At 38.4% G+C, this 58,213-nt stretch overlaps 3 protein-coding genes and 3 long non-coding RNA genes across 6 annotated transcripts; 4 read left to right on the top strand and 2 right to left on the bottom strand.

Annotated features, from left to right (window-relative positions):
- Positions 1 to 283: 283 nt before the first annotated feature.
- On the bottom strand, positions 284 to 8,555 carry LOC117604814 (COMM domain-containing protein 4). The gene is made up of 8 exons (XM_034325298.2): positions 8,457 to 8,555; positions 1,596 to 1,647; positions 1,447 to 1,518; positions 1,311 to 1,376; positions 1,121 to 1,160; positions 781 to 981; positions 524 to 670; positions 284 to 440 (listed from the first exon to the last, which is right to left on the bottom strand). The coding sequence occupies exons 2-8, from the start codon at positions 1,596 to 1,598 to the stop codon at positions 403 to 405; spliced, it is 567 nt and encodes a 188-aa protein (XP_034181189.1). The 5' UTR covers positions 1,599 to 1,647; positions 8,457 to 8,555; the 3' UTR covers positions 284 to 402.
- Positions 5,203 to 8,256, top strand: LOC117604811 (uncharacterized). Its single transcript, XM_034325296.2, has 6 exons — positions 5,203 to 5,396; positions 6,470 to 6,701; positions 6,765 to 6,901; positions 6,973 to 7,420; positions 7,582 to 7,708; positions 7,761 to 8,256. The coding sequence occupies exons 2-6, from the start codon at positions 6,470 to 6,472 to the stop codon at positions 7,954 to 7,956; spliced, it is 1,140 nt and encodes a 379-aa protein (XP_034181187.2). The 5' UTR covers positions 5,203 to 5,396; the 3' UTR covers positions 7,957 to 8,256.
- Positions 8,556 to 10,637: 2,082 nt separating the features above from the next.
- On the bottom strand, positions 10,638 to 11,899 carry LOC117604836 (uncharacterized). The gene is made up of 3 exons (XR_004581512.2): positions 11,743 to 11,899; positions 11,245 to 11,345; positions 10,638 to 11,028 (listed from the first exon to the last, which is right to left on the bottom strand). It is a non-coding gene; the product is annotated as an uncharacterized LOC117604836 (long non-coding RNA).
- A 706-nt stretch (positions 11,900 to 12,605) lies between these two features.
- LOC117604870 (uncharacterized) lies at positions 12,606 to 14,109 on the top strand. Its single transcript, XR_004581517.2, has 3 exons — positions 12,606 to 12,764; positions 13,287 to 13,464; positions 14,066 to 14,109. It is a non-coding gene; the product is annotated as an uncharacterized LOC117604870 (long non-coding RNA).
- A 679-nt stretch (positions 14,110 to 14,788) lies between these two features.
- On the top strand, positions 14,789 to 16,119 carry LOC143305327 (uncharacterized). The gene is made up of 3 exons (XR_013062209.1): positions 14,789 to 15,294; positions 15,490 to 15,557; positions 15,734 to 16,119. It is a non-coding gene; the product is annotated as an uncharacterized LOC143305327 (long non-coding RNA).
- Positions 16,120 to 21,771: 5,652 nt separating this feature from the next.
- On the top strand, positions 21,772 to 43,843 carry ssp3 (short spindle 3). The gene is made up of 15 exons (XM_076688267.1): positions 21,772 to 21,878; positions 22,705 to 22,928; positions 23,010 to 24,391; positions 24,471 to 25,216; positions 25,283 to 25,763; positions 25,833 to 26,015; positions 26,075 to 26,326; positions 26,400 to 26,840; positions 26,949 to 27,058; positions 27,123 to 27,246; positions 30,064 to 30,227; positions 37,727 to 38,150; positions 38,725 to 38,916; positions 41,602 to 41,775; positions 41,874 to 43,843. The coding sequence occupies exons 1-15, from the start codon at positions 21,868 to 21,870 to the stop codon at positions 41,952 to 41,954; spliced, it is 4,989 nt and encodes a 1,662-aa protein (XP_076544382.1). The 5' UTR covers positions 21,772 to 21,867; the 3' UTR covers positions 41,955 to 43,843.
- Positions 43,844 to 58,213: the final 14,370 nt, after the last annotated feature.

Genomic DNA, 58,213 nt, shown 5'->3' with positions numbered 1-58,213 from the left:
TATGATTATGATTATTATTACGATGATGACGGTTATTATTATTACTAATATTATGATGATGATGATTATTATTATAATTATATTATTCTTACCATTATTATTATTATTATGACAATGACAATGACGACGACGACAACGACGATAAAATGATGATTATTATTATTATTATGATTATTATAGAAATAACAATGTTATGCTATATGACAAAAATGATAATATAATAAATATACATTATATCTTAACGACACTTTGTAATTTAATTATTCCCTATTGAAGTACGACTCAGGAAAAAGGAGAAGGAGAAGAATGCAACAAAGTGAAACCAGAGTAAGCATCATCTTCGAACGTATTTATATTGTTCCATATTATAATTATAAGAGTATAAAGTAACGAGTACAACGTTTAAAGACTTTCTATATAGAGTTTTGCCATGCGTAATTCTTGAAACGAAACAAAAAAAAAACGTATAAATAGAATATTCACTAACAGAATGTTGCTTATTAGACCTAAACAAACCCCTTACCTGCCAATAGAACCTGTACATCGTCTTTTGAAATATTAATGGTAGAGTTTTCATCGCATCCATCCAATTTTTTTAATTTTAAAGACACCGTCGAAATCGGTGATGAATTATCACAAGATACAACTTGAATCGACGACAATCGACTAACTGCAAATAGTTGAATGATACAATTTTGCCGATTATAAACCTAAGTTTTTCTTTCCCTTTCTTTTGAAATCGATTGCATTTTTTGACGCATTTTTCAAAGGGTAAGTTACCTCTTAAAGACTGCGAGGAAAGGGCAGCCGTGATTCGGGGAGAATAATCCATGTACAATCTAGCGATCGCGGCGCTATGCTCGCGAGGAAGTCCGAGTTGTTGCAATTCGCTGCTCAAATCCGTCGCGGATACGCCATAACGAGCGGAGGATGTTAGCATCAGCTCGAGCGCAGCTACCATTGCTTTTGCGTCGTTCACCTCTTTCACCCCATCACCATTCCCGATAAATCGCAGACACGCGTTGGAAAAAAACAGCAAATAAAATATCAGAGAAGAAAATAAACTAAAATACGTAAGTGAACGAACGAGCGATTAAAAACTCGAAGCAGAGACACTTACCGAGTTTAGCGTCTTGAGTGATTTTCTTAATTTTCTCTTCCTAAAAGGAAAAAGAAAGAAACAAAACTGACTTTCTAATTCGACATTCAATAATTATCACGAAAACTATTCAAATCAAGGAAGATGCTCGAAATAAAAAAAGAAGATGAATAAGAAATTTAATGAAGACGCGTGGTTAATCTACACTTACATCGAGTTCCCCTTCCGTAAGATATTTCGCGACCGCCTGTCCTAGTATTTTGATTTTAATAGACGTCTGTGAAATACAACCACATAAGAAAAATGAATGAACTAAGTCTCGATTAGATCCAAAAACATAGTCCTACCATACGCGACAACGTGTTGATCTCCGCTAGCAACCAATCCGGACAATCTCCGTCACCTAGGAATCTGAATTTCTACGAACAGAGAACAGATACACGCTGGATTTCAATAAACGTCACGAGAATTTGTTTCGGCATACGAGTGCACTTACCATTTTCGTTAAATTTCCTTTAAACTATTGGTACAATAGAGAAATTTCTCATCTGAAACAGAGGAGAAATATTTATAAATTCAGAACTTGAAACTGCGACTAAATCTGAACGACTTAATCGAGTCTTCTGCAGTTTTGAACACATGGTCGCTTTTTACCTCGATTAAGTTACGCAACATCCTCTCAACCTCCTGTTATCATTGAAGCGACAAGTGTATACGTACGCTTCTTCTTTGAAATTAATTAGCGAGGCGTGGTCAGGGAGAAATGGAAAATGGCGAGATGATTCCACGTTTGCACGATTTCTATTTGGGCAAGGTTACCGATAGAGAGGGTGAGAAAGGAGTGGGCTATGCGTATGAAACGTCGATGACAGGTCGGTGCGCATTTCCCTGATGACGAGGGCAAACTTTTCGACCAACAAATGGACAAAGGAGGGCGAACGCGAAAGAAAACAGAGAACAGCGTAACAGGTAAACAGACGCGTGGATTACTCTGGTGGCAGGGTAAATTCCCCATGCAATTCTCCAAATCTTTGGACCGCAACGAGGTCAGCTATGGGACTCGAGGAGAAAAGCCATAAATAGCGGAGAAACGAGCATGCCGAAGTCATTCGTTGCTATCGAGCCAAGACGTAACGTTGGAAGAAGGTAGCCGGTAGACCTATCGCGTCAACAGGTAGAAATCAATCGGAGTTCGGTGCATTATAGTTCCAAGCTTTCGTTCAAGCTTGCTTTCATTCAAACGTGACAAAACGCGAGTAGACTTTCTATAATTTGCAGAAATGAAGAGACTGCTGCTCGCGGCGACGGTTCTTTTATCGACTGCAAGCTGCGCCGTCGATGTGGCAAAGATCACGGACACTTTAATGGTAAAGTATACCTAAAAGCGTTTATTCCAAACGAAAAACGGGTTCAACGTTCGCGAGGTGAAACGATATAAAGAAAAAATAAAATGTTCGCAACAAGTTTTATGTCTGTTCGTCTTTTCTCTGAACCATCGTGTTGCCCCTGTTGCATCTTAACGAGGATACCTTCAAAGTTACGACTTGACTAAACTTTTAACCGTTTACTGAAAGAGAAAGAAAGAAAAATAATGTTTGCGTAAACGGAGAACGGTTTTCCTCTAGAGTCCCGTTTCATCTTTCCATTTGCATCGAGCCCTGCAACTCGTTCTAATCATCGCGTATGCATTTTCTGTGCAACGTTCAGACAAGCAGCAGAAGCGATCGGGAAACAGCGACGAGGAATAGCGATTTTTCAGAGAAGCAAGTTTGGTGGAAACGGGAAAAGCGCAAAAATGGCGGCCAGCAAAGTGCGCCCGCTATTCGGTCTGATCCCGAGGAAAATTTCTTTCCTTTACGCCTGTTCGACAAGTTCGAGTCGTCGCCTCTTTCGGCAGCGATCAGGTAATTTCGATATATGTGATATTATTTGGATCAGGAAAGAAACAGAACGTTACGATACAGGTATTTGGATACAAATGGCGAATCGCAACAGGACGATCCGAGGAAATCGGGAAAGGAATATCTGCGGTATCTTAGCGCGAGCCCGATCGCGACCGATCGAAGCTTATGCGATTCGAGGAACAAGTGTCTCGATCGTCAAGAACAAAACTGGCAGATGCAGAAACCCTTCTACGTCGAAGAGCCGAGTTGGATTGAGATCGATAAAGATTATGGAGAAAGTCAACCGCTTCGTCGTTTGAAAACCACCGATCCTTACGTTATATCGCGAGGTAAGAGGATCGACGGAGTTGTCGATCACTTGAAAGAGGAATTGTTGAGGAAGTCGCAGAATTTCGATGTTTTTATTCGAAATCGTTTCGTTGATAAGAAAAATAAAAGGTTTTCCGATTTGAAATTAAAAAATGAAAATTACGACAAGGATAACGACGATGATGAAAATTACGAGGACGGGGAGGAGCAGAAAAGACAAAGGGCAGGGAAGAATACGTCGCAAGAAATTCGAATTCGTCCAAAGAAATTTCACTCAACCAACGCGGATCATTTTGTTGAACATTTTTTCGACCCTTTTTGCATTATCGCAGTTAATAAAGGTATGCACAAAACGAATCGGTGCTTACCCATTATCAAACCCGTGCCTGCACTGATTGATCTCCTACGAACGAGTGGACAAAACTTTCACTCGAGCGACAAAATGGACGATCATCGATTCGAGGACGACAGCGCGTTATTCGAAAGACCGAAATCGAAGCGATTCGACTCAAACTTATATTCGAACTTTGATCTTGCCGTGAAAGAAATATTGGAGCGATTAATAGAAATTTTAGAATGCGATTCGACGCAATGCAGAGATCATTTTGGAAGAGCGATAAAAAGAACGAAGCTCGGCGATGGCCGAGGAATGTTGGAGGATTTATTGAACAAGTCTGATCCATTTTACGTGGCGAGAGGTAAAAGAGTACCTTCACCTGTTAATGAATCAATGAATGCAATCTATGGGAATGATCGAAATCTTTGAGCGATTTCTCCTTCTTTCGCTTCCGATTTAATCTTCTTGCTCAATGTTTGTCAAAATAAAATTACGCAACGAGTGTTGTTAGACCTGTTGTTAATTAATACTTTCCCTCGTGTTCGAACCTGAAGATCATTACTCGACTGATACTCATCCGATTGTTCAGTATTATTATTACTCGTATGATGTATCTAATTCTATATTACAAAGCACATGTAACAGCGTGATCTTAACGCCTACGGATGACGAGGAACGCGTCGTGTTGTTGCCAAAGGAAATGCTAATGCGAATATACAAAGTATGTTAAATGTTCTGAAGAAACGTAGCAAGCAAATGAATCTATCGACTGGAATGAATAGCGACGCGTGTTTTACTTACTGCTCATTATTTTCAAAGACTTATTGTTTTAATGACAAAAGTTGCAACATGTATCGTCGAATAAACTGATCGTCGAAAAAAGGGAGATTTTCCTTTTACCGAAATTTCCTCGCATTGAAAATTATAATCGGTCGCGAACTTTCGTTACGTCGACCCAGTGTCTTTGCCCTTTACCACATCGGACGGGGATTTACGATGGCAATGCGAGCATAATTTTGTAAAAAGCAAAGAAATACATTATTAACCGATACGCACATATGCTACCTCTATCTTTCTTCTCCGTACGTTCAATTTGTCCTTGTATTCTCTAAAGTGTCGTCGTTTTTCACCAACTTACTGTTCAATTACTACTTCATTAAACAAAAAATTCGCTCTTTCGCCCAATTTCGACACATAATTTTTGACTTAATTTTACTTTGTTCCCCACCTTATAATTTTCCATCCCTACACTCACATTTTTGTATTCGCTGTGAAAAGGCGAGTCGATTTTCGGTAACCGCAATGATGGTACCACGAAAGAAGAAGAGGAAGGGTAAGAGATGGTAAGGAAGGCGAGAAGAAAAGTAGGTGGAAGATGAGGAGAAATGAAAAGATAAAAATATCGAGTGGAGAGGTGACGATGGTAATGGGGAAATGGATGGTTAAAGGCCGGGCTGAGTTTTTGAGAGTGCGCTGTAGAACCACGTGGATGGCACCTATAAGAAGAGCGGCGCGTAACGTCAACTCTTCACTGCATAGCTTGTATTAACGGAGCTCGCAAGTGTCCTGTGTATCATCTATCTTTACAGTACTGTTATTCTTTATAAACGACATAAAAAAAGGGACGCGATATCTCCTCGCGTTGCTAGATCATACGTACATTATTTTGCGAGGTAATTAACATCATAGGTTTTTTTAATCAAAAACTATCCCACGTAGTTTTCGAGCACGAGATACAGTTTCAAAGGTAAGTGAGAGCATTTACTAATTAAATTACGGAATATACACCGATAGCGATGCCTTTTCCAAATGGATACGCGAAAAAAAAGAAATTTTGAATTATTCTTTTCCTAGTAATTTAGCTGCAATTAGAAATTAATATTTTTTTGGGGCAAAGGTACGCGATAATTCGACGGTGTTTGTTGCGCGCATCCAAGTTACTTGAAAATTAGTGAAAGAAACTCGAGATAAGGGCGGGATAGGGGAAAAAATAATTGTTAAAGCAAGCGTTTTGAGAGAAAAAATTCCAAATATCAGACACAGTGTTGGTCGCAAATTGTTTACGAAGACGAACAAGTACTGTTATGACAGGTTTGAAAGCATTCGCTAACCATTTTAACGTGTACGCTGACAAAAATGCATTTTTATTTCCTCCCCCGTACACTATTCGATTATCATTGTAAAAGCACCGCGATCGATGACAAGGAACGAAAAAGAAGGAACAAGACATACTTCATCGTCATCGTCACTGTTTATTAGTTATCAGTAGTTATCATTAATCCTAATAATTAGTTGGATTCATAAACATTTTACTAGACATGAAAAGGAATTAATGCAGCCTCTACGGCGTTTCTAGGGATACAACTAATGCGACTTTAACAGAAACAAACAATTAGTGAATTATTTTTTCTTTTGCAAAGAAGATTGCAGCGCGCTTACGTTGCCTTCTCATCAAGACTTTACAGTTAATACCTCTATTTCCGTGTTATGTGCAATCGCGCGCGTATTTATTTCCATCAAATAAACCGTATTGTCCCCCTTTTTTATTCTTACAGAAGATTTTTTTAAAAACCAGACATTCTTTATAATCACTTAAATCAAATGAATTCATCTTTCTGACGTCTCAGCAAACACAACGAAACATAGAAATAGAGACACATTACGCATTCAGTTTCTTTCTCGTGTTCAGTTTTAGCCCGCGTATCAATGGCGGAAAGCTCGTAGCATCAATACGGTGGAAGCAGATGCACGTGCTCCTTGTTTACCAAATAAGAATTTATCACGAAATACAAGATATTTGCAAAATAATTTATTCCCTAGATGTGGTCATTTGTTCCGACGGTGTGTCTTTTGATTGGAGCGATTATCGGAAGCTGTGAATTCGTCAACAGCCTGTACGTAGCACAACCAGGGGATGAAAACAACGATATGTCGATCGATAATCGGGATGGAAAAACTTCTATGGACGTATTGGAAGCGTGGAAAGAAAAGGAACCGCTGGTGATAGAGGAAATATACGAGGAGCAAATCGATCCAAATATTCGCTCAACAGGTGAGTGACAATTAGAATTTCCTTCTCTTCTTTTACTTTAAATTACGCGGAACTTCGTTCCAGATGGACGAAGGAGAAACGAGTATCTCGATGCCACGGATAATGCGGAATATAACCGAAGAATAAATTCGCTCGCAAACACCGCTTCGAAGAGAAGAGAAATCGTAGAATCATGGTACGATCTGCCGAAGGAAAGCGAGGTGCGTATACACTTTCCACCCTTATCTGCATTCCTATGAATAACAATTAACTTTCATTATTCTAACTAAAGGAGCAGCAGGATCCTCTTCCTCTTTCTCAGACGAAGAAGAAGAAGAAGAAAAAGACGATGACGACGATGGCTATGAATCCGTGGATTTATCGGTGGGGAAACAGGAAAAGACAAAACGCGGACGGAGGAAGTTCTAGTGTTCGTCGACCGATTCGCGTGCCATTTAATAGCTGGGGTGGTAAACGAGGGGAAGAGTATTCGAGATCGGCTGCGATACTTTTTCCAGTGAAACGAACCAAGTTGACGACGTACGATCGGTATGATCGAGACGGATCCATCGACGGATACGACGTTAAAAGGGAGGCGACAGATATGGATAAAGTCAGATGGAAGACTCCGTTTAACAGTTGGGGTGGAAAAAGAGCGGGAAAATCGACCGATCGAGAACGATATTTGCGACTTCTAATGGAACGCGTTAATAACCTCCCTATATTTGGTATTTTGAAAGGTCAGTATTCCGATATTCAATATTTTCCTTAGGAAAAATGGTGATGCCCTCCTCCTTCAAGTTTCCCCGGATTCCCGGCCTATCCCTCAAGCTTTCTCCTGAATTTTTGGTCCCTGTTTCACCCCTTGAGCGATCCCTAAGTTGTATTGTATATATTCCAGAATACGGATTCGCCAAGGGAAGAAATAATGAAAAAGGAAATGTTAATTTTCCCTATCGAAATCCATTTCGCATTTATAACAAAACAAATGAATACGATTCTTCGACTACCAATCGTCTGAACGAAAGGTAAAGAGCTTTTTGTTCTTGATCTTTGGATTTTCATTATTCGTTTTTGCAGGTTACCATTAATGCCCAACAAAAGAATGAAACACCACGAGATATGTAAGAGAACATCGCAGTGGGATCCATGGGGTGGAAAGAGAAGCTTAGAATCATACACTACCCGTTTTGGCAAGGATGTTGCGTTACTCGCGTACTCTTTGGGGGGCAACAAGACCTTCCTATGTTGTTATCCCCTCGAACAACCAAAATAATTAATAATATCATGCTATCGAACCTTTTTCTGTGATGTTCAAATAAATCGAAACGATGAAATTAGCAAAGCAGTTTAACAAAGCTTGTACGTCATAAGTTATTCATTTATTCCGTTATGTACAATAATTTTTCCCGGATTTAATTAACAAATTTGAACACGACCACACGTGCAACCATATTTGATTTTTCTTCAGATACATGTAGGCGTATCCGTGAGATAACTAGTATGTATTACCATTGTTCAATTCATACAAATACACATAATTATATATGTATAATGCAATCATGAGTAGAAAGAATTTGTCGAATAACGTGTATTATATGTAAATAAATGCATATTTAATTATTGAAAATTTCTCTAAGGGGCTGTGCAACTATGTAGTGCATGTTGTTTGCATTTGGTTATATTGTTAAACATAAGTTGATGTACGCGAGTCAAGTATTAATTACTATTTTCGTTTAGAATATCGGATTGCTTTCGTCAAATAAAACTACTCACCAAACGAAAACTGGATCAGAAAATTATCTGATGTGACAGGGTTAACGTCTACAGGTTAGTTTTCTTTCAATACAGGCTGACCAACTATAAGAAAATGTTTTGATGCTGCCAACTCTTGGAAAAGAACAGAAATCTGTAACCGATAAGCAAATTAGTATATACAAGAACCTCAGAACTTGTGTTATCCCTGTAGGTAAGTTGAACAGTTTCATTACCATTCTGGGTAATGCACTGTCACATCCTAAACGCGAAAATTCATTATCGCAACACTAATTAGGAAAAAATTCTATAAGCTAATGCAAAGCAATCACGAGTTTATAAATTCGAACACTAAGGGAATATTATTTTTAATAGAACAGTAATTAAAATTTTTCATTCGCAACACTAAAGCAATCATCATTACAAAGCAAAAGTATATTTTAAATGCGAAAAGTAAACGCGTTATTTAAAGTCCTCAACACTAAATGAAAATCGCGATAATCATGCATACGCAACACTAAATCGAACCGTAATTAATATTCATTCGCAACACTAAATTGAAAACGCGATTTGTTCAAAATCACGATGGTCCATCTTCTTCCTGAAAATCTACAACTACTACAACTACAAGCGAGCACAGTGACAAAGTAGTAACGATAATGATTTCCCATCCTTTTTTGCAAAAGGATGCAAAATCATTAGTAGTTCCCCTCTTGAAAGACAGATTGTCGGGGCTCTTCAGCACATGGCCTCTTCTTTCTTCGGGCAGCCCGCCCAACTGAAACTTGCAAAGTCGCCAAAAATTTGAAAAATTGTGCAGATAAAATCGAAAGCGAACGGCATACGTTCGTATCGATTGAATCGTCAATTCTTCAAATATATTCCAGGTACAGGTTGATCACGCGAAATCGCGCCTACCCGACCAAGAGACTGTGACAACCTGTCCCGGCCCTACCTACTTACAATCTATCACACACACCAGAAGGTATACTACCTACCTACCTAACGCTATATTTAAAAAAGGCAAAATCACATTCTCACAAAAATTCATTCCACGACCCCCATACACTCCACCCGGGCGCAAGAGCCTAAACTAGGGAGAACGTCCCGGGACGCCTCCGTCACCCGAGTTTCATCTCACATCACACTCTACGGTACGTACCATTTTTCACTGAAATCGTCTGGCAAGGCTAGCAATCATTGCGTATAATGATAATCAAAAAATTTAATTAACTACTTTGATATAGAATATTTCATATTAATGGTAAAAATCATGGTAATAGTAATGGCAATATGGTAATAGTAATGATAATAAAATAGTATTTGATTTGTACGTTCATCGTACATCTTGTTGAATAAAATAATATTTCAAATTAAAAGTTAAATGAAAAAGTTATTAAACCGACGCAATCCCACAACCTAAGCACACACACACACACACACGTGGAAAATACGTCGTGCACGATGTACTAACACAATGCCAGCCGCGTGTTTATTATTATTCTTATGATCTAGGTCATCGTGCTCGTTGCCTCTACTCATTCAAGTAGCACCTGAGCACGTGAATGGGTTTTGGCAATAAACACGGGAAAGGTTAAACCTGAAAATCCTCAACTAAGAAAATAATTAGTATGAAAATATCTAACGGGCTAATATTTCATCAATTTCAGTTGCTTGATATTTAATAAAAGTGATCCGAGCAAATATTGAGAAATTTAATTAATATTAATTTATTGAAAAGAATTGTAAAGTTTGAACTTGTTACTGCACTGAAAGCAAAATGACTCGATCCAAAAATTCTTTGTAATGAAAAATGAATTTACTCTGAAAAATAAAAAAAGATTAGAACATCCTCGGGCGACTTCCTTCTCAGAGAAAATTTTCAAGAATACTCAAAAGGTGTTCAAGTAGATTACTCTGATCTGGAAATCTACCCGTCGCGAATTGTCTTCTTGCACATGAATTGTTCAATTTTTCATGAACATATAAGTAAATTAACTTCACTACTTGGAAAAAATTCTCAAAGTATATTTGAATTTACAATGTATCAAATGTAATGAAATCAATCTCAAAGCATTGTTAATATTATATTATTAATATTATATTTACTTTAATCTTTGCAATATCAAATGGGATACGACTTTTCCATTATATAAAAATTAAATAAGATTGGAGCAACATAAAAATATTTCACATAACTTCTATTATTCATTTGAATATATAGATTTAAAAAGACATTCAAACGCAAAGCACAAGAAAACCTAGCCTAAACTAAATGAAATACAAAAAAAATGTTGCTACACATGAGTATAATCATACCCATGGTCACTATGCTCGCCAAACCACGTATGCAACTAGTACCCGTGCCGATTTGGACCATTCGTCCTACGGCATGATTGGGCACCAGAGGAACCATAAAACATGCGACTCACCGTTTGCAGAAAAAATCTTCTCCCGACAGTCAAGTAGGAGGATGCACAACAACCAGGTAGGAGGTTGCCTTATAGGAGGAAAAGAAAGTCGTGAAGGAAGTCATCAGGGATGTTATCCAGAAAAATCTAGGAACTCGGCGAGATCCAGAATTCACCTGTACCTAACAAAACAAACAAAAATTACGATTAATTTTAAAAATAATCAATTTTGATTGTTGTAAAATTATAAATTCAAATTTTATAAATGTATTAACAATTATGAAGAATTTTCAATTATCAATTTTTGAAATTATAAATTATTCCATTTGAATTAAAATCAATTGAATAAAGTAATGAATAAAAGAAAAGAGTAACAAGATTCAATACAAAAAACTCACCAATTCGTTACGAAGTTATATTTTAAACAAATATAAGGTGTCATGGCATCGTATCACGTGACATCGTATCACGTGGCGTCCTTTCAATATCAACTAAATATCTGTAACAAATAATAAACCCAAATTTATGTAAATAAAAATTCACCAACAGCAATAAAGTTGTGACAAACAAACGATCTGATTCCACAAATTATATTTATGCACGATATTTTAATAGATTACGTAGTATTAATATACCTATTTACTATTTACACGGAAGGACGCCTTCAACACGTCTTAACACTTTGACGTTCGAGAAAGGACTAACGCGACCGTTCCTACGAATACTGTTCGAAGTTCGTCGTGGTACCGAAGCAAGGAAAACGAACAAATTTTATAATATTACGATTCTCAAGGATGAATGTTATTGAATTGGTGAATACAAAAGGGAAATCATTTAGATAATGTTGTTCCAATCTCAATCTAAATCCGCGACAAGAGTACAAAATTTCATCTCACCTATTTTTGAAGATCATGACAAATTGATGTTAGACATCTTGAACCTAGACTTCTCTTCAATTTCTCCTTCCGTTTTTTGTACTTTTGATGCCAGGAATACGGTTCAATATAATATTTTAATGAAATTTAGTCCCACTTGGTACACCGAGTTCCATCGAAGTTGTCGCAGTGAAGTTGGCTACACATTCCTAGATGTGCGAGGTGCATCGCCTCACCGACGCGACGTGAATGTGTTAGTGCGCCAACTTCACTGCGACAACTTTGATCTCTACAGCATTCCTCTTCGAAGCTTCTTTTGTCTTGCACGTGTCTGCAACAGGTAAGATTAAATTATCTTCAAATATTAAATTAAATTGTCTTTCGGGTGTTGAAACTACAAAAAACAGAAAGAATAGTCGAAGAGAAGTCTAGCTCTTTGTTTTTTGACATTAATTCGAGGTTATCTTTAAAAATACGTGAGGTTAAATTTGTTGCTCTTGCCGTGAATTCACGATGAAGTTGGAACAGCAGAATCTGAATTATATTCCCTTTGTATCAATAATTTTTCGAATATTATTGCATTTTTTCATGTTTTTAGTACATTTTTCCCGTAATTTATTGTTATATATCCTGATAATTGATTTTCTCGTTTTTTACTATTACGCCGATATAAATACGAATTAAATTAGATACATTTCCTTCATTTATTCTGCTTTTATATCAATAATTTCTTAAATCCCGCCAGTATCTTACATTGTTTCTACTTTGTTTCTTATATTTTGGTGTTTAAAGTTGAAAAAAGTAATCTTGATTTTATTTCAATATGGCGTCGATAATTTTTAACGAACCTTTCCCTTACGATTAGCATTAAAGTTTCGAAGCACTTTGAAACTTCTATCGATGGCTGTGATTGGTCGTCCCATCTTGGCGTCCTCTCATTTCGACCAATCAGACACGTCGTTGTGTGAGCGAGTGCGTTGATTTGTGCCGCAGTGCATCAGTCCTCTCTGAAGCTTCGTCCGTCTTGCACGTGTCTGCAACAGGTAAGATTAAATTATCTTCAAATATTAAATTAAATTGTCTTTCGGGTGCTGAAAATACAAAAAAGATAAAGAATAGCCGAAGAGAAGTCTAGTTCTTTGTTTTTTGACATTAATTCGAGGTTATGTTTAGAAATACGTGAGTTGAAGTTTTTTGCTCTTGCCGTGAATTGACAATGAAGTTCGAAGAACAGAATCTGAATTATTTTCCCTTTATATCAATAATTATTCGAATATTATTGCATTTTTTCATGTTTTTAGTAGATTTTTCCCGTAATTTGTTGTTATATATCGTGATAATTGATTTTCTCGTTTTTTACTATTACGCCGATATAGATACGAATTAAAATAACATTTCCTTCATTTATTCTGCTTTTATATCAATAATTTCTTAAATCCCGTCAATGTCTCATATTTTCTCTACTTTGTTTCTTATATTTTGGTGTTTAAAGTTGAAAAAAGTAATCTTGATTTTATTTCAATATGGCGTCGATAATTTTTAACGAACCTTTCCCTTATGAATAGTATTGAAGTTGCGAAGCACTTTGAAACTTCTATCGATGGCTGTGATTGGTCGTCCCATCTTGGCGTCCTCTCATTTCGACCAATCAGACACGTCGTTGTGTGAGCGAGTGCGTTGATTTGTGGCGCAATGCATCAGTCCTCTCTGAAGCTTCGTCCGTCTTTCACGTGTCTGCAACAGGTAAGATTAAATTATCTTCAAATATTAAATTAAATTGTCTTTCGGGTGCTGAAAATACAAAAAAGAGAAAAAGCCATCGAAGAGAAGTCTAGATTCTTGATCTTTGACATTAATTCGGCATTTTCTTCAAAACTACAAGAGTTGAAAATTTGTGCTCTTGTCGCGATTGTACAATGAGGTTGGAACAGCAGAATTTGAATTATTTTCCCTTTTATATCGTTAATTTCCTAACCAATATTGAACGTTTTTAATATTCTTTCACACAATTTACTGTTTGATATTTAATAACCTTTTTTCTTGAGCATCGTAATATTATGAGATCTGTTCGTCTACCGGCTTCAGTTCGGCTGGGGACGAACATTACCGAATAATACCGAACCGTGCTGATCGGTCTTCGGCAGGAAGGATGGTCTCGTCATTTCTCTCGCGAACGTCCAAATGACAAGACGTGTTGAGAGCATCCTTCCGTATAAGTAGTAGGTTCGCATCTTACCTATTAATATATTTTGTATAAATTATAGTTCGATCATTTATTAGTAATAATTTTATTATTGTTGATTAAATTTTATTTACATAAATTGGTATTTCTTATTTGTTACAGATATTTGATGAATATTGAAAGGACGCCGTGACATCTGATATGGGTTTGAAGTAGAATTTCGTAAGAATTTATTGTTTTAATTTATTCTAATCAATTATTAACATTTATTATTACTTGTTTTTTATAGTTGTTGTTAATTGTAAGAATTTTGATAATTACTTGCTTCCAAAGTCAAGAAAGAAAAGATTAAAGACATTTTTTTTCTTTAACCAAATCATAGAAAAAGAATAATTAATTTTTCATTTTATTGAATAATTTCGTCCAATATTTTAATACATTTGTTTTAAACTAGAACAAAATTGAAATAATTCGTATTCTACTGCAAATGATTACTTCTCTTCTGCAATTATTAATAATTTTAAACAATCTATTTTTGTTAAATCATAGTAATTATATTATAATATCCAGTTTTCGATGCAAGATTAAATAAAAATAGAATCACATTTTTAAATCACATGCTGTTTAAGCATGGTTAATTATTGGACTTTGCTTATTGAAACGAATTAGATAATTTATAAATCATACTGTAATAGAATTTCTAACAATTTGTAGTATGCTTACAATCTTAACAACAAAAATCCTCTGCTTTAATACAATAGTCTATTATCTTTATTACAAAATGATTTTCTATCGATGTAATACTCATTGAAATAATTATCGACAATTATTTAAAACATTTCATTTCAATCTAGGATCAATATTCAGCTTTAACAATATATGTGCTCGTCGAATATATTTCATGAACATTGATATTTTCATTTACAAGCCATTAATAACAGTATTTTCGTTACGAATGCTCAATAAGAAGAATGTTGTTTTGTTTATTTCCACCCAACCCATCCCTGCTCACCAAGTTTTTCTTTCAGGAATTGTTGTGGCCGCGCGCAATGCGGTCGGTAGAGTCAGTGTTTGTACGAAGATATTTCCAATGTTTTGATTTTTTCAAGGGTGAACTGGCCCTGAATAGAGTTGCGTTTGTATAGTTAGGAATCACGCGAAAGTAGAGTCAGTGTTTGCTACGTATTATAAAATATTTTCTAGAGCATCGCGGCTCTGATTTTTCTTTTTCCATCGTGAAAGTAGAGTCTTTATAATTGTTCGCCGGAAATTATTTACGGTCGCGTTACTATTTTTATTTTTAATTTTTTTTTAATTGTTCGATATACCCGGAATTAGAGTCAATGCACCACTGAAGAGGAGTCTTGGGCGTTGCTCCATAAGGAAAGAGTGTAAGTATCTTATTACTTTATTTAATTAATTTTAATTGAAATAGAATAATTTACAATTTCAATACTTGATAATTGAGAGTTCTTCTTAATTGCTATTACTAATATTTTATAAAATTCAATTTCATATATAATTTTATTAGAATAAAAATTGATAATTTGCAAAATTAACCGTAATTCTTTTTTGTTTTGTTACAGATGAATTTTTTGTTTTTGCCGAGTTCCTGGATATCCTGAGGATGGTTTTCTTCACGACTTCCGACTTGGTACGTCACTTAATTGCTTTTTATTAAAATAGAATAATTTACAATTTCAATACTTGATAATTGAGATTTCTTTTTAATTGCTAATGTTTTATAAAATTCAATTTCATATATAATTTTATTAGAATAAAAATTTATAATTTTCAAAATTAACCGTAATTCTTCTTTTTTTGTTACAGATGAATTTCTTCACGACTTCCCTCTTCTTCTACAATGCAGCCTCCTACCTGGTGTTGTCCATCCTCCTACTTGACTGTCGGAAGAAGAGTATATCTGCGAACGGTGAGTCGCATGTTTTATGGTTCCTCTGGTGCCCAATCATGTCGTAGGACGAATGGTCCGAATCGACATGGGCTACTAGTTGTATACGTGGTAGACAAGCATGGTGACCATGGGTATGATTATACCCATGAGTAGTGACATTTTTATTGTTTCATTTCATTTAGATTAGGCTAGGTTTTCTTGTACTCCGCGTTTTAATATCATTTCAATTCCACATATTCCAATAGCTATTTTTGCAATATATGAATGCTCTTAAATATTCTTAACTGTGGAATTAGAATATTTTAATACCGAAACAATTTTATTTAGTTTGTTTGTAATAGAAAATACTATCTGACTTAATTATTGCGATGGTTCAAAGCAATATAATATTGATAGTATTATGTAATCTGTATACTGGATATACATATTAATGATGCTATTACATTGATTTATTTACATTTTGTACACTATAAATTCAAATATGATTTGAGAATTTTTTAAAATTTCATTCATTCAATAACGAAGTTTAACTTATTTACACGTTCATGAAAAAATGAACAATTTATGTGCAAGAAGACAATTCGTGACGGGTAGATTTCTAACCCAGAGTGATCTATTTCAACACATTTTGCGTATTCTTGAAAATTTACTCTGAGGAGGGAGTCGCCCGAGGATGTTTTATTAATTTTCACAACAAATTCTTGTTTCATTGCAAAGAATTCTTAATTAAATACATTAAATTCTTTTTTATTAAAATTTTGCGAGAGTAAATATGACAATGCACTGACTAGTATTCGGTGGGAATCCTTTTGGTTTTTAAACTCAATCCTTTTTATTATTTAATTAATCAAATTAGTTACAAGGATTCCGCGGCATAAGACCGTGAACACCATCTCTGGGAGATATACCCATGCATTACTAGGCCTTTGCAGGCGCAGATTTGGAATACGGAACACATGAAAATATGTTACCATATTCTAAACTGTAGTCCTTTTGTCTATACTATGGGCGTCCGTCAATCTGACACCGTTGGATGCAACGTGTTGGACGGGCGGGTAGCGCTCTTAGCGAAGGGGTGCACTCTGTCCTGGCGTTACGACGTCCAGGCGGGGTGGGTGGTATGTAGCGTCTGGCGTAAGTCTAGGGGGCGTGAGACCCCTCGTTGCCAGCTGATATTAGCAGTGCACCATGTTTGCGTCATAGTTGCTCTATTTTCTTTTCAGTATTTGTTCTTAAAGCTTTATATTTACAAAGTCGAGTCACTTTTATTAAAATAGTGAAATATTAGCCCGTTAAATGTTTATGTACTAATCATGTTTTTAGATCAGGATTTTCAGGTTTAACCCCTTCCGTGTTTATTGCCGAAGCCCATTCACGTGCCCAGGTGCTACTTGGATGGGTAGAGGCAATGGGCACGATGACCTAGTTCATAAGAATAATAATTAATAAGCGGCTGGCATTGTGTTAGTATATCGTGCACGACGTAATTTCCACATATGGTGTGTGTGTTTTTAGGCTGTGGGATTGCGTCGGTTTAATAACATTTTCATTTAACTTTTAATTTGAAATAATATTTTATTCAACAAGATGTACGATGAATGTACAAATCAAATACTATTTTATTACCATTACTATTACTATATTGCCATTACTATTACCATGATTATTACCATTATTATGAAATATTCTATATCAAAGTAGTTAATTAAATTTTATAATTATCATTATACGCAATGATTGCTAGCCTTGCCAGACGATTTCAGTGAAAAATGGTACGTACCGTAGAGTGTGATGTGAGATGAAACTCGGGTGACGGAGGCGTCCCGGGACGTTCTCCCTAGTTTAGGCTCTGCGCCCGGGTGGAGTGTATGGGGGTCGTGGAATGAATTTTTGTGAGAATGTGATTTTGCCTTTTTTAAATATAGGGTTAGGTAGGTAGGTAGTATACCTTCTGGTGTGTGTGATAGATTGTAAGTAGGTAGGGCCGGGACAGGTTGTCACAGTCTCTTGGTCGGGTAGGCGCGATTTCGCGTGATCAACCTGTACCTGGAATATATTTGAAGAATTGACGATTCAATCGATACGAACGGAGTATGTCGTTCGCCTTCGATTCTATCTGTACAATTTTTCAAATTTTTTGCGACTTCTTAAGTCGTCATACGCGATCGCGATGGCACGAAACGCACAAGTTCTGCTCGAGCACGGCACGTGTGCACGAACAACGACTTATCTAAAGTCCTTTTTCGTCCACGTGTCAATTAGAGTTTCGCGATTTTTCATTTTTGTTGATTGTTTTTTTTTTTGGTTTTGCGAATTTGCAAGTCTCGAGCTTTAGATATAAGTTTCAGGTGGGTGGACCGCCCGAAGAAAGAAAAGGCTATATGCCGAAGCGCCCCGACAAACTGTCTTTCAAGAGGGGAACTATTAATGATTTTGCATCCTTTTGCAAAAAAGGATGGGAAATCATTATCGTTACTACTTTGTCACTGTGCTTGTCTGTAGTTGTAGTTTTGTAATTGCAGGAGAAGAGGGGGCCCGTGACCCCCATGGTTTTGGGCAAATCGCGTTTTCAATTTAGTGTTGCGAATATTGACCACGGTTCAATTTAGTGTTGCGAATGAATATCGATCACGGTTCAATTTAATGTTGCGTATGCATGATTATCGCGATTTTCATTTAGTGTTGCGAACTTTAAATATCGCGTTTCTTTCTTGCATTGCTTTAAAATAGAATTTAACTTTTCAATGTTGATTGCTTTAAGATTTTTCAGAGTGTTGCTTTTTAATGTTTATTGCTTTAGTGTTGCGAGTAAAAGATTCACGGTTTGAGAATCCCCTTGTTTTGCATTTTAATTGCATGTCTGTTAAAGATAGCGTTGCGAATGACATTAGCGCGATTGTTTCCCAGTGTTGCGACTTATAAATACGCGATTGCTTTGCATTAGTTTATAGAGTTCCCTGCTAATTAGTGTTGCGGTAATGAATATTCGCGTTTTGCATTAGAGTTGCGATATATGATGAAATGCCCAAAAACAATCCAGTGGAGTTGCCATGGTCCATAAGGCAGCTATGGACCAGCTGCCATGATACAGCCTTGGATTGGCTGTACCCCTTTTTTAGATTAGTGTTGCGTCTTACAAAATTCGGTAGATTTGAGTAGTGTTGCGTTACAGTTCGCGTTTTCTCTTTTTTTCTTTTTTTCAGCTTAGTGTTGCGTATAATGGAGCAGCCTTCACGCGTATGCTTTTGTACATATTATATAATTAATTAAATTAGTGTTGCGAGTGAAAAATTCACGGTTTGAGAATTCCCCTTTTCTGCATTTTAATTGCATGTCTGTTAAAGATAGTGTTGCGAATGACATTAGCGCGATTGTTTCCCAGTGTTGCGACTTACAAATACGCGATTGCTTTGCATTAGTTTATAGAGTTCCCTCCTAATTAGTGTTGCGGTAATGAATATTCGCGTTTTGCATTAGAAATGCCCAAAAACGATCCAGTGGAGTTGCCATGCTCCATAAGGCAGCTATGGACCAGCTGCCGTGGTACAGCCTTGGATTGGCTGTACCCCTTTTTTAGATTAGTGTTGCGTCTTACAAAATTCGGTAGATTTGAGTAGTGTTGCGTTACAGTTCGCGTTTTTTCTTTTTTTCTTTTTTTCAGCTTAGTGTTGCGCATAATGGAGCAGCCTTCACGCGTACGCTTTTGTACATATTATATAATTAATGAAATTAGTGTTGCGAATGAATTCGCGATTGTTATTAAATTTTTTACTTTTTTGCATTTATTAAATTAGTGGAAGTAACTATGACTCACATTCGGTGGGAATCCATTGGATTCCGCGGCCTAAGACCGTGAACACCATCTCTGGGAGATATACCCATGCATTACTAGGCCTTTGCAGGCGCAGTTTTAGAATACGGAACATATGAAAATATGTTACCATATTCTAAACTGCAGTCCTTTTGTCTATACTATGGGCGTCCGTCAATCTGACACCGTTGGATGCAACGTGTTGGACGGGCGGGTAGCGCTCTTAGCGAAGGGGTGCACTCTGTCCTGGCGTTACGACGTCCAGGCGGGGTGGGTGGTATGTAGCGTCTGGCGTAAGTCTAGGGGGTGTGAGACCCCTCGTTGCCAGCCGATGTTTTGTCATAGTTCAGAATGTTTGCAATTTGAAAATTAGTGTTGCGTGTGATTTCGGTTTGTTTTATAGGGTTTGCTTAGGGATTGCTCTTATGGGCAGTCAAACTTTTCTTTTCAGGTTCCTCTGTACCCTCCCTCCCACTGCCATGCCCCCATTCTTTTTTCTTCCCTCTTTTTAATTTTGAAAATATTGAGCATTCGGTTATTGAAAATACTGTTAAATAATATATGAATTTAATTTTTTCAGGATATTATTAGAAACGATAAAGTTTTAAAGAGAACTTTATTCAAAGTTCTATTTAAAATGGAAGTTCATTTTATTTTTTGATGGTTGGTGATAATTTATTTCAAGGAATATTTGTTCATTCGAGATAGCTTATTAAATTTTTATTTTACTTTATTTAAACAAAAGTAGTGGATAATTGTTGTTCGAGTTGTTCAGTTTTAATTTTTGATCGCGATGTTTCGTTTCAAGCTTACGGAGAAGCTAATTAAATTACTTTTATAAATTTTCAAATTCTTTTCCTGAAAAGCAAAGTCCACTTGTGATTTTCTTTTCAGTTGTTCCATTTACAATAAATTTGCATTGAAAGGTGTATTGAATAATATAATGCAATAAAGTTAAGTAGAGTCATGGTTGTATGTACGTATATTGCAGTATAAGATAGTTGTTTCAATTAAAATATCGTGTACTGTTTGTTAACAAAAGAACGAATATTAAATACTATAAAATGAAAAACAATTAATCCTTTTAAATCAAATCACTTATTGAGTGACGCTATATTCTTCTAAATCTTTTTTTTTCTTTATTTTGGTACTTTTCATTGGAAATGAGTTATTAACAATGACTCTGATTTTTGTGAAATTTTGTGTGTACTAATGCATCTTCTTTCTAGCTATTAAACTTTTTGTCTTGATATGGATTCAATTAATAAGTTTCTGTTGCAGAGAAATATCTCAGGACGTATTTTGGTAATTAATCCTTTTTAGTTTGTTTCAAGAAGTATTCTGGTATTAAGGTAAAACGAGTCTTAATATGTTTGAAAATTGAATCTAATCCTTTTCGTATTAAGGTAATATCCGCCTTATTATTTTTGAAAATTGTATCTAATCTTTCGTAGTTTCTTTCAGGAAGTATTCTGGTGAGGACGACATAATCAACAAATCCATTGTATTTATTTATGTACAGCCCTTTAAATTTTTATATAATCACGTTGTAAGTTTATGGTTTTATAGAATGATTATATCTTAATGACTTTATGGTCATTAAGTATAATCGTCAAACACTGCAGTGTTTAATTAGGAAGCGTTAGATTTAAGCGAATTTTTAATATAATTACGAGCGCTCGTTTAGATAGGCATTCTTAGTAATATAAGTATGTAGGACAAATATGCAATTGCATATTTATTAATTACAGATCTGTAATCAAAATCAAAATTAAAAAATGTTTGCGATAGGAATAAAAAGCAAAAATCTACGTAAATATATGTATAGATAAGTAGATAGGTAGGTATTGAATAGAAATAATGCTCCTTTTGCTGTTCGTTTGCATAACAGTCAAAAACGTTTTGCAAATGTGCATCAAGAGGATGATGATATTGAATAAAAATAAAAATTTGCATAAATGGAGGGTGGATGGGATGAGGTAGGGCGGGTCTCCACCCGCAGCAACCTCCCCGTGGTGAGACCTGGGCAATCGTTATTATTTGATGACTAATTAATAAGTGTATCATTATTTCTATGGTATATTTATTAATTATGCAGCAAATAATACGAGCGAATTGGCTGCGAAAATGCTATTTTTCTATTTAATCACTGTTATATTTTTTTCAGGAACTATGTCTTCAAGATTCTGAAGTGTACCACATTGCAAATACAATTTTACGGAAAGAAAATTAATAATAATGAATGCATGGTCAGTATTGTTTAATTATGTACTTATACATATAGCATACATGGGTCATTTAGGTATTTGCGAAAGGTAACGTAGTACAGCATGCCGTCAGTTGGGTGCAATAATTCAGGTGGCGCTTAAATCAGTTTCTGTTCAGCTTAATTTTCGATCAATCATGGCCTGTTTTACCGATGAGGAATTCGGAGTTCAGCCTCGACGCTTGCATCGCCTTATGATGAAATGTTTTGTATTGCTATTGAAATGTCAGTTCGAAGTTCTTGTTGTTTGAAAACTATTTGTAGTCAACTATTCTTTAATGTTTTGTAATTGTTATTACACTAAAGGTAACTTAGGCATTAAATATGTATCCACCATAATGTGTAATTTCAAATCTATGGAATGATGACAGAAATTGGTTGTGTAAACAAATGTATTTTTTGATTCTATTGTAACTAATTAATAATAACATTAATTGGCGTATCGTTCTTTAATTATTTCAACAAGTATTTATTCTTTATTTTATGGTATTTAAAAGCTAGGTGATAGAGTATAATCTTATGATTGTAATTAAACATTGTGTTTTAAATTTGGCATAAAATACATACAGTACAATGTTAGAATCATTTATCCTGCTTTTATAAAGTTATTATTCTTTTACCGTTTTATTTCCGTATGTATAGTAAATAAATAAATACTTATTATGCTTATAAAAACAATGATTCTTAAGAATTTAATTTCTGGTGTGTTATACGCTATATTTTCCTTTTGTTATTTTAGATTATGTTCTATTTGAATGCATAAAAGGAAAGCAGCAAGAAAATTTCAGGCAAATGTTTTATTTTTTTAGGAATTTATTGAAAATGGCAGATGTAAGGTTACTTATACAAGAAGAAGGTCGAGCAGCAAGAAATTTAATAGCCTTTAATGTACCAGTTGGAACAAATAATACTGAGAAAGTTACTAGGAAACCTCCTAGTGTTCCAAGAGTATCACATGCAAATACAACTAAAAGGTCTATGAAACCAACAGCAAGAGTAAGGTCAGCTTCTACTGGAAGAGACAAAAAATCTGGTTTGTTTGTTTTGAGAGAAAGATATGTTTAACGTGCTTCAAGGTTTTTTTAGGGTTTACATTTTTTTTTTTTCATTGTAGAATTGCAGGCAAGATATTGGGCTTTTCTATTTGGCAATTTACAAAGAGCAGTTGATGGTATTTATCAGACTTGTGAAGAAGATGAAAATATATCTGAATGCAAAGAAGTAATACTTGTTTTAGAGAATTATACTAGAGATTTCCATAACTTGATTGAATGGTTTAGAGTCAAATGGGCATATGAGAATTCTCCACCACCATTAAGACGTACTCCATTAGCTTGGGAAGTTAGAAAGACTTCTCCTTGTCGTATGTGGAATTCAACAGTAATTCCGAAATCTACGAGTCCTTTACAAAGAATGAGTCCCACAGAATCTGTTTGTAGAAGTCCTGTTGATCAAATCATCTCAGAAAATAAACCCATCACTTTAGATAACAAAATAAATCACACAAAAGGGGAAACAGTTCATAAATTGATGAAAGATAATAAAAGTAATTTTTCCAAAAATAATTTGACAAATGCAAACGAAAAATGTAAAAGTTCAATAGATAAGGGAGCAAGTCAGTCATTAAATAAGGATAAGTTGTCTTCAGTAAAGATCAACAAAGGTCTTGTAAAACAAGCAGTACCTACAAAAACCGGTACCACCATTATAGCAGAGCAAAAATCGAATGAAACTTCTCCTCGGGATGTCAAACATAAGCTGGATATTAAAAGTACACCAAAATCGGCTAAAATTGAAACTCAGAATACTGCTACCAAAATAACGGACTTTAATGTAATAACAGAAAAAAGTGAACAAGTCATTCATAATGATAATAAAAATATGTGTTTAAATACTTCTACGTCGAGCGAGAAAGAATTTTGTAAATCTAATAACATGGATAATAAATTGAGTTTCCAAAATAATTTTCAGATTAAACCATTAGGTCCTAAGAATGATTTAGGGTTAGGAAAAAATGAGATTAATGCTAAAGTGAAAAAGCAAAATATAGGAAAAAATATTAAATCGATTGGTATAGAAAATGTAGTGGCAGAAAATAAAATAACAGAACCCCTTAGTGTAGCAAAAGATAATAATAGTACTATTGTAGTGCATAAGAATATACAAAACATTACAATAGCATCTAATAAAGTTAATCAGAAATTAAAAAGGCAGTCAAGTAGTAATGACAGCACAAATAATAAAAATGTAATAAAATCTGCATCTGATACAGCATCCAGTATTCCAAATAAAGGTTTAGTTAATGTAACTAAACCAGCATATTCTACAGTATCACAAATGAAGATTGTGAAAACGAAGCAATCAAATCTGCCAGAAACTCCGAAATTTATTAGGAGTAAAACTACATTAAGCGAAAAGAATGTGTCAACTTCAAATAAAATAAGACCTGGAACATCTGTAATAGTTCGTCAACGGTTTCAGCCACTCGATAATAAGGTATTTTTTATTGTATTTGCACTAGCTAGGCAGTGTAATACAGGTATTTATATCTATAATATTTATGAATTTTTATTAGATTTCAGAACAAAGTTCATTAAAGAAGGATCAAAGTAAAGATATAAATGGTTCCGTAGAAGTGTTAACGAAGCAAACCGTTGCTATAAAAACAAAGGAAGAAGCTGATGGTTGGCAAACTGTTCGTAGTCGTTACAGAAGAGGTAGCACTCACAATTTAAATATGTCTACGAGATTTCACAAACCGAGCACCGCAACATCGTTACCAGCTTTGTCGATCGAAAGTCCTTCGGAGAAAAATAAGAAAAATTGTTTAACTCCAGATGGAAATAACAAACAGAAGAAGAAATGTATTGTAGAGAAAGAAGGGAAAAATATAAGTAACGAAGTGGAGAAAGTGAAAGGAGAATCTGTTGTAAATATTACCATTAAAGATAAGGTAGAAGAAGTTTTAAAGAACACTATTAATTTAAAGGAAATCAATTCTACGTCAATGATAGCAGCTATTTTTAAAAGTGATGCAGAATTACTTGAAAAACGTATACAGCAATTTATGGCTGCTCAAGCTGAAAGAGAAAGAATAATTCTAGAGGAGGAAAGAAAGACCGAAGAAGCCGATTCGCAACGGTCACAGCAGTTATCAGACGAAGAAGCATCTTTGCATAGACAAATTTTGGAATTAGGATGTACTGAAACTGATATTGATACAGAAACCGATGAAACAGACGGTGAGATGATCCTTGAAATGGAAGATGAACGTGGATCATCCCCTAATGCGATACCTGATGACGTCAGCATTGAAGATAGGTACATATCATGTTTTTATAATATTTATATTTAATTTTGCCGTATGTTTGAATGAAATTTTTACAGATACGAACATATGTTAGATGGAATGTCCTGGGCAGATTGCGTGGATACAATCGCTCAGTTGCGCGCATTGGTAGCTCGTCATCCTGGCAGGGCTTTAGAATTGCATCAAAAGCTTTCGTCTCCATCGCGAAAAAGATCTTTACCTGAAACGTTAAGAAGATACCACGCGAAACAAGCTTGTGCACAACGTAAACGTCAGAAGCTCCTGATGGAGAAGTCACAGAGGTTAAGAGAACTATTGAACAAGGTGGAAGATGTTAAAAGCGCGAAAAACCAATTAATAGAAGACAAGAGAATTAGAATGGAAACGAAATTGAAGAAAGCAGAAGAAAATAGAACGCAGCATTTATTAGAAATAGTGAGGAAGGCTCATGATGAGGATTCAAAATTAAAAGAAATTGCATTTATCAATGAACTCGAGGCACAGAATAAAAGACACGATTTTATGGCACTGTGTCAAGAACAGGAAGAGAGATTGCAAGTATGTTACAATCATTTATATTTATATTAGAACAAAAATTTATATAGCTGCTAATTGTTGATGTTATAGGGAATTCAGGAAGAACGTCAACGTCGACAAGAAGAGAAAGCAGCCAAAGAAGCTGCGGCTGAAGAACGTAGACGAGCTTTAGAAGCGGAAAGGCAATTGCGTATCCAGAAAATGAAGCAAGCTCGTCGTGAACGAGAAGAAAGAGTTGGCAAAATGCAGTTAGAAAGAGAGAAGGAACGTCAGGTAATAGTAACTAAAAATTACATAATTAAAAACAATATTAAAAAGTCGTCAATTTAAAGGAGATTGCTAGAGAAAAAGCCAGAGATCGAGAAGAGAGACTGTCGGCGCTTCATGCAGCTCAGTTAGCAAATCAAGAAGAATTACAAAAGAAGATAGCACAAAAGCAGCAAGAATCAGCCAGAAGACACGTGGAAAATATAGAACACATTAGACAAAGAGCAGTAGAATCTTCGATCCTAAGAGCGGAAGAAGTTCCACCTATGCTTAAATCGTATCCTGCTCAAAAGCAGTGTTCCTTATGTGGGATAGTTGTAAGTTTTAATTCTCCCGATTTAATTTTATCCGATGATTTAATTAACAATTAATATTCATAAAATGTTCCAGATTCCCAATGAAGTGTACTTGTTAAGCCATTTAAAAGGGAAAACACATTTAGAAGCAGTAAAGAGTGCGCATGATGGTCGTGAGCCATCACGAGACGAATTACAACGATTCAATATATTACAGATTCAAGATTTACCAGTGTCTGTGATCGATAATAATAATTCGAACGAAGTTAAAGCCGCGAAAGAGAAGCAGAAAGCTTTGAAACGTCGTTGTAGAAAAATGAAGCAACGTATGATTCTACGTGGAAAGGAATGGGAAGATACTCATAAAACAGATGTAAATCAATCCGTTGAGTCAACTAATAAAGCAAAGTTCCGACGAAATTTGAAAGAATTAGACCGGTTGTATAATAATCATCTGAAGACCGCATGGTCAAGCGTTGCCATTTCCGCTTTGGAACGTTGCTTGGGTGAAATAACAAGAGCTTTTTCAAAATCGGTAAGAGGTTTCATTTTTAAGTTCGCCCCTTAATAAAACCGAAAGTTTATAGAAAGTTTATAAAAAAAAAGTTATGTATTCAGCGGATTTTTCTATTTACGATTTCAGTGTCCATTTGATCAAAATGCATTTCAAGTATTGAATGGATTCGATGTTTTAACAAATCTGTTGAATCTGGGCTTGCAAGCACAAAATGCCTCCCATAATCTTCCAAATAAGTAAGTATAAAATAATAAAGTTTCATGGATTTATCATTGAAATGAATATTTTCTCATGTTATAGAAGCATTGTGTCTGTGTGTCGCGTGTATAAACTTAGTGTCAACGAAAACGATACTAATATAGAAGCCATCTTATCGAGCAACAAGATTCTGGTCATTCTGGATCTTCTTCTTCAACATTTAGAGGTACGCGTTTTCGATATAATTATTCTGTTTCTTTCACGGTACAATTTTGACGCACGTGCACATGTTTACGTTCGTAAAGTATATTTTTTTCACTGTTGAAAGCATTCAACGCATAACTATCAAACTTCTGTCTAGTTAATAGTAGAAGCGTTTTAAGAGATGTCGGCGCCTTTTCCCGTCTGCTTATATCCCACCCTTTTTTACGCTGCCCTTTATTTCATGTTGAAAAGTGGGCTATTCGTGTGTCATCTCATCGTTTCCTCGTTGAGAGGCGATTCTTTCTCTTGTTAGAAAGATCTTTTCCCTTTCGGCTTTAAAAATAAATTCAGAAAAAATTAAATTAATAAACAGTTTCTGAGATATTTCTTCAAATATCTCAATCACCCTCTAAGAATACGAATCTTAGCCGATAGAAAAGATATGCGAATTATTAAATGGATCATTTCATAGATAATGATATGAATTATTTTAGTAAAATTTTACAAAGTGTTTCATACGTTCAATAAACCAGGAATTCACGCAGCAACGTTTCGCGAGCGGATTCCTTTTCGTTCTCTACCTTTTTTCCACCTCATTCCGAGGTTGGTAAATAAACGAAGGCAAGGACCATCATGCCTGTCCTGTCAGACTTGTCAAAATAAGGATTAAGAGTTTTAGGGCCGGCTTTCGCCTCCCGTCTTCTGCTTCGGCGGTCGACTTCCATCGAATATTTAACTCTCATAAAAGAATTTCGACTGTAAATATTCAGGTACACGTAAAGAATAAATGTGAATTTCCTTCGTTGTTGAACAACTGTAGGAGTTGCAATTCTGAAACTTCTGAATCTGAATCTCCTTCAGAAGAATTTTTGAAATTTCTAAGGAAGGGTTCAGAACGTTGTAGACAATACGCTTGGAATCAATCGTTTCGCAAATTCACCACCGTGATTTCAAGATCGATTTTTCACGCTTCATAGATACAGCACTGGCGCCTTCCTTCCTTCTCCTGTTCCTCCCCTGGGAATCCCCCTCCGCAAATGCATTAGCGGCGAGAGAGCTTTTAGTGACGTCACCCACGCACATACACGCGTACACACATAAAACCGTACACATACACACGATGGAATCGGGTTATACGGTGAAAGGAGCGTGTGTTCCGTAGAGAATGTGCGTGGGTACTTCTTTTGTCGTTTCCATCAAGCTCCGTTTCGAGGAGCCGACCTAATCTTTTGTCTCGTCCTCCTATCGCCGCTTTTTCAACCACCTTTTCGCACGTTCCAGAATTCGGCGGTTCCTCATATTTTATCGCCACGCGAGCTTTTTTCCCCCCTGCCAAAAAGGATTTTAAATTGTTCCTACGATTCTGGATTTTAGTCTCTGGAGCGGTAGGTGCAGCCATTATGGTCACCCAAGCTTCAAGTGTTAAAAAGCTAAGCTGAAGATCAATGAAAATTCTCGTTTCTTCAATCGACAGATAGTTTTTCCCCATTGAAAATAAATGACTGACAAATGTCTCAGAAAAATTGTCTTGGGATCGAATGAAAAACTTTTCAGGAAACTACGGTAGGTTCTTCTATTAAAGCCTAGGAAAGATCACAGTTTGGGTCATTACGCAACGAGATCGATTGTCATGTAGGGTCCGCGAATGCTTTTCAATCTCGTCCATTGGCCAAGGAAATTTACAATTTTCCTTAAATCGTTCGAGTTCACTAGTCTCCCTCCAGAAGGTTCGGATAAATTCGATCATTCGAAACTGGACCGATTGCTCGTAAAAAGAAGAAATATGAGAAAATATTCTCCGTCACTCTGAGGGACTTATAGTCCAAAGAGAAAAATGAATTAGAATAAGGATATTATATTAAAAGGTAGAAATATTCACGTAATACAATATTTAAAATAGGTTTTTCACCTGAATATGACCATTTACTTCCATTTTCCATTTTCTTTTCCCAATGAACATTTTCCCGGCGCGTTTTTAAAACTCCTAATCCGTAATCGGATTTTTCAAGATAAAACCATTTACATTTCATTCCACTTACAACTGAAAACCTGGATGGTTTTAAATATTTTAAATAAATTTTTTTTTTAATATTAGCCAGGTGTTTACAATTCTGTCGGTATTTTCAAATTTGCCACCGATAAAAAAATTCGTAAATTAAAAATTATATTTGTCACTCCCGTCGTATTTAGAAAAAATTATTTCAATAGTAAGCTTTTGCTTAAAATATACCCAGCACCAACGAATACTGAGAAAGGTAAGCTGTTAAGTGTTCCCCGAAGGACTGATTGAAGTCGAGCCTGAGCCGTTTTAGGGGCCATATTCTCCAGGATTCTTATCTGTACCTTCCGACTCGTTACCTCTAATTTAGCATTTTAAATGTCGCCTATATGCATGTGTCGTCGATCGTCCGGTCGAAGGAAACTGGTATCAATGACTCAACGTGCCAGGAATTCGCCTTCTTCAGCATCCGGATGATCTTTAAGCTTTGGAAACATGCGACCACCCGACTGGTAGCTGTTCATCCAAGTGAACATTACAATTTTGGGAGAATCAACTTCAGCAACCTTTTAGAAAACCGATATAAACCCTTTCAGTGAACTAACAGACAAATTGTTAAAATTTTACAGGTGTCTATAAAATATCACAAAAAATTACTAATAGTTTCTTCTACCTTTTTCTGCCCTCTCACCTTCGTATCATCTTTCTCGTCGGAAGTATCGAATGTTCCCAATAAAAATATCATTTTTATTCGAATATTGGAGAATATTTCAGAAAAAGATCGAGTCAATTTTTACCAAACAAATTGAAAGAAAGAAATGAAATTGTTTTTGCCCGTAGAGTATGACGAAACTCGACGACCATCTCCAGGTGCAGGAAGCATCCGGTAATTCGATCGGAAGTGGAATCGTAGCTAGCAGCCTGATGCAACTGCTGTGCAGCTTTATCCCGGAGGAACCCTTTGAAAAATCGGCATTGCAAACGCGGGTTCAGGATATTGCCGGGTGAGTAACGGAAATGCACGATGTTGTCTGACGTATCCGCGTTACGAGATCTTAAAAATTCGACTTCTACGATCGTTGTCGATCATACTTTTATACGTCGATGCCATTTTCTTTCACGACAGCGCTATCATTTCTTTAAAACGATAGCGCGCATTAAATGGAAGATATCGTGAATATTTTTGCAGAAGAAAAATTTTAATCGTTGAGAAACTTTTTCGTTTCTAATTTTTCTTCTTTGAGTGTTCTCAATATTTGCTGTGCAAACAGTGCCAGGAACTGTTTCTTTGAAGCGAATAGCGAGAAAAAACTTTAACACTTTGAGGGACCACCCCCGTGGAAAAACACGATGATTCTGTCATTCAAAGTGAACTTAATACGCGAGTCATGCGAAGTGACAAGACGCAAACTGTTTTCGTGGCATCCTCTGAGATCCGATCTTCGCGAGGAAGAAGTGTTCCACCTGGGTCAACTTCCTCCTTCGAGACCCCCCAATACGTTTAGTAATCCTTTCTCATTTACACCGCATCATTTCCTTCTTCTCCTTCGAATTATTCGTATCTACAGTCTTGCGTTACGAAAATTATGAAAAGAATCATTTGTTTACGAAAAGTTCCTTTTCAACGGACAGCCAGCGATGTTTTATCGGTCGATGAATCTGCGAATTTCGAGTTTACTGACTGTAACGTTCGAGTTTGAATAATGAACGACGAAGGCGCGATCAGAATGATTGCTGGTCGGCCGCCGGTAGTCGAATTATTATGATTAATTTCCTGCCGATGCGAGAATGGCCTAGTCACGATTTTACTCAGCGTTAAGATTGCTTTCCGCTCGTACCTTTAAAATGCGCAGATGTCTAACGGCGATCGATCATTTCGTACCTCGTAATACGTATTTGAGAATCGTTAAGTGCATTCATCGTCCCCTCTGAAAAAAAAAAGAAAAAAAGAAAATATACATAAGCATGGCCTTCTCTATCGTTGTCGAGATTTCGTGCAATAATTTGATTTCTTTTTTATTAAAATTTCTCCCTCGTCAAATGTACAACGTATTGGAAAAGTTTGGAACAGTTTGTATAATCGGAAACTGTCGAAGGCGACGATAATCGGGAGCTCAAGTGGCAATCGGCCAGGTAATTGCTAGAACGCTCCTAGAAAAATCAGTCGGCAAACACTCTCTTGTTATTAATCCCGATGAGTTGATTGAACGAACGTTCGCTGAGCTCATTCCCTTTCGCTTTCTGAGATGTTGATACAGGGTTAATCGAAGTAGGATCAACCGAGCAATTGGTGATTTACTTATGAGACGCGTGCGGCCACTTTCTTCGCTCGCTCCCCTTGTTCGTGAAATTGATAAGATACTCCGCGAATTAAGAAATGTAAACGTTTCCTTGAATCTCTTTGCTCGCGATACATCCGGGGTTCCTTTCATTTTGCAGCGTTGAAATAAATTAATTTCACGGAGACACGCTTCAGGATCAAATGAATTAAAATATAGTTTAATCGAATCTGAAACAATCGGTAAAAAAATAAGTTTTCATTTTTAATTTATCGTAAAACAAAGAACAACAATAGAAGGTACGAAGGGAAAGTATGCCAATTTGTAAAATCGTTACTCTCGTTATACTAGCCGATTTCTCCCTCCTGTTTCAGTGTAAATCACAGTTTACTTTCGTTAATTGGAACGGCCGTGAAAGGAGCACAGAACGCTTTCGGTTTTTGTTTCCCTTCGAAGTAAAATTAACCAGCCTCTCGATCGGCTTATCGGCATTTGCGTCTACAAATGTGTACTCGAACGTTATAAATTAAATATAAGCACAAGGTTTATCGCAAACATTATTATTTGCATTGCCGTATTGTTGTCACGTTCGTTTACTTGACACCTTACGTATGTACACGGCTACGGGGTTGGTTCCATTTATTTTTTAATTTCTTCTTTCATAAACACTTGATAGCAACAATAGTTGCAACAATAGAATTACGAGCAGGTATTCCATTAAAAATCTGCTTGATGCGAAAATGAAAAAGCTGCGCTTTAGTACTACGCGATTAAGGTGGGAGTTGCTCGAAACAAAGTTAACGTCGCAGACGAAAGCGTTCCTCTTCCTTTGAAGAGCAGGGAAATCTATTTTATTAATACAACGTCGCTGCTGTTTGATCTGGTAATTTCGTTTGGCCGTTCTAAAGAGCATCCTCGCTTTTTCCTCCTGCAAAGGCTCTTCCGTGCACCATTTTTTCCCTCGACATTCTCGATGCACCAACTTCCTTTCTATATTCTTCGATGATTATTGATTCAATGAAAATGTAGGTCATGGTATAATTTTGAATAAGAATTATAATAACAAGGAAACTTCTATATCTTATTTGTATTGGATTCATTTTTGAGCCACAGAGCACTCTTAATAATTTTTCCATTGATTTATTAAATTGGATTTAACGTCAGACAATCGGAAAAGAAAAAGATCTGAACCCGAAATGAAATTTTCCCTTCAATGGAGGGATACTTTTTACGTTCGAACGAAATCGTATACTCTTTTTGGACAAAGTCCAAACGGCGACGTTGTGCACCTGCTGCAAAGAAAAGCTTAGAAGTTTAGGCGGAAGGATCTAAAAGCAAGATAGTTAAAAAGAGGGAGAGAGAGAAATCGTTAGCGGTCGTAGGAGAAAGGGGAAGGAAGAAAAAATATCGCGGGGGGTGAATGAGCGTGGCGGGTTGGGTACGTAATCTGCTAATGGACTCTCTCCCTTTCCTTCTCTTTCGTCGTCCAAATTCACCCTCACTCGGTGTACGGCTGTCTCTAACCCTCCTTCGACCCTCCTACACTCGTCTCGACTCGACTCATCCCTTGATTTTCTCTTTTTTTCTTTCCTTTCTTTCCCTTTTTACTATCATTATTATTCTTGCCTCTTACCGTGGCTGTCAAAATTGTTTCAAAATACAATTTCAATATACGTATAGTATTCAACCCTTTCGTTATAATAACGTTCAATTGAAACGTGCTCCTGACTGATCACAACTGATACTGTTGCCGTTTAAAGATCTAAGATTTTGAAAAGGATTCCAAGACAGTTGGTGGTTGAAGAATGAATCACTAACACCGGGCCTAACTAGGCCAGCTGATGTTTTGAGTACATCTGTTGCCTAATTCCTAACCGGATCGTTTAAACTTGCGTTTATTATGGAACCATCTGATCTTGTGTTGTCTGTAATTACGTCAATTGGATGATTTATTCGTATCTGTTCTACTGTCAATGAAAATTGCAATGTCTCACACATATAATTGAATTTTATCGTTTCCTTTTATCAAAACTTTCAGCCAATTTTTCATTTGAAATTTTCTACTTTTGGTTTACAAACATAGTATCAACGAAAATGTGGAAATTGTAAAAGCGTTGTTTGAATTAGATTAGTTTCAATTAGCCTTGCTGTACGGTCTATAACGTATTCCAGTTTCGGTATCGGCAAATGAACGCCAAAGCTTTTAACTCCCGAGTGTATTTTGGTAAAATTGAAAATATATTGGAGGAAAAATCTGATCAAAGTTAGGAAGGTCGAAATTCCAAGTGAAATTTGCTTTGTATAGAGGGTAAATTAATTAAATTTGATTGAAAGTAACTTTTATGAGATAAATAATTTATAAAAATTGGCATCAATGAATAGACAAGAAAAGGCTTTTTTCTACACTAGTTGACGACAGTAATGACAACAGTAATGGGAATTGCGAGATTGGAGCAGTATTTGATCAGGTTGGATAGGGTCGTAAGTAGAAACAGACAGCACGGCTGCTCTTGTTCCCATTCTACTAAGTGCCGAATTTCACTGTCGCATGTCGTCTATTATCCTTCCAAAATGCTGCTTGTTGATAGAAGTAGCTTTAAACGGTGCAAAAAGGTGCAGAACGAGTTCATAGCAGATTTTTAATTTGAATATTTCTTACCCCAAATTTTCAAGTTCAGTCAAAGAATCAAAGGATATTAAATGAAAAAAATTGCACACAGTATTTTTTCTCTATTTCTTGGGATTCAACCCCACTGTGAACCATGGTAAAACTCGATTGTGTGGATGGAGTACTAGGATTCACCTCATCCCTCAGGCTACCGAAATCCCGGCGTGAATGCATTACGCGTCAACGAACTCAGAGTAGCAATATCCTGAGTTGCTAGATGTTAGAGCACGGGGGGATTATAATACATTACCAATTCGATGAACGCCTCGGCCATTTGACCTTGTTTTAGACTTTATTTCGCATGTCTGTCTCGTTCATTGGATTTCAATGTTTTATTGCTCGACGGGGTACAAACGTGTAACGAAATGCAATTTTTATTGCAAATTTAAGCAAATGAACCTGTCAGTGTTTTCAATTGGAAACACAATTTATAAAAATCATAGGGAGCTGTAAAATTAAATTTTTCTTCAAAGTGTGATGCTTTTCGGTTTTCTCTGAATTGCAGAAAAAATTGTTCCATACGTATGTGATGTATACATTGTATGTATTACATAGATCGTCGTCAGTACTAGAGAATAAAAGGCGAGGGGTGAAAAGGGGATGCTGAAATTCGGTAGCTGGAGACATTTGTCAACGGCAGGCAGGGGGTCGGTTTCAGGGGTGGATCGAGACGACGACTCTGTAAATATTGTAACAAGTGTGCCACCGTTGCTAGCATTGATGTGCTTGGTTAATCGATTGGGTGACCAAGAATTTCCTTTTTTAATAACACATTTTTACTTATTTCTTAACGTAATAATTTTTAGTTCACTTCAGGCACAAAATACACAAAAATTTGAAGACCAAAGTACAATATTCATTTTCAATTATCTCTAAATATAATAATATTAAGAAATAAGTATTTCTGAAAATAAAAATTTGTTTGCTTAAAATAAAATATGAATAGCAAAGAATTGGAGTTGTGAAGTAGAATTAATATTTACCTTCGCGAGTACTTGGAATTCAGAATAATAGAGCAAAGTGGTTGTTTTTCATCGTTTCTGTTCATTTTCTCAATTCTTCGTTGATACACGACTGTCGTTTTCACACTTTCGCCATTTCGTTGCGCAAACATCGTCTATTGTGGATGCAGTGAATGATACTTCTGTCAGACACATTTTCCGCTCGCATAAAAGGACCTCGTTCAAGAGGATCCTTTTTATCCAGCTAAAAATTGTAGTACATTAAATAAACACTTGGAATATTTAACAAAAAGTCCTTTATTCGTTATGATAAAGAAACATTTTGTTGAATTTAAAATGCATAATGTCATTTGTCTTATGACTTGATCCAATTGCATAAACCACCCTGTGCATCCGAAATACAACGAAAAACCCATAAGTTCGAAACGAAATGTTCCCTTTGACTGGAAGGAAAATTCATCCAGTGATCACAGTACCTATTCCGATCATAATAGTTATCGATAAAATTGCATCGTTTCTTCATGAATATATAAACTAATTTTCCCGATTAGCCGCAGTCTTTGGCTGCACTTAAGCGTGCATTCGCGTTGCATCGCGTAAGCTAGTGGAACGAGGCACCAGCCCGTCTAAAGATATGCACCCTTACGCCCTTGCTATGAAATAATCATATGGTTAGCTAATGGCAGAGCTGGGGTAGTGATTGCTCGAGCTGCTGCGGCCTCCATAAGGCGGCCAGGGAGAATAATAAATAAATTCAATGTATTTGCTCGAACCCCCCGCAAACATTCAATGATAGATCGGAATCTTAGGGAGAGCGATGATGCATGGGTCAGGTCCCTAGTAACTAAGCCAGACGTGCGTGAAGATCGGTAGATCGGATGTTTCTGTGTTTCCACCGAATTGCTTCGTAGACGTCGAGTGACTGGTTGTGCACGCAATTGAAGATAGCAAATTTCATTCGATGATTATGTGGCTTATCGATCGGTTATCGATGAATTTTAACCTTTCTTCTCTGTAGGGAGAAATTTTAATTATTTCTATGTCCTTCACCATGGTCCGTCATCCAAGAGTTGATAATAAAATTTGATCAGTTCTCAAAAATTGAAATATGATAATGGATCATTAATCGCCAATTCTATTGACTTTGCGGAATCCCTGACAAAACGAATCGTAGGCGGATCAACTCGTGTCGTACCGGAGTTATTACAATTCAGCAGGAAGGATAGCATCCCCTTTTCGGCTATCATTTATGTTATTATAGGTTAAGGGGTGTAGCTACGAGCCGAGCAATTCTAATCCACACGCGCATCCCGCTGCATTTTATTAGCGTATTTACCGAATCCCTCGAAAGTATCGGTATTATCGCCTGTTCGTGTTCATCCATTGTACTTGTCGCTTTCATCCTCGAACCAATAGAATTTAAGCGCCTTTGCTTTCATGCCTATCGATGAATAATGCAACGAATCAGGTGAATCAGTATTCGTTGTACTTCGAACGATATAAATTTATTCCTTCATCGACGTCGATTTTAATAAAATTCTGTTAATCTATTACGGTAACTGAAATTTTGCCGATTGATTTTCATTAAAATTCGCTAAGTCGGCATTTCTTTCGATCCGGGCATTAGCAATCCGCTCTTAGCCGCCTCATTGAGCGTCGTTTCAAACAGACGCACCTTCAATCGTTCGTAATTAATAGCTCGTCCCGACGACCCGGTCCGTGACATGTCAATCAGGGGGTCACGGCGGCGGGACTGTCCTATTATCGAGTCCGGTAAGGGTTGCCATTCTCTCGAGGAGTCCCCAGCATTCAAGTTCCCCTTTCCCCTTCTTCGGGCAACGGTTCGAAGGAGTGTGCGTGTCGAGTTCAGTGGCGTTGGATTAGCTTGCAGCTAGTTATGATTAGAGGAGACAGTTGGCCCTCCACCGAACTACTCCATATTCCAATACTCAACGGCGTCGGTGGAGAAACCGTGGCACGTCGGTGTTTTGGTGGAAAGGGGGCGGCGATAATACGCACTGACAGCCGCGCACCCTCTCGACAGGCCGGTCGCTTTTGGGTGGGTCACGAGTGAAAGGAAGGGTGCCATCGGAGAAAAGAAAAACATATACAACAACCCGATAGAATGAGCATCGCATGCGCCAAAGCTTGTTCCCTTTTCCGTTGCCCTCTGCGCACAGAATTACCCACTGATGTTATAATCCTCTCGTGTTACGCCGTCGCACATGCTGTCCTGTAAGCAATACATTGTTTTTTTTTTTTTCTTTTTACCCCGGTTGCATCCCCCTGACGCTTTATGACGCCAGATCTATCGGTACCCATATGCACACTTCGCTGCCGACCGGAACTGTAAGTCAGCTCTCTTTGTTGGACACAAGCGGAATCGACGAGTACCTCGATTTCGAGTACTTTGGAGGTGACAGTTGGATTTCGAGCTTTTGTTTCAGAGAAGTTAACACGTTTGATGTTGTGCTGAAAATGGACATCTGTGGATGATGTTGAAAATGGGATCGTTTCATTTTCAAATTCAAGCATTTAGTTCGGAAGTTCGGGAGAATTATTGTTATATTAACTTGAATATTTTTGTATTTCAGATATCTGGTAGCAGGAGGATTGGTAGATCGAATATCTCGACACAGCCGCGCTTTGATCGAGACAGATTTCTTTTTAGATCAAGATCACGAATCGCCTGTTTTGGTGTCCGCCTACGATCTACTCTTTCGGATCTGTTGCCACTTGAAAAAGTCAACGGACCAAGAAATCGGGAACGTTCACGAGAATAATAACAATGTCGAGCAGACGAGCGTCGAATCGCATCTTCTGTCAACCTTGTCGTTGACCGAAGCTGCAGGTGCAATCGGTGCACTTTACGCTGCAGTTGCATTGACGCCTCAAAATCAGAAGGGTTCCTCACCGACCCCTAATCAGATTGCGGTGTCTCAATCTACGAGGATTTTAATTGTTCGCAGTCTTAGGCTACTTAAATCCATCGCAGGATTGAATCTTCAGAAGTTACAGGTGAGTTTAGTTTTTATTTCTAGATAGATTTCACCAAAGTTCCAAAATTTCGAAATTACTAAGGGACTTGGCCTATCGTAGAAAAATATTCTAAACTTCTAATACAAAAACGATGGTATTCTCGTATCAATTATTAATGATCTCCATTAAGTTGAGCACCATAGAAAATGCAATAGAGATATCGTGTAACCTAGGGGTTCTGTTTGTCAAGATACAGAGAGCCCTCCCGTGAAGTCTGCAATGATCAAACCACGAATTGAATCGAAAGCTCGCGCCCCAATCCATAAAAACCATAAGGGCTATCCCGTGTCCCGTAGGAGTGCCTGCTGAGTCCCATGGGGCCCCGTCTCGATTATCCTTGCGGTCTTTGCAGCCGGCGTTTGCCGAAAAACCACCGTTTATTAACTATTCTCTTTGACTTACTGGCAACGAGCTCTAACTGTTCTTTAATCTCCACGGGAATCAGTCTCCTGTTGCGTTTCAGAGATTCAAACTATAGGGTACAAATATTTCGATACTTGATTTTCGAATAAATCTAATCAATGTTATCGAGATATGTATCTTTCGGTTACAGAATCTTTTGGGTGCAGAAGGCACCAGCTTGCAATGGCGACTGATAGCTAGTCATGTGATAACTCGATTATCACGGGATCCAATATCGCACAAGCCGGAAATTGGATCTGCGCAGAACACTAGTGGTACTTACATCCTGTCAGAACTGTTCCAGGTTCTCGGCTATTTTGCAGTTAATAACCCGGAAAATCAGGTAAGCGTTATCCATCGGAGAATCTCCATTTGAGTATAGCAGCAAAATGTTAGACATCTATTTTCTACGAAAGATTTAATTAAGTAACTTAACATCGAGATGCGTGGCCGGGAAATCGAAACAACCACAAATCTATAAAACTCTTTCACAAAGAGCAATTTATTCCTCAATGGAAACATGCTCTCGAACGAGCAATCATTTAAAAATAGAGTCAGGTTAATGGAAAAAACTAAGAAAAGAAGAAGCTCGCTCCAAACTTAGAAGTCCATTCAAGAAACATCTCGTGTACGAGTCAGTTACAGGGTGTCCGTCTCGTATTATCTCTCATCAATAACCCAAAACGCAACAAAACAATCTTATATTGCATGAAACCATAAAGAACCAGTGTCAGTTTGAGAAAGTATGCTGTTTGGGTGGAATCACCGCAAACGACTCGGCAAATCTACGCGATAGCTTGTTCATTGTTAGTTCAAAAATAAATCCCCCCACATTATTTTTTATTTTTAAATATCTTCGCTAAATCAAGCTCACTTCTTCGATCCAGGAAAAATAACATAGAGATAGTTTTCAATATTTTCTAATTGGTGGCTTCAAAAAGAAATCGATGGAAAAAATTGACATGGTAATCAAAATGTTAATTAAGAACAGTGTTCGCCGAACCACCCGGTAGATCTGCATGAAATGCATCGCGCAACAAGCAGCGAAGAAGGAAGAAGCTGTTAGACACAACACACTCAGCGGACCTCCCATCAATATACTGCACGAATGCAGTTAAGATATATTTACTCGGTTCCATTTCGTACGTTCACTCGTGTGCGTACGTACACTATGCTGGGAGGGTGCATCAATCCCTAACGCGTGCATGGGGGATGTGTGTTGCGTTGAGTGCATCGGCGACGTCGCGCATTCGTCTTTCGCCGCTTTCTTTCCTTTTTTTCTTCTTCTTTTTAAAGAGCTCCTCTGCCTGCCGAAAGTGTATCCGATAGAGGACGAGGAAACTGGCGGGAAAACGCTTTTAACCTTTAACTGGCGGCCGATTCGGCCAGTGAATTGTGAGGGGGAGTTGCGGCCTCGTTACACGATTTATGCGCGTTACCGAGCCTCGGTTAAGTTAGGGGACGAAGAAATTGTCTTTCGGTGATTCTTGCGAAAAGAAACGGAGGTTCGAATTATTTCACGCTAATTTCACTGTAATTTAAATTGAATAGAGAGGAAAAATCGATCACTTTCTTGTATATTTTCGAGAATTCACCGTGGGTGTCCAGAATCAAAGTTCAGTTAGATGAATGAACATCGTCGCTCAGCTGCTTCGAATCAACTAATCGTTTTACTCTGGCATTCCTCGTGAATATTCTTGCAACTGGCGCAATTTATTTCCGCCTGTTTCACTAACTTTCTGCCACTTTATCGTCAACCGTTCCGACACACGACAAACACTCGCGTGTAACTTTCACGACTGCTCGGTACAGCTCAGTCCGTCTGTAATTATTCAACCGGTTAGCAGAATTCAGTGCTGGCGAGTATAGTATTACAGAATATAGAGAAATAAATATTACGTTGGAAAATTTATCTTGAATTAGAAGGTAATTTGCAAAAAATTTAGTGGAAAATAGTTTGTATCAAACCGGAGATATTTGGTTAGAATATTTTTTCCCCACGTTCGTCGAGATATTTCCAGTCGTTAAGGCCACGTGAAAATATCCGACGATCTGGCGCCTTTCAGAACGTCGCGACGTCTTTTCGTTCTATCGAGCCCCATTTTTTCAAGATATCAGCTCGTCAGAAATCACCTAGGCATTCGATCTATGCCGAAGGATATCGAAAAGTAACGGTCAGCTAAGATTAGACGGTACAAAAATGGCCTGAATGTGTTCGTGTTGGCTTTCAACGGGACAACCTTTGCCTACCGTGAGCCTAATTGTTCTGCTTATGGGCTTTTCCTCTATTTTCGGTTCCCCTCTTTCAGATATCAGACAAGAATGTGATTTCACCTAGACGAGTGATCTAAAAGCTAAAAACTCAATAAATTCGATGAAAGATCTTAATATTCAATGAAGCTTAGGTTTTTGTTTTTATTCACAAACTTTCTCTGGTATTTGTTGCATAGGAATCAATTTTACATGTTTTGGTTCTCTCCATGGTCCGCCGTCCAAAGGTTAAAATGACTTAAGTTTGTACTGAACTATTCAACCTCTTAACAAGTAACTAGGTGAAGAAATAAAAACTTATCATGCGGGTACTTCCTGTAAGAGACTTTTCTACAGGTGCACAAGCATCGAGGACACTTGTTGAACCCCAGATGTCCGGGGATATTTACTTGTTCTTCGAGGTAGCTAGTTTGCAACACCTGGATCATAGGTGCACCGTTTCCCACGATATTCAAAGACGCTACTGACCTCGTATACATGATTAGACTGTCTTAATTAACCGTCTTCATTACCCAACGACCGTGAATCTACATGTCGGAACTTCTTCATGCGGGTGCTTTGCAATGGAAAGTAAATCTTGCAGTAACTTGCTCGTTGAGAATTCTGTTTGAAAGAATTCTTGTCGGTTTAGCAATTGTTAATCTTTCTTGTCGTAGGAGAATAATACAGAAATGTTGGGAAAAAATTCGTTTTCAAATGTAATATTGTTCGCCATCGCGAAATTGAAATAAAGCATTTTTGTTGAAACCTTTTTCAGTTAGTACTTCAGTCGGCTGGAGCTGGACCGAGCGTTCTTCAGCAACTGTGTACTTTACCATTTCCATTTTACGGCGCTCCAGGATTAACATCCTACATTTTCCCGACGCTTTTGGCGGCTACGCATCAGAACCCAGAAGCGACGGCAATTCTCTCTTGCGAATTGTCTTATCAGGTAAGTTTCGAAGCTCCGATCGTGGAGCTAATTTCAGGAACTTGAAATTTTTCTGATTTCTTTATGTTTCAAGTAAAACACGATAAAATCTTTCACAGCTATTAGAAGAATACAAGAATTCGGACGAGGGTAAGCGGAATCCTTTAGTCCGTTTGCTAAAAGATTCGCCTAGTCCTTAATCGTTTCGGCCAGGATTCGATTAGTCCGTTTCAGATTCTTCGAGTTCCTTCTTTATACTCCATAAACTTCATGGATATCGTTAATCGAAGGACCATCCCTTATATTCCGTTCAAAAAGCCGAGAAACAATCAACAGAAAATTGTTTTCAGGTACGTCCATCGTTAATTAAATAATTAAACTGTACCTCGAGGCTGGCACTCGAAGGCGATTAATTTATATCAAATGCAAGAATTTCCATCAGATAGGTAGAAATTAAGGGTGTCAGGGTATTCAAGACGTACGAGTACTTGGGTAGCCCGATACAATTTCAGAACACCCTTGGTAGAAATATGTAAAATTATTTTTTTCTTTTTACCGTGGTATGTTTCCATCGGTAACTGATCAATCGAAGAGTTTTTTTTTTTTTACAGAAAGCAGTAATTATAGGGAGAAAGAGCTCGAATGCAGCCTTTTCCAATGCACTTTGAGTGCTACGCGTTTAATTACTATTCCTCTTAGGCGAGTTTAAGCTGCCGTTAATAATCGTCGATTAGATATTCACGAGTTATCGCCGATCACGTTGATATATCCGCAATATTAAATACACGAGCCACGTTTCACACGTTTTAACGTATCAGATGTATCGAGTATGGCTGAATTGCATTAACCACAGCAAGAAATGAAATTTTCTTCGGTTGAGATATCGCTTCTGTACGAACAACTTTTTCTACTGTAATTAGCGTGGCTAACTATTACCGCGTATTTTTATAATTTATAGATCTGGCTGATCGGCGATAACGTGGTAATACGTCTTTTTAGAATCTAACACTTTCATGGGTAATAATTTGTCCATTTTTCTATAATTGCAAAATGGTATTTCAAATTTTCCTTTGAAGTGAATAAAAATTGATATGTTATAACTCCAAGTAGAGGTATGTTAAACTATGAAAATGGAAAGTTTTTTTTGTTTTGTTGAATTAACTATAATTTTTTTTTTTATTATTTACAGCAAAAATATCGTTACTTAATATAAAATGTTTATTTAGTTCTTTGATACGTACACATATTTTATTTGAAAAGTTGATTTGTTTATATAAAGAACCTCGTTTTCGTTTCAATTTCGTGATGGACGAACATAAGGGAACAATTTTCATGCATACGTTGGAAGTCATCATTGTTTGATAAATGTAATTGTAATTAATGATCAATTAAAGGCTAGAATTATCTGTTGAAATGACAGAATCGTCTCGGATTACTATTTTTGCATGTAGTCGTTTTGCTACTGGGTTAAAGATACAATCTCGCGGTATTAAACATACTGCTCAAAATACTTTAGAAAAAGAAAAAAATTTAACATGACAACAATCTCAGAATGGACCTACGTATCTTTGAATCTAACCCAGGAAACAATTTCTAAGCTTTATACCTTACGATCATTAATAAATTCGTACGGTTCTTCGTACTGTACATTTGCGATCAGATCAGGCTTCTCTAAGGGGTGAGTTTAGGGAAGGGGAGGTCTATGGTAAGGTCTAGGGATCCCGGAACCCGAGGTAACCCGTGACATCACAATTTTTCCTGGGAATGCCTGATTTGCTCACGATTGTACTCGTTACACTCTTTTCCACGCGTGCCAATAATTCATGCAAATGAACGTGTCTTTTGAACGGGCCTTTTAAATGTTTTTAGCTGTCGCACAATGATCAAGTTGCGACTCCTTAGAATTAGAATGGTATAAATATATATTTTCCATGCGTGTGCGAAACCACGTGAACCACTCTGCCTTTTTTTATTTTGTAAAGTGTGCCGAATACCAACATATGTGCACCCTTAATTAAAAGACAGAGAAGTCATCTTTTGGATTTAGCACACTTTACATCACAAAAGTGTAGATCTCTGTGTCTCCAGAGCACGTTTCCTTTTTCCTTTTTGTTTTCAATTTTGGTAAAAATCTTCGGGTTGTTTTGAGCAGTTCTCGCAACACAATATTTATTGTAAAAGTTTGTGATAATGTGTTGAGAGAAAAACTGTGTATGTAGATGGATATAATCTTCATTAAAATTAGATGCTGTTTGAGAAAGACTGGATTGTAAAATCTATTTTTATCGCAGCACTAAATATTCCTTTTTGTTGAATTATTTAACGACGAATATGTTTCTTTTTATTTTCCTTGGTCACACGTAAGAAACGTGTAAATATTTAATCAAGATGGATTAATAAAAAATTATTTACTTCGCCTATTATTTAATTTCTATTAAAGTAAACCAGAGAACCACTTAAAAAATTCATGAAAGCACAGAATGCGATGGCATAAAATGCCATTGGCATTGTGAAAGAAATATTTTTTAAGATAAATATTTATTTAAAAAGGATACGAATTGGTCGTAGGACAATGTACGATTCATTGTTAAAAGGAAAAGGAGAAAAATGAAGTACTTAGGAGGTACAGGTTTTCGTGGCTGCAGCGAACGCACTCGTGCAATGTCCTGCCAATGCAATTAATATTCAAGTATTATAATATGATATATACATATATTTAGTGAATATTTAATGCGCGGAACACTAATGTAATTTTACCGTGTAAATTTTGTTGTTCGACGACTCGTGAAATATTTTCTATCTAAGAAGAATCTGATATTTATTTATTGGAACTACAGTGTCGAACGAGAAATTTCATTGAGTGTCGAAGATACTTTACTTCGAACGTTGTTCAATTCATTTTGAGTACTGTGGAATGGCAAAATTTCTACACTGGTACGACGTAGAAACAGTAAAATTGTAAAAGCTTGAGAAGTTAGGGATGGGAGCATTTCTGTGGAACGAATAAAATCATGATTTGCGATTGAAAATAATAACATAGAATTTTTATGAAAAATATCGCAAAAATGGTATTTATTCGTCCCAGTTGCGCGTCGTCTAAAAAAGATAAGTAGAAAAAACAAAGCGTCTTTTCATCGCTGCTAGAAACTAACGTCTAAGAGATAACTATTCTAATTAAAGTAATTTTTACACTGTAACAAGTGTTCTTTTCAATCTCTTTTAAACTCATGCTTCGATGCTTCGACACAGAACCATCCATACCAGATTTTCCAAATAAATAATGCGAATGCACAGCAGTTTCACGAATCATTATCCACAATCGTAGTTTTTCTCAATAAATCTGTGGATTGATCTGAAGATCGAACATACGCTTTGTTCGTTTCGTTAGAAGTAGTGATGAAATTTGGATGAATAAATTTGGATTAGAAAACTTTGTCGTTTACTTTTGTATACGTTCTTTCCATGTTCTCTAACACTTTCTCATTGCCTTTTATAATTTTAAACAGGTTGATCCATTTAAATAATCGTTCTTCCTTTCCCAGCATTTCACCCAAACCTAATTACACACTGTTTAACACCCTGGGCCAAAATTGTCGATTCTCCCATAATTTGCCACTTTTAAACACGCTTCCCAAAACTCCGGATAATTCGTTCGAATTTACCGGTTAAATAAATTATAATAAACGGTCAGTCTCCTGACGTTATGCGGTAAATTGTCATTAAAATACATCCGGTTTTCTAGACTACATATCATTCCGTTTCGATCGAGCTGTCAAAACGTAATGCTATGCTGTCAGTCGACGAGAACGGGACCGCTAGGAAAGTCCATGGTGGTCTTATTTTTCCCATTAAGCTGGATGAAAGCAAGCTCGACCAGCAGATAGGACTTTTAATTTTAACAAGCTTCTAATTTTTGTTTCCGTAGAATTTTCAAATAATTATCAAAATAATTGAGAACTGAAAAATTTGTAATTAGAGACTATCGATGTATCTATTAAAGCATCGAAATGAGGGGAAAGAGAAGAACGCCGGGCGTCGTCGATCGAAGGCGTCGTCTGTCTCGGGACGCGTGGACGCTGGAAAAACGGCGTCGCATTCGAGCGCCGTGGAAGACACAGCACTCGAGCGTGTGCAGCCGAACGGGCTGCCCGCGAATGACGTATGGAGTGCATAGAGTAATCTTTTTTCCGAAGCGTTTTAGCGCACCGGGGCCTCCACTTTTTTTCCCGGCCGTAATCTATAGGCGCACTTAATACAGCTGCTCGTTCGAGTAACCTCCCCCGCGCCCAGTTTCCTCAGCCCTGAACCGCCTTTCTTCGTCGCTCGTGTCTCTCGTCGGATAGAAGAGGAAGAAGAAAGAAGACTCCGCTGGCTTCCACTTAGCGGCACCGTACAATATATCACCCGTGCTTGCTTTTACCCTGTGAATTGTGGAGCCGCGTTTCGCGCCCGGCAATACACGAGACCACGTGCACACGAACCCGTTGCCACTTTGGTCGCTGGTCAACGAAGAAATCAAAGAAATAGAGAAAATTCCATCTTTTCTGTCTTACGGGCGTAAAGCGCCTGGTGGGTGTAGTCTCTAACCCATTCAGGTTAGCTTTTTCTGCCCAAAATTCCTTACGCCGACGAAGATTCACGCGAATAGTCATTGTAGAACCGGTAATCCAAAAAGGTACCAATGATTTAATGATAAAATTTGCTAAAATGAGTATTTCACAGAAACTATCGTTACCATGCTCTATTTAATCTCCGCTCAACCTAAAACATCGCAATCCCTGCACCGTTGGTCACCCTTGTTCCAAAGCGGAATATTCACGAGGTCCGCGCTTTTTCGAAATAAAAAGGGAGGCATAATGAAAATAACGCCGTTGCTGGACAGCGAAAGGAATAAACCCAGGGGTTGCGGGACGGTATGGAGAGAGGATTGGTGGCGGGGGTGGAGGGTCGGTGTTCTCACGATTATACGAAGCAACCCTTTGCTGCGTGAACACGTTGCATCGGTCGTCGCGAAGCGAGGGCATGCGTGCAGGCCCGCTATATCCATTACGCTTATTACAACCCCGACTGCCGCCACTATCCTTTAACCATCCGTTCCCTCATACCACCGCCCACCCTTTTACGTGGATGAACATCGATCGACACCCGACCTGCAACAGTCCGGCCGCCAGGTAACCAAATTGTCCTCATTCTTTGAGACTCTTTCTATTTCTCGCTTGTTTTCAGAAACGAATTCTCCATCAATCGAATGTTAGCTGACATTCATTCTTTGTAAAGAGAAGAGGCAAAAGCTGTACTACGGACAACCGAGCGTCAAACGATTGCAGTGAAGAACCAGTAAAAGACCGGACGAGATAAGAAGAACTGAAAGAACCCACGATTGGTCATCCTTAACTTTGCACACTTCGGGTTTGCCGCGGTTTCCGGTGAAAAGTTCGAGTTGGCTAACTCGATGTACCGGTTCGTTGGGTGACCGGAAGCTTTTATTGTTTCACAAGTTTACCGCGACCAAGCCGGATGACCCTGTCTGTGATTCGATTGCCGAAGACGGGATACTTTCCTTAAAGATGTTTAGTCTGTTTGTCCCCGGTTATCAAGGATGACCACTTTGCCATTCGATTGGACGCTCGTAAAGAGCCGCTTCGAAGTGGTTTTCAGATTGATACTTTTGAAATCAAGTTTGACGGACGTTGAATAGAATTTAACTTCTCTTAATAAATTATTTATTAAGAGAATCCCAACTATATAAATTACATTTCTTTCGTTTCTGTTTTTCGTGAAATAGGTTTTTCGGTAAATAGTTGGAACAATAAAATATCGTCTACCCGTTCTAAATATCCAGCAGCGATGCATCTCGTCTGGTCGGTTTGTCTTTCAGCTAGCGGGTGATCAGCGTTCGCAGCACGTCCCAGAACAGTCGGCGAGCGTTCTCCCGTTTGTGTCCCGCGAAGGAAAATAAAGCATAGGGCGTGTTTGGTGTTTCCGTTTCTATGGACGCTTGACCTATTGTCTCAGAGGTTTAATTTTTGGCCCCTGCCACGGCCTTCTTCTTCGTCTCTCCCTGTTGTTTCGGGTTCCTCCCACGTGATCGGCAGTCTTGCCAACGTATTCAGGGCTCGTACGCGACAATGCGTTGTCCTCGTTGTGGGACGAGGCGATACACAATGCGACAGCAATCAGGAATCGCGCCCCTGTTCGCCATCGTCTCTATCCTCTTCCCTCTTTCTAATAGTTTCTCTCTTACCACTGCCCACCTTTCTCTCTGTTTTGTCTTCTTTTTTTCTCTCATTCAGAGAGTCCATGGAACACGTTGCTCAATGGGACAAACAGGGGGTTAGATAAGAACGATTCTATGTCTATCTCTCGACTCGCAGCGGGAGACAGTGATTTCACAGAGGCAATGCCGGGATAAAAGATTACCGGAGAAGAGCGAACCATGGATGGATAGATGATGAGAAATATTTTGAAATCGACGAGATACGACGACCGTCTCTATCGTTCTTCATTTCCTGAAGATGGAGATTTGGATGCTGGGATTTAGAGAATCCCTTCTTCGTTTTTTTTTTTTTTTTTTTTTATTTAAGAGTAGTTTTCTGTCGGTAAGAAAAATAGAAGAAGAAAGCGGTTCGGGAGCTAAACGAAGATTCTACGGCACTGTTGTAATGGGGTCCGGGGGTGGTGTGTTTGCCCGCCCCGACGGATGGATGGACGCTTTGCTTACGCAGGGAACGACGCACTGGGTAAACAACGGTTGGGTTTCCTCTTCGACCTCGTCCGTCTCCGCTAGAATTTCTACACGATAGATCCTGTATCCGGCTTGTCGAGGAAAGGGTGTCCTCGGCAGTTAGCAAAACCGATCCGATTTCGGGGGAGAAAAGGTGGAGTCGTTCAGCCCACCCACTCTTTTCTTCTCAGCTCTCACGCTCTGTTCTCTTCCCATTGAAAATTGTTAAATGGCTATTCCAACATTTCTTGAATTACACGCAGGGAGGAAAAGCAATCGGGAAATTCTAGAAATTGTGTAACTTTCAGGCGAAGTGTAATTTCCTATCCTTTCGTCGAGTGTTAAAATTTAATTTTCTTCCAACATTGATTATGTTGTACGAATAGAATGAATCAATAAGAGAAAGATCGACGAATTTTTAATCAACGATGAACGATTCACGCATGCAATGTTTCCATTATAAGAGCGTGGAGAAAGCTAAAAAAACAAGAGGGCGATCGCGACCCTTCCTTTCGTCCTCACCCTGTCCAGGAAGTATTTCTTCCAACTCAGTGGACCACGACGACAACGAACAGGTCGCATCTGAATTTTTTTCATTCTTCTCCTCCTTCTCGTTACATTCGAAGATCTTTCCTGCATGACCATGAATGTCTGCTTGATAAGGGTTATTCTTCTGAATCACTGGATCGCTTTATTACGAATTAAAGTAATTTCGTTGTCGAACGCGTTTTCCTCTTCGCATGAAGGATTTCACATTCGAAAATTACTATTGTTATTTTATTAAAATCCACAGTTTTGCAAAATTCGAGAATCGACAGGTTAATTCTTGACGATAAATCAACAACTCTGATATTAGAGAGGAATATGATTGCGATAGGAAAAGAAATGGAGTGGCACTCTCTTAAAAATAAACCACTGTCGCGAAGAAATCAGGTGCACGAAAGGAGGTAGCGAGGCAACAAAGGAATGTCTCGAGCGTGAAGTCTTCGAGTTTGGAGAAGCAACCCCCTCCGCAGGAAGTATTTCTTCCGACTCGGTGATCCGTAGCGGAAATGAAAATTTCACATCTGAATTTTTTTTCACCAGACGTCCCATTCGAAGGGGGTACGTCGAAGGACAATGGGAAAGCCAGCTCGTGTCACCCTTACGTTAATTTCTAACGGAGTGTTCGCTCTCTTCTCCTTCACCCTCGTAGCAGAAAGCACCCCTAACCATTGCCTCCTTCGCCACTCTATCTCCATTATAGAGACTTCTTCGAGTACATATCCGATGACCCGATTTAAACGTCGAAGAGCTCGACTTCCTCCGCTTCACCAATCGCTTAATCGATAACTAGGCATCTATTTTCGAACTTTTCGTCACAGATTCCTCGTCCCTCCACCCCTGGTTAGGTTATTTTATGATTTATCATTTTTGGTCAATTTGAGTTTTTGCAAAAAGAATTTGTTCGAAAATTTTCATTTACTTCTAAAATGAAAGGATCCAAATCCTTTCTAATCTTATTTTTAACCTAGTGGTTTAAATAATTCGAATCTGATGTGCTTCAATTTACTGGAAATTAAATGAAATCAATTAGCAGTAGAATAAAATTAGTTAGCGGGAACGTTTGAGTATTTCCAATGGAGCGGAACCAGCAACGACCATTATCGTTTCTAATCAGAAACGACAAGGGTAAGAAGGGGTTAATGCCATTGGAAATCGGTCGATTGGTGTCCTCGTCGAGCAAATCCCACGTCGAATTCATCCTCTGATGGTGGCGTCTCCAGTAGAGCGTCTGTCATCCCACTCACGATGATACCCCTAAATAGCAACCCCCATGGAGACAATCAATCAGCTGGTCACTGGACCTTGACTGTGTCCACATTGCGCTTTCTACGCTTCTCTCTCTCTCTCTCTCTTCATCTATCCTCCTTTCACTCTCAATAATGGGCGTGATGCTTTTTCACTCATTCGATTTCTCTCTGTCTTTGCATGCAACATGCCAGATCGACGAATAGACATCGCGAGGGGCGCGAGCCTATGAAATAAAATAACACGTAGCTATGAATGGATCGGAGCATCTGCGATTTTCTACGGTTCATCGTCGGTCATCGATCCGTTCCTTTTTTTCATTCTGGGTTCAGGTAGGATTCGTTTCGCGACAGGGGTGCAACCGTGTCATTCGAAAATTATGTTGTTTCCGAAATGAAAATTTCATCTGGCGAACAAATGACCATAGGAGTTCTTTAACGAGAACGTATTTTAATTTCATTTTAATTGATGAAGAATAGGTGATAGGGTAAAGTAAAGGGAATAACTAATTCTATTAGCACCCGTGTAAATTACTTCCCCGTAGATAAAAGATAGCCCTATTGACTTTTGAACTTTAATTGAAGTTCGCAGGACGAAGACAAACATAATTGTTTTCAAAAGGGCAAGAAATTTTTTGAAAAACTTTTTACCATTTGATCGCTAACTTCGATTCTTTTGGAATTTCGAAAGCGACTTCTTGCAGAGCAGCTAAACACCGCCCCCCTCCCACGGGGTATCGTTAGATTGCACGCGTTACACAGAGTTGACATACAAACAGATGGGCAGTGTTGTAATTAACCGCAATCATCGACGGCAAACACAGAACGCTTTTGGCCCCGTGGGACATCATTGACCGAGCCAGCAGGATACGCGGTCCGTGCTCCCGTGCCGTAAGGAGTGCACGTTATTCCTGATCAATATTTATGACCGAAATCCAAGGGTGGATCCTGGTTCACGAGTGTATGCCTCCGAGGATACGAGAACCGCGGTCAATATTTATGATTCGAGCCGACGAGTACAGAGGAGACTTAATTCGCGATGCGCTACCATCGAGATTTGTTTGACTTCCGCTCGTGCGGAATTCCTTTTCGCGCTAATTGATTTAGATATTGAATTTAACTCTTTAAGATGTTTCATCGAATTTCCAGTCGAAAGAATAAATAGCAAAATAAATTCGGAAGACAGTAGAATCTCTTTTCTCTATTTCGGTCTTCCACGCGGCACGTTTATACGTCTTCTTTAACGCGTTCACTTTCGATACACTTTTGTTGCTAAACTAGTAAATGTTTTATATACCGAACGATCCCCTCCCTTGGGTTCCTTGTACCCTCCTGTATGTACTGGCAAGACGACACAGATATGCTTTTAGCGGGAGCCGGGGGTGGAACGGTGCGTTTCCGAGCGCACGCGTCTTCCGGCTGGCTATATGTGCGTACACACGCATCGACGCACACCGAGTTGGTGCCTCGCATTAAGGCGACAACGCGACCAGCTCCCGCTACGAAGAGGGAGAGCCACGCCAAGAAGGGAGAGGGCCGTGTTTTTGCCATATAGGGGGTTGCTAGTCTACTTGCGCACGGTACTTGGTCACCTGAAAAACTACTTGCCTCTCACTGCGCGTACGAACGAAGGATATTGTTTCTCAAGCGTTAGTCCTCGCGATGGAAAAGGTAAAGTGCTCTGAATTGGATCTGGGCGACTCGTGGGCAGCGACGTCAGAGGGAATAAACACTTGGAAAAGTGGAACCCGGGGTTGTTGAAAAATGAACAGGAAAATAATACATTTGTTTTGGTCGCTATGAAAAATATCAATTTTAACAGGAAATGAAATTCCCCTTTATATTTCATACGAACGCTGAAACATTTTGAAGTAATTTACTAATTGCACGAAATAATGTTTAATATAAAGTAAAAGTGTAATGTAGATTGTAAAAGGTATCGCGTATCCAATATTAACGAATACAAAATATCAGGTTTTTTTCCCTGCATTTTATGCGCGATGTATCACTACGAGAAATAAATGTTGCAGTAATGGATTTAAAAGCACCATCGAGGAAGAAAAATATCAGGCAAACAACTCGTATGTTAATTAATTTTAAAATGCAGTGATTAAACGTTGAAATAAAAGTGTACTATTTTGCATAGCGAAAGGGTTGCTAAAAATTTCAACCTAATATAGAATACATTGTCGAGGGAAAAAAAAGGAGAGAATTTCAAGTTCAGATAGACGAGTTTACAATCGCAATCCTCGACACAGGGGGCGAAAGCCGATCGCGCTGCAATAGAGCGCAAAGTGCAACATGTTCCAAATGGAAATCGAGACTGAGGGTGCATTATGGGGCACCTGTTTCAGCACGGGGTCGGGCACACGGTGCTCCTAGAGGATCGTGATTAAACCTCTCTCTCTCCCTGTCCCTCCCCCGTATTCGTTGTCCCATAGCCAAGTATCATAGGGTCCAACCTCCGATTCGACATTTGGTGTCATTGTCGTAAGGCGACAGGAGGGTGCAGCTCGTTGCAACTGCTCTAATGCTGATTTAATCAGAATCTCGGATCCCACCTCGAGCTCTGCCATGGATTTACCCGGGGTCATTCTTGTAATCGCGTATGTTTCTCTTTTTTTCTTCGACTACACCCTCTATACATTCTAACATTAACCGTATACAGGGGTGTAATTACAAAATGTAAATTCGAAGATTCAATTTTAACCCTTTGCAGTCAAAATACAATTCGTCAGTTTTTCTTAAAATTTTCTTAAATAACACAATATTTTAATATTTATCTTCTACCAAAATCAACTTCTGGCTTCCCCAAATTCGAGTACCTAAGACTATCGTTGCTGACACTGGTCCATAGGTTCATGGGGTGCACGCGTGTGCATTGTATGGGGTACATCGTGCACATATGGCTTGTATACACGCCGATTATTTCATTATCCGTGTTACTGCGAGAATAATAATCAAAAGGGACATTCAGCGATCACCCGTAAATTCGTTAACATAGAATTCACGTATTTCCTATAAATCTCTATTATTCGAAATTGCAACGTAGCTATTCGTCAAAGACGTCAACGTGACGATTTTACGTCGGAGCTGGTTGCGCATTTGAGACGACGAAATCGAATTTATTATACGGTACGAAGGGGGAACGTGTTTGTAGGGTCTTAATCAAATTTGGCTGGACAATAATCGAAGCAGACCAGTTACTTTTAGCAGGAATATCCCTTGCCACGTGGGGGACCAAGAATTCATTACCGAGCAAAGAATTTGTAATTTTCTAAGAATTATTATTTTCTACTTTTATCGAATTTTCTCATAGGAAAATGGGAAAACGGTCACGATGAAATGGCCCTTCGAACCTGGGGAATCCCTCGATCGGTCCGAACTGACCGTGGCAAGTCTAAGGTCTTACTTTCACTAAATCCTCGAATTAGTAGCCATCGAGCTGCGATGCAAGATAACGTGGATGTAGATGGCCAGGTAGATTAAGCGACGGCAGAGGAGGGTCGTCGAGGAGGTAAGAAGCGAGCCGCGTCGAAGAAACGCGCCAATGAATGCGAGAAAAAGAGTGATCGGGTCAATGACGTGGCAGATGCAACTGTTCGATACGGGATTACCCTCTTCTTCTTCTCAGAACCTCCACTAAAGGCCTGTCTATCCTGCGCGCATCAATGATGTCATACACTATATTTCGGCAAAAGCGGTCGGATTTGGAAAACAAAAGGTGAGCCGAAGTCGCTTGGACTTCACCTGTTTCCCTGTCACCCATTCACGCTTTTGTTAATCCTTGAAACATAATTTCTCGTAGATGTGAATAAATACAAAGATACAAGAGAAAATGTGATCGTTAAGGAAATTCATCGAGAGGAACATAAATCAATTTCGTGTCTAGTGCACATTTTATTAGGAGGCCACGATTATGCACGCTTTCATGACACAAGTTTCGTGGAAGACGCGTCTTGCATAATAGAAGGATGCACTTAGCGTTTCGCCACGGGAACCGCGCCGTGGCGAATCCCTTAACAAACACGCGGTAGTCTTCCACGAGATGCACGGTGCATCATCTACTCCATTAGACCTTCCCGTCGAATCGGCTAGCGGCCGGAAGCTGTTGAGTCATTCGCAACCCTTGAACACCAGAGTCTGGGTCAATCGAGATTGAAACTAAGAAAATCATCGAATTTTCTATATTTCCAAATCCGTCATTCGATATGCAACACCATAATACTACACTGTCAATTCAAATACCAAGCTCAGTGTGGATGACACAAAGAGATAAACAGCATCCGGCAAAACATGTTTATCAGAAGATAGAGAAACGTGCCGGATTCGGAATTTTCCTGTGAACCATCTCGGAAGGATAATGGATGAGCAGAAACGAAGCATTCGGTTTCGATTTCAAATAGAGGGTGCCACGGTGGGAAAGTAAGTTCGAATGATTGCTGTACGGCACGCGGGGGAGTACGTACAATGGGTGCAGTAATAACGCGACATTACGCTGTGCAATGTAGATCATATTCCGTGCACCGGCGATCGTTAAGAACGAGCACCGTGAGAGACGGGTGTTGCAAAGTGGTGAATGTAAATCGGTGAAAAATTTACCGAAATCCCTCGATTGATTATTCTCAATTGCTGGCTGGACGAAATTGTATGATTATATGGTACGTAATCGTTTCCATTATACTCTCTCGATACACTGGTTGTTAATTTATGCACGGTTCATAAATTGCCTCATAGACTTTCAAGTTCCGAGTGCTCGGTTGTTTGTTGTACATATTTGTTGCTACGCGGCAGCCGGGCTGGGACTTTAGAAAATTACAGACTTGTTTGCTTTGCCGATCAATTACAGTCAGCCACAAAAGTTTATATACATTCCATAATTTTGAAATGTTGTAATGGAGACTCTAGCCATCAAATTGTGTACCTGATATATCAAATTAGTTGAATAATTTGTCAAATTTTAAAGAGAATTTAAAAATTCTAATTGAACAAAAATTGTAACTTTTGTTCAATTCTGGTAATTTGTTGTTACTGGCAGAAACTAAGTATCTCATCGAAGAAATCTCGTCTGAAGAAGAACAATTTACAACTCACCAGTGGTAGGTTAAGTGCTTTAACGATTTTTCACCTCGCCTTGAATGATGAGCGTTGCCACGCTTTCCATTAATCCGCCTCTTTCCCTGGTGAGTTTCTCCTTCCGGTAGAATAGCTTCCGTTCGAGCGGATTCCTGCAAGAAATCAAAGGACCGTAATGAATTCTCGTGGTAATTGTTTCTCTTACTTCGAATTCAGCTCACGGTACACGTATTTCGATTAAAACCTCTTTATTCTTTCTGAAATTTCAAATATTTTGAGTTGTGCCACTATCATTGCCGAGCTCACCTTCGGTTCCTATTTTTTATCGTGAAACGAGAAGTGTCCTCGAGCGGCTGGATCCATTAATCTATCGAGTATCCGAGAAACGATGCGCTTTTTCTTCGTGGCAGGATCCATTCATCGGAAACGGGATGCTTGAACCGTGTTGCGTGATGTTGCCTCCCTCCATAACGTCCGAAGGATATCACTTAGCCAACATCGCCCACCCTTAGGAGCTGTAACGCGAGCAAAAAGAGAGAAGGGAACCGCAGGGGTCGCGTTCGGCCTCCTACCCCTCTTTTTCGCTTCACGGGGGTCGGCTAGCAATAAAAATATTGATGGTTCGGTTCCGGCCACGGACGGGACAATCGACTAATTATTCAACGACCACGCGACCGTGGCCGGATATTCGGATGTCCACGTGTTTTCCTAGTCCCTGTGCGTGCGTCTAGATCGGCCAGGGATAAGGGCGGCTGCAAGGGAGGAATTCGTCTGTCGGGGCTCAGCCACGTGCAACTGTCGCGATTTTTACTTATTTTCTTTAAACTTTAAATTATAAAATGAAACATTGGAGTATCTTTAGAAAATTTATAGGGTGTTAGGTATTAAAGAACTAGCGTAGCCGCGAGAACGCGTATTATACGGCATTAGGGTGGTTGCGATCGGGCAAACGGGCAAAATCGCGGCACGTGACGTCACGGTAGCGTCAATTAGGCGTCACGTGGCCGAACGACGCCACGCGTCATTTGTCAGCGTCCCCGCGAGAAGCGCCTCTAGTTCCTGCGAACACGCAACGCGAAATTCTCCGCCTCTTCCTTCGTGAATAACCATACCCTTAGGAAGACAAAGTCAGGGTAGATCTTTAGATCAACTTTACTAAAAATAATTCATTTGTCACATAACACCTACATCTACTATATTTAAAAATAAACGACGAGAAAATTCATGAGAAAAGAAAATAGAAGGTTTCGATAAGGGTGGGAGGTAAGAGAATTTCTCAAAGGACCGATTAATTTCTTCGACGGTACGGTTTACAAATTCTGCAGCAGCGAGTGCAACTTCTGGCACAATGGCGGCTGATTGGAAGTCACGTGCCGGTGGCAATGAATTCGAATATTGAGGTCACGTGTCGAGGCGAGTTTCCGTGGCGTAGACGAAAGTCAGTGTCCTCCTGCCGCCCCTAAAACCGAACCCTCAAACGCACCCCTCCTTTACCACCCAACGTCATTTCATATGACTTTGCAAAGGAGGAGCCCGTTCCCGCGATAGAACCGTGATAACAGCGGCTGATTTCGCGTTTCTATCAGAGTATTTTATTACGAAATGAAAATATTGTCGGCAAAAATTGTCGCCGGTAACGCAAGGGGTGAGAAAAACGTATAAATCGAAGGGAGAAATATGGAGGGTGGTAATGAATTAATTGGCTCGCAGCGGCGCGTGGCCGGACGCGCAGTCGATCGTCCCCGACTTCCGTTCGCGGTGATTCCTTCCTTTCCCTTCGTGGTTCCGATCGAAAGCCGCAAGAACGCTTGAAAAGAGAACAAAGCTCGAACGGTGGCTCATTGTACTGGAAAATATTTATCGTGTCCGACGTCGATGGGGTACAAACGGCACGAAAGCTGGATTTCTTGAAATCCTTTCGTTTCCGTTACTCCACCCCCTATAAATTCTCAACGACAATTACAATCACAGTCGCATTACTATTATTCCGTCTCCAAAATAACTTTAGCCTAGATTAAATCATTTAGATAATTATCTTCGAATTCACCGAGTAGCTCACGTTTTATAATCAAAGGGAGCGTGAACAAAAGCGCATTTTACACCGACAACTGTCACTTCCGCTGATCGACGGAACAACAATCCGGTCGATTCGATGTAAAATAGAGCAGTGGCGTTCTTTGCACGGTACCGGTGGATTTATTAGGCGTACGAAGGCTTATCAGTGGCGCGATCTCTTATCAGATGTACACGCGCGAGGGTGGCCGATGGCAGGGCGGGCAGGAGAAGTGTGGCGCACGCTCGGTGGATGCCATATGGCCGAGAAGGGCAGCTGTTGATCAGATCGTAGGCTCATCATCGTTGCTAGCCAGCTCATGCTCACCGTTTCTACTTGATTTGCAGATGGCACAATTTGTATATACTTTCGCGTGGGAGGATGACGCAACTATTTCTGCTATAAGAGAAATTCCTATGTGACGAATCTGATCGAGGGTAGCAGAGATCATTTGGATACCCCTGGGATCATGGATGCTTTTCAGGGTATCCGAAAATTTTATGTAGAAAATCTGAAATTAAAAAATTATTTCACTTGTTAAATTTCATTTTCAACACTTTCGTGGACACGTGGAAAATAATAGAAGGAATGGAAAAGGCCGTTCGTTTGATTTCTCAGGGCTCGAGGTAGCAAGATAAAAGCGTTTGAAAAGCTTACGAAAATATTAACAGTTGCGTGGATTTGATACAGGAGATAACGAACGATCGTGTGCATGGAAAGTAAGAGTAACAGGCATATGATAAAGTGTAACGGATGCCCTGTTTGCCCAGATAATCCTTTGATCCCTTTTATGTTGGCAAACAAATCCGTTCCCAG

Source organism: Osmia lignaria, chromosome 5 (genome assembly GCF_051020975.1).
Source record: "Osmia lignaria lignaria isolate PbOS001 chromosome 5, iyOsmLign1, whole genome shotgun sequence".
In the NCBI taxonomy this organism is placed as follows: domain Eukaryota; kingdom Metazoa; phylum Arthropoda; class Insecta; order Hymenoptera; family Megachilidae; genus Osmia; species Osmia lignaria.
The sequence above is the reverse complement of the archived record's forward strand: the minus strand, read 5'-3'. Positions and strand labels throughout refer to the sequence as shown.

Coding starts and splice junctions, on each gene's coding strand:
- LOC117604814 (XM_034325298.2), bottom strand. Junction 671..780: donor TTCCTCGCAGTCTTTAAGAG/GTAACTTACCCT, acceptor AACTATTTGCAG/TTAGTCGATTGTCGTCGATT. Junction 441..523: donor TGTACAGGTTCTATTGGCAG/GTAAGGGGTTTG, acceptor TTTCGTTTCAAG/AATTACGCATGGCAAAACTC.
- LOC117604811 (XM_034325296.2), top strand. CDS start 6,470: ATGTGGTCATTTGTTCCGACGGTGTGTCTTTTGATTGGAGCGATTATC. Junction 6,702..6,764: donor TCCAAATATTCGCTCAACAG/GTGAGTGACAAT, acceptor ACTTCGTTCCAG/ATGGACGAAGGAGAAACGAG. Junction 6,902..6,972: donor ATCTGCCGAAGGAAAGCGAG/GTGCGTATACAC, acceptor TTCTAACTAAAG/GAGCAGCAGGATCCTCTTCC.
- ssp3 (XM_076688267.1), top strand. Junction 25,764..25,832: donor AACAGGAAGAGAGATTGCAA/GTATGTTACAAT, acceptor TTGATGTTATAG/GGAATTCAGGAAGAACGTCA. Junction 30,228..37,726: donor CGGGTTCAGGATATTGCCGG/GTGAGTAACGGA, acceptor TTTGTATTTCAG/ATATCTGGTAGCAGGAGGAT.